We start from the raw sequence: 72089 nt of genomic DNA on the forward strand, positions 1-72089 counted from the left end.
TATTTTTCATGAATTACATAACGGTTCAAAAGCATTTTCGACCAGCTTAGTCTACTTCTTGAACATGCGAAATCGGTTCAGTCTGGTTCCAGTGCATTCTTGGCTTGTTTGTCTCTGTCCAAAGTATTAACATCTAGTTTACTCGAGTTTAGGCCATTTCAAAGCAGTTCAGCCCAACCCAAAATTGGTTCCTTGTCATTTGGGCCCATTCTCAGCAATTTAGTCTATTGCTCTCGGGCCAGACCGACACATTCAACGGGTTTTCCGCCATATCAACCCATTAAATCGGCCCACCAATCTCTTCACGACTCAAGCGCTTTGCCAGGTACAGTTGAATAGGCCAACTGGGTGGATTTCAACTTGGCTTAGCCAAAGAGGCCAATCGGTTGTCAATCCGGTCCAAACTAAATCTCTAAGCTATACAACCATCTTGTATATAGAAAATCCATAAATTAAAAATATAATTAAACCATTGTTACTTCGAAAGGGCTACATCAACACCCTATTACAAATTTAGCCGCTCATGGTGGTGCTAGAATGGTCTCCTGCCATGTTCATCTTCTCTTCAACTCTTCAAGAAGATATTTTTTGTTTAAAACTAAGCACATCCCTCTTCAAGGTTTAGATGCCTATTTATAAGGTGTAAAAAAACCCTAGAAGCCCTAGGAATTGAAGAAAAACCGTAATTCAGTCTCCTAGTCGAATTTGGAGACCTAATCTTTATTAATTTCAGCATCTTTCGGACTTTTCAGCATTAGTGCACTCAAGCTCACTTTCGGTGTGCTCGAGCGCACTTATGCATGTGGGCTGTTTTGTGCTCGATCCCATCAGAAGTGAGATTGATCCCACTAATGCACGTCAGCTGTGTTGTGCTTGATCCCATCAGAAGTGATCTCGAGCCCACTTCTTCAGCATCTCAAAAAAATCAAGAGAAGTGAGATCAATCCCACTTCTTTAGCATCTCAAAAAAATCAAGTTTTAAGCCTGAAATCAATGAAATTTCTTGCATTCTCCCTAAGAACCTGAAAACACGAAGACAACACAAAATAAAAAAAGATAACGATGCTAAGGAATTAACATATGCAAGTTAAGGGGCTTGAATGTGCAACATTTGGCGCTTATTAGAATGTTCGCTCTGGTCCTTTACCGAACATTTGGCCAAAGAGTTAAGGTTGGATTTTTATGGCTAATTTCAAGTGAGGGCTTGGTTAAGGGTTAAGACACTCCCTTGGGGTTTACAAAAGGTTTTCTAGGTGCAAGTATAATGATTGATTTTTGGATAAATAAATATTTGGAAATTTTGGGACATCACATCATTTTTGAGTTAGGTTCGACCCATGAAGTCAATTTGTTTCAGTGGGTTAAACTTGGTTCCCCTGAATTCAGGACAAACAATTGTCAACGACTCAGCCAGCTTGACATTAGACTCGGTCCAATGGGTCCAAGTCACATGGCCCAATTTCCAACACGTTCAACCGACCCCTTTTTGCCAAGGAGTTGTTAGCCTCCTCAAGGCACCATCTTCATGCGTTCCTTTGACAACCTACGTTGGTGTGCTCCTCCGGCCATCAAAGGCTGTCGCCATCGCCACTCCTCAGGCCACAGTCTCTGGCGGTCCTTCGACGTTTTAGGCGTCACTCGAGCAAATCTTCTTGCAGCTTTTCTGTAGCATAAAAAAAATCTATTTCATTTTCTAAAGTCAAACTTACACCTTGCGTTTGAAGGGAGATGTTAAAAATATTTTATATTATTCTCTAAATTTATTTCTTTACTTGTTAGGTTTATTACCTTTTTCATTCTAGCGTTTATTTTCTTTTCTTAGGTTACTAGATTTACTTGTTCATCACTCATAAACTCTCTATAAATAGAAGTCTTTCTAATACTTCAATATAATATAATGCAATATACAAGATGTAGCCCATCACGTTGTCTCCACTTCCTCTCTTTTTTGTCTTTTATTTTTCCCACCATATATTTCTAATAGGTACCAATGGACGTTTAAAGACTCGATGAACATTGTTTTACCAACTAATACATAAAGGACAAAAAGTAAATCTTTGTAGAAGATACATACAATAAAGAGTATCATGTAATGAATATAATTTCACAATTTTCACTAAACATTTGAAATCTTCTACTAAACTTATTCTCCCCCTTTGTCATTGTCACTTGAGCCAAACCCCCCATTGATTCCTTCCTTAAAATATCCTCAGCAAGTTTGCATTGGCATTGGCACTTGACTGAAACTTTGATGGGAATTTTAGGACAAGGATAGTAGTATATTCCTCACCCAAATTCTTAGGAATCTGCGTTTTAGAATGCTTTGTTTCTTTCACTATTCTTTCTGCACGCCTGATCTCAAAACCCCTATAAAATGTCCTTCAACATCACTACAAATTTGGTTGAATCAAGTTCGAAGGAACGTCTGCGATTTTTACTGTTTAAATTTCTGTTTCAATAATTTTTAACAAATAAGTACTATTATAAGTAGAGTAGCCAGTCTTGACTTCCTCTCTAGCCTTGGTACCTTTTTTTTTTTTTTGATAAAAAAAAAAAAAAAGCCTACAAATCTACCTAGCCCTCTACGTTTCTCAAAAGCTCTATAATTTGTTTAATTTTATTTGGATATTGTATACACTTGGCTGAATTCTTGTTTTTACATCAATGATAGGGGCAATCCAGTCATAAAACCACTTCCAACGATTACTTTTCTTCCCTAGACTCACACTCACTAATATAATTTGATTAATTTCCACAATCAACAGGGAGTTGAATGAGTCAGATCTTGGCACGCGTTACTCTACTCACATTCAACTCATGAATGATTCTAAAAAATACCCTCCCGAAACCGCCCTTCACAATCTGCCGAAACTTCCACACGCACAACAGGGCATCACCGGTATTACGCTCCGAGCTCAAGGGCATATCGGTCATTAAGGTACAATAATCAATTTCCAACCTCCATGCGGCATGCCCTTCCAACGGTCCAAGCTTGACTCTGAATTGCTCCTCTGCTTGAAAATTCAACGTGGCCATGGCCTTCCAAAACCCTCAAGACCCTAACCATTCCCTAAAACAAGTCCTAGGGCCATTCAATTTCTGATCGATTTCTTGTGTCCTCTCTTTGACTCTGGGATTTCGTTCGGTTCTCAGGCTCGACATGATCATGATCGAGACGGCGCTGGATATTCTGGTCCCCTCGTGGTGGGAGATCAAGGTTACGGTGGCTGCCTCGCTCTTTGTGATCGTCGCCTACTGGTTCTTCACCTTCCGGAGCGGAGATGTCGACGTTGATCGACAACACCTCGACGGTAATCCGTCGAATCCTGGGGTTACGGTGAGCTTTTTGTTCTTTTGAGAATTTTGGTGTGGGGGTTTTCCCTTGGAAATGAGGATAAGTTCAATTTTTTTAGTTTGTTTTGGACTTTTTTGCAATTTTTGGTGTAAATTTATGTGGGTGTTTGAGAAGTGATGGTTTTGAGGGTGAAAATTTGGTTGGGTCATATGAGTTTAGCAATATTTGGTGTGATTCTCTCATTGGTTACAGCAAATATATGAGTTGTGTTTTATGTAGATGATAAACGGTTTAGTTTTGGACTCTGACCTCTGACCAGCTTTGCTTGGGTGCCTAAAAGGGGTTGGAGATTAGAAAATTGAGTTGAATTCTTTATTATGTAGGAAACGAAACCTCCAATTTTGAGTTAATCAATTACAGATTTTTCCTACGTGTAATTGGCATTTCCAAATGCATTACGGCAGTGCTGATTTTTACTTGAAGCTTGAATACCGTGTGTTGGGTGGCTGCATTGACTTGCTGCATTGTAGTGTTTATCTAAATCTTTATCTCAATAGATGAGCTGAGGCGCATTGGAGAATGAAGGCAACAGTAGGCCTCTACGTTGGATAAAGTGGCGGACCAGAGCCACTCCAGCACACTGGAACTGTTGATCATTCTGGTCCCAGTATTCGGTGACACCGGCCTCAGACTCGAACCTTTGAGTGGGTTCTTGAGCGTTTAAGTTGTCAATGTAGCACTCGGTCTGGAAGTGTTGCTGCTGCTGGCGCTGGCGCTGGCGCTGGGTTTCACATGGAACTTGCTCCATCTGAGCAAAGCAGCCATGGAATAGAGCGAAAAATTTGGGCTTACTAGAGGTTGGGTTCCATGGTTGGCAGCTGCCACCACCCCCTGTGCAGTGTGAAGGGGATGGTCTCCACTGGAGGTGTGTAATGGAGACCAACCTCTAGTGAAGTGCGACTCAACTCTAGTGAAAGGGGGCAAACTTCACTTTTATTTTTTATTTAATTTTTTTTGTAAATAAAAATGTCAGCCTCCACATCTAGAAAAAGTGAGCATGAGTTCTTAAAACAAAAACTTCTTTGAATGTGGGGGAAGTTTTCTAAAAAATGTTTTGTATTTTGTTTTCAGAAAAATATTATGTGTTTTGTTTTGAAAAGAGGATTGGTGGTGGAAGCTACATCTGAAAACTCGTCTAGATAACTATCGTCTGAAAAGTGGTTTTCAGTGTTTAAAAAGCGAAAAGTGTTTGCAAAAGTTTGCCAAACAGTTGTAAGGGTAGAATTTTGATTCAGAATCTGATTGTTGTCTCCTTTTGTGTGTACATTTTCGTTATGTTTCTCTATTATTTTCATCATTGTTGTTGTTGTTATTCTTATAATATATATATATGTTTCTTTTTGGTTTTGTAAAGTCGTGCTAAAGCTGTTTAAAGTTTATGCCATCTCGACATATATTGGAAATGCATTTATCCTGCCCGACACAGTCTGCATGTACCTGCTTCATGGAGTAATTTTTAACTTCTTTGACGTGCAGTCCTGCCCTTATTTTGTAGATGGGCCACTCGAAAGGAGATCCTCAAACAAATTCAGCATACTTAATCAAGGTATATAAGACCTTGAAATCATGTTTGGTTCTGGTGTTTGTTTCCATTATGAATACAGGCATCAAGTGTTTATTTTGTATTTGATATTGGCATGATGTAATGGAATCTTCTCTTGCTTGTTGACAATGAGATGGTGTGTGCTCTATTTTTCAGTTGGAATTGTTGGCGGCTAAGAATCTCATTGGTGCAAACTTAAATGGCACATCAGATCCTTATGCTATAATCACTTGCAATTCAGAAAAGCGGTTCAGGTTACTTTGATCTTTTTCCCCTACTTTGCACTTGTCTGAATGGTTGAGAGTTTAGAAAAAAAATATATAATGACATATATCAAACTTTTCATCTGTGGCTGGATATGAAGTTTGGGACAGATTTTGTTAATAGCAGAACTCTAACATTTATGTTTAACAGCATTATAGCAGTTTTTATTTTTAGTAATTAACAAAATAGAAGATACTCATCTAATTCTGTAGCTTTATGTTAAAGGCACTAATGTACTTATGATTACAATTTAAGTTTAGGAATTTTAGTGTTTTGTAATTTAATATTTAACTGTTAGGACTTGGAAAAAGCCAGTTGCTGGTTGTGAAATATGTGATTTTTTTTTTTTTTTTTTAAAATTTATTTATTTATTTATTTTTATTTTTTATAAGTAATTTCATATCATTAATAAAGTACAGAGGGGCACAACCCTAGTACATAGGGAGTATACAAGAGAACTCCTAATAGGAAGAAAAAGAAATACATAAATTCAGAAAATGTGCACAAGTAAGAACAATCAAGCTATGATGAGCTGCTATATATATATTGTGTTAAGCAGAAGCTTTCGCAATTTGAACATCGAAGTTTTTATGTCTTCAAAGTGCCGAGCATTCATCTCACGCCAAATACACCACATTATACACAACGGAACCATCCTCCATACTTTCTTGGCTGGACCACCTCCACGCACAGACCCCCAGCTAGTCAACAAATCCAGCACCCGTCTCAGCATAACCCAGTCTACCCCAAACAAAGAAAGAACGTAACTCCATAATTCTTGTGCGACTTTGCAATGAAGTAAAAGGTGGTCAATGGATTCCTCATTCCTTTTACACATACAACACCATTCAACCACCACAATATTCCTTTTACGCAGATTATCGTGTGTCAAAATTTTCCCTAAGCCTGCTGTCCACACAAAAAATGCCACCCTCGACGGAGCCTTTACACGCCATATACTCTTCAATGGAAATGAATGTCCAACCTGGCTATTTAACGCTTTATAAAACGACTTTACTTCAAATTGACCTGTGGCGTCCCACATTGCCTGAGTATGAGAAATTGGATGTGCTTATATAGAGCATAGTCTCTTTAAATGGTATGAGGCCTTTCGGTGGTAAACCCAATAATAAAGCCGTGCGGGCTTGGCCTAAAGCGAACAATATCATGCTATTTGGAGTAGGGTATTATATATGGTATAAGAGCTGAAGCCTAGCCTAAGATGGGGGGAACGTGCACAAGCCCATGAGGGTCGCCAGTGAGGACGCTGGGTCATAAGAGGGGGTGATTGTGGCGTTCCACATTGCTTGGGTGTGAGAAAGGGGATATGTTTATATAGAGCAAATGGTATGAAGCCTTTTGGGGGTAAGCCCAATAATAAAACCGTGCGGCTTGGTCCAAAGCGGACAATACCATACCACCATACCACTTGGAACGGGGTGTTACATGTGTCAGTTAGATACATCATATATATTTACCCATAATTAGTCTCTCTTGTTATGGCAGGATTTTGTATTACAGCTATAGATATCTTGTAATTAGTAGGATGATTATAGTTTCCTTATTTAGTCTCTCTTTGATTGATGTAATTGCTGAGATTCAGCCTTGTAATTTCTATATAATACGAGGAACCCTCACAATGAGAGGTGTTCAGTACAATTGACATGGTATCAGAGCCAAAATCATCTAAATTAGGGTTGTTCTAGATTTCAGTTATATGTTGAGGGGCGTAGGAATTGTCGGGTTGTGATTCGAGTTTTCTGAGTTGGGTCGGGACTGGGCTGTTGGTCTCTTTGGCTATCGGTAACTTCAGGGGAAGTTGTCGATAATTCTGGTGGGTTCTAAACTGCTATTCGGCAGTTTTTGTTGAGGGTAGGGAATTCTTTCTTGCCGGAAACTACTCTGTTGTGGAGAATCTGTGGTGGCTGTCGGCAAGGTCTGTGAAGTCTGTGGTGGTTGTCGGCAGGTTCTGTGGCTGCTGTTCCTTGCCAGAGCAATCTGAGTGTTCCCGGCGATTTCTGGAGGATTTGGGGCTGTCGGCTGATTCTGGTTGCTGTCGGCGTGGTTGTTTGGTGCTGTTTGGGTTGCTGACTGGTAACTGTGGGCTTCTTGGGTGCTGTTTGGTGGGCTTGGGCTTGCTGTCCAATAGATAAGGTTGCTGTTTGGTGGCTGTGGGCTTCTTGAGTCCTGTTTGGTGGGCTTGGGCTTGCTGTCCAACAGATCTGGTGGGTTTGGGTCTGTTACTCCTTTATTAGGTTCTGCAATTTCTGATCCTAGTGGTTTCGGGTGTTTATTTTGGTTTCATCATGTCTTCTAGTGAGTCTTTCGGGGTCTGTTTTACTGGAAAAAATTATTCTGCTTGGGAATTCTAGTTTCAATTGTTTGTTACGGGGAAAGAGTTGTGGGGCCATATTGACGGTAGTGATCCAGCCCCTACGGAGCCTAAGGAGTTGGCTAAGTGGAAGGTCAAGGATGCACGTGTGGTGTCCTGGATCTTAGGGTTTGTCAATCCTTTTATTGTGCTCAATCTGAGGCCCTATAAGACTACGAAGACCATGTGGGAGTATTTGCTGAAGGTTTATCACTAGGATACTACCGTATGCCGTTTTCAGTTGGAATATGAGATTGCTAGTTACACTCAAGGCAATCTCTCCATTCAGCAGTATTTTTCTGGTTTTCAGAATTTGTGGGGAGAATTTTCTGAGATGGTTTATTCGAAGGTACCTGCTGCATCTCTCTCTGCTGTTCAGGCTGTTCATGAGTAGAGCAAGAGAGATCAATTCCTGATGAAATTGCGCCCTGAATTTGAGGTTACTCGCTCAAATTTAATGAACCGGGATCCTTCTCCATCCTTGGATGTTTGCTTTGGAGAATTACTTCGCGAGGAGCAACGTCTTCTCACACAAGCTACGTTCCAGCAAGATTCCAACCCGAATCTAGTAACCTATGCTACCTATGGGAAAGGGAAGGGTAAGGATATGCACAAGGTCTAGTGTTTCAGCTGCAAGGAGTATGGTAATATTGCCGCCAACTGTGCTAAGAAATCTTGCAACTACTGTAAGAAATAGGTGGACTGTCATTCTATTCGGGAAGCCTTGGACACTCGTGTTATATTTCTTCCTCATGTTTCTACTGATCTCTAGATAGCTGACGTGTTTATGAAGGCCATGACACGACAGCGCCATCTATTCCTTGTGGGCAAATTGATGCTTCTTGATCGACCAGCATTAATTTGAGGAGGGATGTCAGTCAGATACAACATATATATTTAGCCATAATTAGTCTCTCTAGTTATGGCAGGATTTTGTATTACAGTTGTAGATATCTTGTAATTAGTAGGGAGATTATAGTTTCCTTATTTAGTCTCTCCTTGATTGATATAATTGCTGAGATTCAGCCTTGTAATTTCTATATAATATGAGGAACCCTCACAATGAGAGTATTCAGTACAATTGACAACATGACCCCTCTTGGAAGGACTCCAAATTAGCTTGTCCTCCTTGCCATGTCGAACTTGGAAAGAATACAACCTCTCAAAGAAGGAGAGTATCATCTCCATCTCCCAATCTTGGACTAAACACGTAAAGATGACGTTCCACTGGATAACTCCATCTTGAAGGTGCATTTTATCCACCACCCACGCGTCTTTATGCTGAGCAATACTAAACATAGCTGGATAACATAGCTTCAGCGGGCTATCCCCACACCAAATGTAATGCCAGAAATTTACTTTGGACCCAACCCCCACCTCAAAGCGAACAAAATTGGAAAACTTATCCCACCCCCTTCTAATATGTTTCCGCACGCCCACTCCATAAGTTCCCAATACCCCTTTTGAACTCCAACCACCCCTTGTATGCTCATATTCAGCTGCAATCACCAATTTCCATAAAGCCTTTCTCTCTGTAGCATACCGCCACGACCATTTTTCCAAATGGGCTCGATTAAATTGAATCAAATTTTGAACTCCTAACCCACCTAACTCTATCGGAGTACAAATCCTCTTCCAATTCACTAAATTTAAATTTACCTCATCCCCAATAACCATACCCACTGGAATAGGGAACAATGATAGATATAAGTAGGTAGGTTGGAAAGCGTACTTTTAATCAAAGTCAACTGATCCAGCTAACCGACATTCCATATTCTCAATAACTCCATTCCAAATAGAAGTGGTCTTATATGAAGCACCCAAAGGCAAATTCAAATATTTCATTGGCAATGAACCGACTCGACACCCAAGAAGATGAACCAGATCTTCAACTTCTTTCACCTTGCCAATAGGAACCAGCTCTGATTTTCCTAAATTGATCCTCAACCCTGAAGTTGCCTTGAAGCATAAGAAGATACATCTCAGATTTTGAATTTGTTATGATTGCGCACCACAAAAAGTCAGCATGTCATCAGCAAACAATAAATGATTCACACCAAAGCTTTGTTGTCCCCAGACCCCACTGAGAAACCTGTCAAGAGACCTTGATCCATTGTTGTAGTCAACATCTGGCTCAAAACCTCCATAACCACCATGAACAATAATGGAGAGAGTGGATCCCCCTGCTGCAGCCCAAGAGAGCTAGGAAAAAAACCAGCCGGATTTCCATTCACAAGGATGGAAAATCTCACCCTAGAAATACATAATTCTATCCAAGACTGTCACTTGTCCCCAAAGCCACATCACTTAAGCAAATAGAGCAAGAAATCCCAATTAACATGATTATACGCCTTTTCCAAATCCAATTTGCACAACACCTCAGATTCTCCCGATCTAAGTCTACCATCCAAGCATTCATTGGCAATAAGTACTGAATCTAAAGTTTGTCGACCACAAATGAAGGAATTTTGTGAATTGGAAATAATCTTGCCCAATACTGACTTAAATCTGTTAGCGAGAACCGTGGATATGATTTTATACACCCCACCCACCAAACTAATAGGCCGGAAATCCTTCACATCCATAGCACCTGGCTTCTTTGGAATTAGAGAGTCAAAAGTTGCATTAAAACTCTTCTCACATCTCCTGCTCCTCAAACTCTCTTTCTACCCAATTACTCTTAGCCGCATCAATGGACAAGAATGATAGATCATCCACGCTTGGCTGCCAAGCACACTGTTCGGTATACAGTTTTTTTTTGTAAAAATGTACTACATGCTCCTTTATTTCCATAGGATTATTGGACATAGAATCATTTATACTCAAGGAATCCATGTGATTATACCTTCGATGTGAGTTGGCCACCTTGTGAAAGAATTTTGTGTTTCTATCCCCCCCTCCTTCAACCACAAAGCTCGTGATTTTTGTCTCTAGTTCACTTCCTCTAAAAGACGAGTTTTCTCCAGCTCCTTAGACATATCCAGCTTCCTCAACCCTTTCCTCCTCCACTAAACAACGACCCTCTGCAATAATATCCAGATCTCGAATTCCCTCCAACATTTCCTTCTTTTTCTTCCCTACATCTCCAAATACCTCCTCATTCCATTTCTTCAAATCCGCCTTCAATGCTTTCAACTTACTTGCCAAAACATAAATTGGTAATCCATGAAAACCGTAGGACATCCACCAAGTTTTAACATGATCAACATAACCTTTAGACTTCAACCACATATTTTCAAATTTAAGATACCTGCTCACTCCTCTGGGCGCCCCAGAGTCCAACAACGTAGGAAAGTGGTTTGACAAAAGTCTTGGCAGTCGCCTCTGTGTCACCTTTGGAAAATGTTCTTCCCACTCCAGAGATAATAAGAATCTGTCAATTTTAGACCATGTGAATTATTGTTGAGAGTAATCTTAAATAAACTTTTAGGATTAGAGTTTATTACTTGGGTAGGGTTAGGTTTCTTAAGGTTTGTGGTTATTCTTTTAACGCTGATGAATTTGGATTATTAAGTGTTGCCAATAGTTTCTCATAGTGCACGTATGGAGTTTGTGGTTGGCAAACTTTAAGGACAGTATTTAGGTGGCATCTTGGTGTCACACACTTCATGTCTGGTAGATTTTGCCTATCCTCTTTCTTTTCTTCAATATTATCAGGTATATGTAACCATATGTTGGACTTTGATGTAGAGTTAAGGGGAAGCTGCATATTGAGTACGTATTTAGTCCTGATAAGTAATAATATTAAAGAGATAGAAATACTGTTTGCAGAACTGTATGCAAAATTGAGCTGGCTTATAATATATTTCGTAAAGAACACTATAAAGTTTTGTACTTAAATCTGGCTATCAAGTTGAACAAGTTGTTAGAAGTTTTAAATGGTATGCTCTTTTCATATTCTTTCTTTCATTTCATTAGCAAGATTTATTGCTAGATCTTATGTGGTATCGCCATAGCTTTATCATAACTACTTTTATCTAATATTAAATGCTATTGCTCTTGCAGCTCAATGGTTCCTGGTTCAAGAAATCCCATGTGGGGAGAGGAGTTTAATTTTTCTGTTGATGAGCTTCCTGTTCAGGTTGTTATCATGATTTATCATCCTTATGATTCTTATAGATGTAGATTTAGAAGACTTAGTTGTGGGACAATATTGGGAAAAGAAGAGTCTTGACCTTTTAAATCGACCTTTTTTCTATTCATCATCATCATCTCTTATTCTTTTTGTTTTTTTCATTAACATGCATGTTCATTTCCTTTCAAAGTTGGCATGCTGTGGAATGAAAAACTGACAACACACTTCTCTGTTGTTTTTTTTTTTAATTTTTTTTTATTGAAGGTATTCTTAAGAAATGGTTTCACATTTAAATAGTTATTCTTTCACAAATTATTCATTTTCGTTTTTGCACTAATATGCAAGTCCATTTTCTTTCAAAGTAGGCTGCTGCTGTTGATGAAACACTGACAGCCCACTTGTCCATTGTTTTTTATTGAAGTTATGCATAGCACTAGTTATTCTTATGTAGTAGTATCATAGTGAGATGGTATGGTTTCAAAATACATATTTGTAGGGCTTTTCTGATCCGACGTTTGAGCCAGATACCTTTATTGACATCTTAGTCGCATGCTTTGTACAAGTTAATTAGTTAGTTGTTTCTGTGTACTTGGGTTCTATCCAGGTGCGGAGGGAGGGGTGTTCGAGAGGGGTCAAATGCGCCCCCCCCCCCCACCTCCCAAAAAATTATCCCAACGTTTTTTTTCGTTATTTTTTTCTTCAGTCAGTCTGCTTCTATCTCAGCCTTTCAGGTTAAAGATTAGGTCAAACAAAAGGAAGCAGAATAAAGAGGGAAGAGGACGATTGACTCTTAACTTTTTCGCAAAAAACGCAACGTTTAAATAAAACACGAAACTTGTCGTTTTAGGTCTTGAAACAAGACAAACACTTAAATTGAGGATTGCGGGGCCGTCATAAAACTTGAATTTTATTTTTTTCTTCTTCTTTTGTTAATTAGCACTGATTCAAGCCTGAAACTTTATCTAAGGACTAGCTTTACAAAAAAAAAACAAAAAATACTAAGGGCTAAGTTGTGGCGCCACTTTAAACAAGATTTAGTATTTTACTTTCTTTCTTTTTTTTTTCTTTTTAGAGCACCACTTTAAACTAAACCTGAGAATGGATTTCACCAAAAAAAAAGAAAAAAAAAAAAAGAAAAAAAAAAAAGGCCAAGTGCTAACTGCTATATATATATAATATAACTCTAGTTTGATTTGCCAAACAATAAAATTGAGGTGTGACTTGTCCGAGTGCGATTTGCAATCAATGTATTAATAAGTTTCAAATATCCAATCAAATTTTTACATTGATTAAGCTTTTATATTTATATTATTCTTTTAAATTAATTATTTATGAATATATATTGTTTTGTTGTACATTTTAATAATTGTAGCTACTTGAGATTATGGAGAAAAACAATAATTCTATTTAGCTACAATCAAATTTTAAACAAGCTCGTGTCAAGATAGATTTAGCAAATTTGCTAGTAGATACTTGCTTAAGAAAAAAAATTCGAATTATCATCCTAGTGATAGAGATCAAATCCGAAGAGCATATATACAAAAAGACCTTGTTAACCAGTTAACCATTGAGAAAGATATATTCATGACTATAAAGAATGAAAACATCATGGAGGGATTTCAAAGTATGAGGACCTGTCAAGGGTAATTGAATAAATTAACACACTAGGTGTGACAAAATACATTGTAAGTTACATTTATATGTTTTAAATAATAACTAATTAATAATTAATATTTTAATTAAGTGTGTACTTTAGTTTTTATTTAACTCTAGGGTGTTTTTTTTTTTTTTCATTTATTAAAAAAAAATCTTGACCCCTTTGAACTAAAATCCTAGCTCCGCCCCTGGTTCTATCCCTATGCACTTTCATCAAAATTTTTAGTTGTAAAAAGTATCATTTAATTTTCTTCATTGCCTTTGGAAGCTTTTTTCTCAATAATTGAGTAAGCAGTATCCTTAGACCCTTTTTCTTTCTATCTTTTTTTGGTCAAAAGGCAGGGCTACTCAAATGGGGTCGCCCTCCTTCTATCTATTAACTCCATAATCTGGATGAAGGCAGGGAGTTGATCAGGTCTCTGGTATGAGGCTAAGTTCCTAAGACCTTTTTATTTATTAATTTTTGGATAAGTAATCGAAATTTTATAAAAAGCGAAAGGCACAACCCAAGTACACAAGAAGTACCTAAGGCCTTTCTACCAATACTATTTTCATATTATTGTCCAAGATGCAGATGGAACTTGAGTTTAACGGTTCCATCTCTATGTCTGTACTTTTTGGACTTAGAACTGATCAAAGTTGATATTTCATCCTTCTATGTTGGACATGCACATATAAATATATGATGTGACGAAAGAAAGATAAATGTATATTTGTCTTTTGTTTATTTTAATGCAGATCTCTTTGTTGGCATTACTGGCTTCTTTAAGTTGGTCTGGTGTATGAAACTGATTTTTCCCCTTACTGCATAGCAGATTAACGTGACAATATATGACTGGGATATAATTTGGAAAAGTGCTGTTCTTGGTTCCACGGCTGTTCGAGTTGAAAGTGAAGGTCAAACTGGTGCAGTTTGGTACCCATTGGAGACCACACCAGGGCAGGTATATTCCTTTTTGTTGGTTTTATTTGATGGCTTTTAAATATCATTCATTATTCCTTCTAGAGATCAATACAAATCTGGTATTTCCTTGTCAGGTCTGTCTCCATTTAAAAACAATAAAACTGCCCGTAAATTCTTCCAGGTAGCTTTTTTGTTACATCTTTTTAGTTTTAACTTTTAGCTTTATCCTTTTACTTATCAAAAAAAAAAGCTATATTGGTTAGCCCATCGATCTTTCCCTCACTGTGCATATATCTATCTATATATACAATACCTAAAACACACTCACACACACACACACACACACACATGTTTATCTTATAGTTGCTAATATGAATGGATCTACTGAATAAATATTTACTACTGTATTTGGGAACATGGCTTTATACTTATGCTTAGAATGTCCACTGATTTAAATTCTCTGAATCTACATGAAAGTTTCCTTTTCTGCATTAAAGAAAGCACTCAGATGATGCAATCCTGGTAGACAGTAAGCCACATGAATAAGATTTTGTTTTTGTTTTTTGTGTTATGGGACGTGTAAGCCCTAATACATGAATGAGTTGATCACATGCATGCGTATCTGTATTTGCAGTTATTGCATTTTACTTGACTTTTTACTTACCTTTAGAATTGATTTTGTGTATTTGATCTGAATACTTCTTTCATTATTCTTGGACATAACAAATTTTTGTGCTTCTCATTTCATTTTCTGTCTGCTTGATATGTTTTCATTTCTTGCTGTTGCATCTAATGCGACTAGAGCTGCTTTATGTTAACACTAAATATGCTTGCACTGGTCTAGATTATAGTTCCCTTTTAAATGGGCGTCATGTTGAATTGCTAGGATGGACCCCTACTCCTATATTGTTGGTGTTATTGTTATTATAATCATATTTCTTTTCCTAATAATTATAGTTTGTCACGTATCAATTAATTTTTTTTTTACTTATCAATAATAATGATAGTTTGTCTTTTGTATACTCCCAGTATACTTGGGGGCGCCTTAACGCTTTCAATAAGATTGACTATTACTTATCAAAAAAAAAAACTATTAGGATACCGAATGGCTATCCTGGAGCTAATCCTCGGAGAAGGATTTCTTCAGATAAACCAGGACTGACAGTGGTTCATCAAAAGCCAGGGCCTCTTCAAACAATATTTGATCTCCTTCCAGATGAGGTGAGTTGCATAAACTCTTTTTGTGGTAATGTTTATCTCCTGAACTTTCAAATAGCACATACGTAACTATAACCATGTATGGGTCTTTATACTGTCCTTCCCGGTGATTTTAGTTGCATACCTAACAAACAGAGTATCTATTTCAGGTTGCTGAACATAGTTATTCTTGTGCACTTGAGAGGTCATTCTTATATCATGGTCGTATGTATGTCTCCACATGGCACATTTGCTTTCATTCAAATGTTTTTTCTAAGCAAATGAAGGTGAGCCTGTCATTCTTCTTTCCTAAGGTTGAGTCAATATTATACTAGTTTTATTTTTTTTTATTTTTTTTAATGAAGTAATGCATAAGTCAATATTTTACTAGTAAATTGAGGACATTAGGGAGGTGTCATTGATGCGATTCAGTTTAAGGAGCTCTGATACTAAATTTTCTCATCACTTTGAATATACTCAATCCTTTACATATAAAGCAGCTCGAACAACATCAAATGGCTCATTCCCTGCCATTCTGTAAAACACTCTTACCACAACTATAACATTAATGTATTAGTGCTGAAACCTGAGGAAGTTTGTGCAAAAACTCGAAGAAAACAAATCAAACTTAATTACCAGTGAAGGCTACCTAAACCCCAACCAATAAGCACCCTGGATTGTAGATACCCACAAGAAGCCACGTTCACTCTTCAAGTAGCAACAATGTTCTAACACTGTTGTACTTATCAAAAAAAAAAAAAAAAAGTTCTAACACTGTTGGTATTCTCATTTTAGACAAATACATTATTCATTGTAACAGGTTTTTTATTTTTATTTTTATTTATTATTATTTTTATTTATTTTAATTATTATTATTATTATTATTATTTTTTAATTTTTAAATTTACATTTGACAGGTAGTTATACCATTTGAAGATATAGATGAGGTATGCTCTTTCACTCACTCGCACACTCTCTCTCTCTCTAGTCTTCCCTTGACCACACATTTTGCTGATTCGTCGTGGAATCTTTTTTTTTTTTTTTTTTGTGAAGGTACGAAGAAGTCAACATGCATTCATTAATCCTGCTATTACAATTATTCTTCGCATGGGTGCTGGTGGGCATGGTGTACCTCCTTTGGGAAGTCCTGATGGTTAGTGATTGGTTCTGAAGCCAGAAGAATTTTTTTAATTATTATTTATATTTTCTCAAAGTTAGCTGCTGTTCTTATTTATATATATATGTTTTTTGGTGGTGCAATGGGTTAGGTATTATGTTGGTGGTTTATCAGACTAGAATATGGTGCTGGAGTGGTGCATCCATTGAATATGGCAATACTGGATGTTATTAGTTGACCTGATATTTCAAGTTGAAATAGAGAGTAATCATTGCTATAACTTTTTTTTTGATAACTGGGGTATCTGTTGCAGACTAGATTTTTGGGACATCGTTCAAAGTGCCCCTTCCACATGGGTCGGGGATGGCTTGGGCTTTTTCTTGCGGGCGTAGCCCCAAAGAATTATTTGCACTCAAGGGGGGTCGAATCTTAGACCTATGAAGCATTAGGACCAAGTGACTTACACTCGAGCCAACCCTTTGGGGTTCATTTGTGTGGATAATACCATTAACATGAGCAACCCCAACAAAGCCACCAAAAGCCCTAATTTGAACAAGTTCTAAATATGATCTCCATTCCTGAAGTCTTTGTGAATACTTGTACCTGTGTAATTTTTTTGCGGTCTATGTTTCAGCTGGTTGCAGTCTTCTGCTTGAGCTTAAAACATGTATTTCAATAAGAATTTGCTTGTTGAAATTGGAAAAGGGTAGGAAAAGATTATACATAGAACTTAATTTTTTGTTTCTATGGAGAATTAAACAAGATCTTTTCACAAAAATAGGAAAGGATGTTTTGTGTTTGCTTTTTTGAGAATGGGTATTGACTTCTGGAGGATAGGGTTTGAAGGTGTTGATGAAGTGGTTTTCTTTTGATTCTCTTGAATTGCTTCTCTCTTCTTCATATTGGGTTTCTTAGGGTTATCCTAGTGGGAAGTAAATTAATTAATGAATGTTTCTCAAAATTTCATGTGGATTAATCATGTGATGCCTCTTTCTTCCTGAATTATCAGAAGTTTAATGAAAAATTTATCCTAGAGTAAGAAGATTTATTGCCCCTTTTTTTTTTTTTTTTTTTCCTTTCTTTGTGTTACCTACCATAGAGGTGCTTTTTTCGTTCACAAAGTTTTACCTTTGTCCCTCCCTTGTTACTTCTGTCCTTCCCTTCCTAGTTGTCCACATTGTTAGTTTTGTAAGGGTGCTATTAAGGTTTTGTATATATTACAGAAGAAGATTTTTTGACATTGTTAGAAGTGTTATAAGCCGAGTTAGGGTTTGAGTCATTTGGGTTTTGGGGGGTAGTTTAGTCTTTATGGTATTTCCCTAATCCTATATAATAGGATGCTTGTATTAGGTTAACATAAGTTTAATAAGTTGAATAATACAATAGCCTCCACCTTTTATGTGTAAATCCGTTCATACAAACTATAATATGGTATCAAAGCCTTAGGGTTTGAATCCTTTGTAGTAGTGATTTTTTTTTTTTTTTTTTTTCCGCTCTATTTGTGTTGTTTTGTTGAGGGTTTTTCTGGTGGCAGTACCACTCATGTGGGCATATGGGCAGTACCTTCAAAGAGCTCTCTAGAGCAGTTTTTTTTTTTGTTTCATGGTGATCGGAACACTTTTCCAGTGAGTTATATATATATATATATATCGTTTGTGTTTTGGTGTTCTGTGATGTTGGCCCGCCTGTTTTGTGGTTGCCGGCGTCGTCTGTAGTGGTTGGTGTAAGGTGGCCGGCGTGGTGCTGCAGCCATCGAGAAAAAAAAAACAAAAAAAAACCAGCACTGTAGTTGTTGCTAGGGTGCTAGTTCTTGTTGCTGGGTGTGATAGCCGGCATATTCTCTGGTGGTCGGAAAAGGCGTAGTAGCCATCAAAAAATAAAAGAAAAAAGAAGTTGCCGGCGTGGATGTTTGTGTTGTTGAAATGTTGATCTATGGTCATTGTTTGCTTCTGTAGTTGCTGTTTTTGAGGTGGCTGGAATATTCTGTCTTCTCTATCAAGTTTCGGCATTTTCTGGCAATGCTCCAACGAAGCTCCGGCAACTCTCTTTATTTTTTTTTTTTATTTTTTTAATTCAGTAATTGTTTTCTGGCAAAACTTCTTGGTGATCATTGTATTCGACCGGTCTTGGTGTTTTGCGGCGAGATCTGATCAAATCTTGGTTGTTGGTGATCGATGTATCCGACCGGCCATGGTGTTTTGTGGTGAGACCCGATCACATCTGTTGTTAGTGATCGTTGTATCCGACCGGCCTTGGTGTTTTGTGGCGAGATCCGATCAAATCTTGGTTGTTGCAATTTCCGACAAGTTTTCGACCCGCGTTAAAGTTTTATTAAATTATCTTGTTATTTGTATGAGTTTTTGTATTGTATGCTCCAAGCTATTCCAGCTTGAGGAGGAGTGTTAGAAGAGTTAGGGTTTGAGTCATTAGGGTTTTGGGGGTAGTTTAGTCTTTATGGTATTTTCCTAATCCTATATAATAGGATGCTTGTATAAGGTTAACATAAGTTTAATAAGTTGAATAATACAATAGCCTCCACCTTTTGTGTGTAAACCATTCATACAAACTATAACAGATATGATAGTTGTAACATCCCAATCCTATATTGAGAAGATGAGTAGGTTAAAGACATATCGGTGTTAAGTCCCATATTGCTTACTTCCTAGGTGAAATTGGGCTGTATAAGTAATTTTAGGGAAATTCCAAAATTGACTAGTTATATTGGAGTGATAGTGTAAATGTGGCTAGTGCTTTTCCTTAGGTTGTTACAAATGGTATCAGAGCCGCCTAGTAACGCTATGTGGTATTGGAGCACTACATGACGTAACTTCAAGGGTTTAAGGGGAGGGGGGGGAGGGGGGGGTGGTGAGATTGTAACACCCGGTCTCATATTGGGAAGATGAGATGAGTAACCCATGTAGAGTAGGGGGTTTATAAAAACATTCATAGGTACTAAGTCCCACATTGCTTACTTTCTATGTGACACAGAGTTTTATAAATGACACCCGGTCTCATATTGGGAAGATGAGATGAGTAACCCATGTAGAGTAGGGGGTTTATAAAAACATTCATAGGTACTAAGTCCCATATTGCTTACTTTCTATGTGACACTGAGTTTTATAAGGGATTTTAGGAAAATTGTAAATTAACTAGTCCTTTTAGAGTGATAGCGCAGATGTGGCTAATGCTTTTTTTTGCTTGTTACAGTAGTTGATTTAATATGCAAAAATGTGTTACATGGTAGTTGTGGGCATTGGATTTTAACATGGTTGTGGTTGAATTATGTTTTGTGACGTGTAAGTAAGCTGTTTTTGCTGCTGGCTAAAGTGTGTTTAATTTACTATGATCAGGTTTATTAAAATCAATTATATTTTTTTAGTATGTAATCGAAATATCATTAATAAATAGGGCTGTAAATGTGGAAGCAGATGCTGTTATTGGCAATATACGCATTCACATAATGCGGTTATCACTTTTAGGTATCCGTATATGCATTATGCGATTACAATTCGCATTCGCGTGGTTATTATCCACTACCTGCATGAGGTAATGTACATTTTGGGCATTCTTTAGGTCTCTATTAAGGCCTATTTTAAACGATTTTGAAAATAGTTTGTGTTAGGAAATTTATCCTATTTTCTAAGACTCGTGAGACGCGAAAAATAAGAAGAAAGCAAAAAAGTCAATCACACATGACAATAAGTGTAGATGACTAGTAGAAAATTCACTATCAAAAGATGGAGTATGAGTAGAGAAAAAACACTTAGAACCTAAAGCCTCAATACACCCAAATCTCACCATTACACAATAGAGATTATTCCTTAAAGGAGAATACAAAAGACAAGATTAAAAAAAAAACTTATCTTCTGTTGGAACAGATGACGACTAGTCTCTTTATTTTTCTCTCACTGAAAGTTGCACCTTTTTCTTTTTCTCTCTTGTTTTAGCTCATCCAAAACCAAGAAGAAAACATATTCGATGCTTTTGCTCTGACTGTAACTCTACCCAGCACTCCTTTGCTCAAAAAAGACGTGCAACACTCCACTGATGTCTTCTAATTCACTATGCTCAAGGGAACCACCACATGTCCTTTTATAAAGGACCAAAGTTGGTTGACTCTCCTAATACAAGGAGAACTTGGAGAAATAAAATCCAAAACCCGATAGGTAAAAGAAGGTAGTCGGCTACCACACAACAAAAGCCAACATAATAGAGGTTGTGGGGCCCACAAGTGTTGATGGGTGAAAGTCGCCCATGTCAACAGTTTGAACCTATTTTTAATGTTTTGGGCATGTTTTAATATTTTTTTAAGCCCTAGTGTTTTAGATGAAATCCATATCTATTTCACATGCCAAGTTAAAAATAACGAACAAAATACAAACACCCCATTATGGGTTTATCGAAAAAAAAAAAAAAAGAAAAAGAAAAAATAATATATATAATATATATAAAGGGAACGTGGATGTGGTTATTAACTGCATCCGCATACCTTGAAACCGCTTTTCGCATCTGCATATGTGGATAACGGATAGTTGCAGATAGCAGATAGTGACAGTTAATATCCACTTGCATTTTCAACCCTATTAATAAGTGAAAAGTGCAACTTAAGTACATAAGAAATGGACGAGTATCCGCATACCTTGAAACCGCTTTTCGCATCTGCATATGTGGATAACGGATAGTTGCAGATAGCAGATAGTGACAGTTAATATCCACTTGCATTTACAACCCTATTAATAAGTGAAAAGTGCAACTTAAGTACATAAGAAATGGACAAGAGAAATATCTAGTTAGAAGGAGAAATAGAAGAAGAAAATCATGAGAAACTAAGCAAATTAGGAAAGACAAACGTAGTTGTCCAAAGGTAAGAGTATTGAAGAAAAAAGATTTAAGCTCCGCCACTGTCCTCTCATGGTCATCAAAACTTGTATTATTTCTTTTCCTTCAAAGACATCATAAAAGGCATGAAGGCATCATCTTTCACATAGTCTGAGTGCTACAAAATAACCCCATTCAACAAGCAAATAAGTCTACTACTTGTCTATGCATAACTCAAGACAGACCAACATGATTGAATATAGCATTCCATAAGGCACAAGCAACCTCATAATGGAGAAGAAGATCCACATACTCTCATTTTCTCTTTCACATACAATAGCAATTGACCACAATGACATATCACTTTCTAAGGTTATTCCCCCCTCCTAGGCGCTCTCTGTTTTACACTTCCCGTGTATATGGGTTGCGCCCCTCTGCGCTTTTTTTATCATGATTACTTATCAAAAAAAAAAGGTTATTTATGGTAAGGATCTTCCTTAAGGCGGCCGACCAAGCAAAGAAAGCCGCCCTCAAAGGAACTTTAATTCACTAAATACTCTTCCAAGGGAAGGGAGCGCCATCATTACGAATAAGGACATTGTGGAAGGATCTAACATCGAAAAAAGAAGAAGGATCTAACATCGAGCAACCCTCTTTTGGAGGGGGCCCAACAAAGCTTATCTTCACCTCCTTGTCTTACTCTAAGGGAGTACAGCTAATTGAAAAACGAAGCAAAGACATTGACCTATTAATCATGAGCCGCTCTAATAAAGCTTATGATCCACTGATGGGAGTTACTAGGAAGCTCCAATTGAACTGCTATGGAAGCATCTTTCATGCAAGCATTACTAGATAAATCCAGAAAAGCTTCCTTAATAGCCTTATGCTTACACCATAGGTCATGCCAAAAATCTAGTCTTGGAGCTATTGCTCACCTCAAATTTGGTATGATTAGAAACCATTTCCCAACCCTTATTAATATTCTTCCATAAACCCACGCTATAAGATCCAAGAGGCGCATTAGAACACCATGAACTGTCAAATTAAGAATCCACCACAACTCTCTGCCAAGCTTCTCTTTCATGCATGACATAGCCATTTTTCTAAAAGGGCACAATTGAACATTAACAAGTTCCGAACCCAACCCTCCCTTAGAGATCGGAGAACAAAACTTGGACCAACTTATCAGGTGAAATTTGAACCTTTCACCTAGCTCACCCCATAAGAAATCTCGATGAAGCTTATCTATGTGGTTTGCAACACCAATAGGGAGAGAGAAAAGAGACATGAAATACTTAGGCAAATTGGAAAGGATACCCTTGATAAGGGTAACTCTACTGTCCTTAGACAAGTACATTATTTTCCAACTAGTCAATTGACACACTTTCTTCTTAATAATACCGTCCCAAATAGACTTGGTCTTATAAGAGGTTCCCAATGCAAAACCAAGGTACTCCAAACACCAGAATATGATAGGGCAATGAATTCCATTTGGGTTTGGAAAAGCCAATATATGTGACAGGAAGGTCATTAAGAGAATGTAGGATATGGAGAGTCTAAAGATTTCAGCATTTTTGCCTATCTCTACAGAAATGGAAAGCCCTATGCAGCAGTTTATGATTTTCAACCTAACAGGATAGACAGAGGCATTGAAAGATAAAAAAAGTCTCTTTCCCTATGAGCAGATTCCAAAGAAGAAACCGCGTAGCTCAGAATGCCAGCCAACCCATCCACATTATTGACATTACCCACAAGACCCATTTTTGACTTATTCATATTAATCTTCAAACTGGAAGCAACTTTGAAACATAAAAATAAGGCCCGTAGATAGTGTAGGTGGTCAAAATTGACCCCACAAAAAACCAAAGTATCATCTGCAAACATGTGTGATATGTTAACCACACCAGAGTGCTTAGATTCCACAAAAAAGCCTCAGAGAAAACCTCAATTAACATATGCAGAAAACATTTCACTTAAACCCTCTATAGTGATAATAAAAAGAAAAGGTGACAAAGATCTCCTTTTCTCAATCCATGAGAGCTACTAAAGAAACCAGATGGATTGCCATTCACCAAAATGGAAAAATGCACCAAAGAAATACAATAAGGTATCCAAGAGTGCCATTTATCCCTAAAATTGCACCTCCTCAACAAATAAAGTAAGGATTCCCAATTGACATGATCATATGGCACCTTAATATTTAGTTTGGAAAGCACCCATTGTGGTGTTCCACATCGTCTGGGGATGTAAATGCACTTATATGTATACTTTCATCCTTCTTAATAATAACGCGTTTTAAAGCTGTAATGACTATGTATCAAAACTCCGCAGTTAAGCATGCCAATGCGAGAGTAGTATCATGATGGGTGACCTCCTGGGAAGTCTGGTACGGGGTAGTCAAAAGCGGATAATATTGTGTCATTGGGGTGGGGCGCTACAAATGGTATCAGAGTCGTTGCCCAATCTGAGATGGGGGAAGTTTGCACAAGCCCATAAAAGTCGTCAGCGAGGATGTTGGATCCTAAGAGGGTGTGATTGTGGCGTCCCACATCGTCTGGGGATGAAAATGTGCTTATATGTATACTCGCACCCTTCTTGATAATAACGCATTTTAAAGTCGTGATGGCTATGAACCTATTAGAATTTCCAAGTTAAACATGCTTATGCGAGAGTAATACCAGGATGGGTAACCTCCTACGAAGTTTGGTTCGGGGGAGCCAAAAGCGGACAATATTGTATCATTGGGGTGGGGCGCTACACCTGGCTCACTAGATCTGATCTTACTATCTAGACATTCATTTGCTATGAGCACAGAGTTAAGGATTTGCCTATCTCTAACAAAAGCATTATGGGGCTTCAAATGATCTTCTCCACAACCTTTCTTAGCCTGTTGGCAAGGACTTTGGCAATAATCTTGTAAACTCCACTCACAAGACTAATTGGACAAAAGTCCTTAAGATCAATGGCCCTAGATTTGTTTGGAATGAGAGCAATCAAAGTGGCATTATGACTTTTTTCAAACTTACTACTATCATGAAATAGATATTATGGGTCCTTGAAGTTTTTGTGTGTGTGCGCGTGTGTGTATATATATATATATATATATATATATATTATAAACTTCAAAATTCAATGGTGATTTTCACTGCCACATCAGGTAAGAAGAAGTACATGTAGCATTTCTCTATTATTATTATGAAGAAAACAATTTAACTTATATGTTCTTTTGTTTGGGTTTTTTGTCGGTTGGGGGGGGGGTTGGATTTGGACAGAGTTTTCATTTATAAAATTTACATGTGTCCCTTAGCATGTGAGAAACATATGTTTTTTAAATAGCATGTGAAAAGTTTATGCTTTTATGATAAAATAGCTCCCCACTCTTTTTAATGCTAATAAAAAAGTATGTGTTTCTTACATGCTTAAAGGAGACATGACAATTTAATAGATTGGGTTGGAGGAAAACTCTGTCCCATGGAGAGGTGAGAGATGCTCAATTCAAGACTTGTACTTTCATTCTGCACCTAAATTGATTTTGTTAGGAAACACCCAACGTTGAAGGGTTTCTATTCTTCTTGCGATCAGTTGATTTGTCAAGATGTGTTTATATGGCCTTTATTTGCTTTGCCATTTTCAGGTAGAGTCAGATATAAATTTGCATCGTTTTGGAACAGGAATCACGCATTACGAGCTTTGCAGCGTGCAACAAAGAACTTGCATGCAATGTTGGAAGCTGAGAAAAAGGTTCATCTCTTGTGCTCAACAATTCTTTTTTTTTTAAAAAAAATCTTTTGTTAAAAAAATTTGCATATATAGCTTAGTCATGCTTATCAACTGCAAAATAGATGGAGCCTGATTTGGAACTTTGAAGAAGAGACTGAATATTAATTAGGGTTAATTACCTTTTTAGTACCTAGGTTTTTACGTTTTTATTTTTTTCCACCTAAGTTCCAATTCGTATCATAGATGGTACTTGGCTTATGGTTAAATACCAGTTTAGTATTTTAGTCACCATTTCGTCAGCCAAACTAATAGACTGCAATGGGGGTGGTTTAGGCCACTCCATCCAGTCGGTCTGGGGGTGGTTTGACGACCTCCATGGCCTCTAGGGGTTGGCTCGGCCACCACCCCCAAGGCCTTTGAGGGTAGTTTCAGTCACCTGCTTTTTTGCCATTGGGGGTGGCCGAACCACCCCCAAGGGCCTTAGGAGTGGTTAGGCCACCCCCAGACGGGCCACAGGGGGTGGTTGAAACCACTCTCAGGGCTGTTCGTTAGTTTAGCTGACATAAAGGTGATAGAGGTACTAAATTGGTATTTATTTATAAGTCAGGTACCATTGGTGATACAAATTGAAACCTTGGTGAGAAAAAATAAAAACGTGAAAACCTAGGTACTAAAAAGGTAATTAACCCTATTAATTATTTAGTAATGTTAAGACTAATTATATGTTTTGTTGCATTCGCTACCAATACTGCAGTTCAAATTTATTTATTTTAGGTGAATTTCCTTTGCTTTTATTCTTGATTTTTCTGGGGCTACATTTCTTTTTGTTTATTGACAAAAAATTAATTGATTATTCGGAAAACATATGCTGCTAGTATTACAGTTCTATTTTTTTTTTTTTTTTAATTGCCTATGCTTTTATTTTTTATTTTCCTGGGGCTGGCTTTCGTTTTGTTTGCTCCAAATTTTCCAATCTATGAACTTTCTACTGCTTGAATTTACATGTGATCTGTTGTTACTGGTATTCAGGAGAGGGCAGAGTCAGCTCTGCGTGCTCATAGCAGCTCTGTTAAAGGAAGTAAAACTGAGCCTAAGATTCCTGAAGATAGTGTGCCAAAAACTGGGAAGCTTCCAGCTTTTATCAAGGAAGACGTTCTAGTTGGCATAAACAATGTATGCATTGTTCTTTTCTTTTACATCTTAGATTTAGTTTTTCATCTTCATATTATAAGCATGCTATAATTTATCTTCTGTGCAGGATGTTTTCGCTTGCACTGCTGAGCAGTTCTTTAATATATTGTTGAATGATGGTTCAAATTTCACAAATGAGTATCGATCAGCACGGAAAGATACTAATCTTGTTGTAAGTAATAAGCTAGCTTAAGGTCATCATCCTTTTTCATTTTTCCAGAAGTACATATATTGGCTAATTACATTTGCTATTCACATAACTATGCATTTATGCTTGTAAAAATCTTAAGAATCAATCTGTTGCTTTAGAGGACACTCAGTTCTTATTACATTGCTACCTTTCTGCCATTTAGACAGGTAAGGTGCAGCAATGAAGTTTCCTTTTGTCATCATGTGCTTGAATCTTTAGGAAACACTGAATTAAGTTTGTCAAATATTTATTCATTTAATTTCCCATCCAGAAATATTTCAGAGAAGTTAACTTATCTGAATTATGAGTTTATGTGAGTGCTAAGGCCTGCAATGTGCAACTTTCATCTGCATGATTTACCTGGGCATGATCCCTCGGGGTAATTAAACATGCTTTGTCATGGGGTGTGGCTCAGGGCATTAACAATGATTGAAGAGGTCAACTTGTGTGGCTAGAGTTTTTAGCTTTTACCTGATATACTTGGACATGAACCTCTAGGGAATGAAGTTGGCCTTGCCTTTAGGTAAGAGTCAACACATAAACTGTGCTTTTAGAGGTGAAAGTGTGAGGCAAACCAAATCTATTGTGACAAAAATTTTGATGCTTTATTTTATTTCTTGCTTTTAATATGAAATAAAGAAACAAATGAACTTATTCTATACAGTAAAACAGGATATAAATATCAGTTGTGTGCACCTGTTATCTGTGTAACATACTTGGGCAGAACCTCTTCGGAATTGTATGGAATGTTAAGTCTAAATGGTTTTAGAGTTGATACCTTATTGGCTATTGCAATGTAAATCAGTTGTTCTCTGATTTTTCTTCTACAAATTTTATGATATATATATATACATGTTGTCATTTGTATGAACTGTTTTGACACAAAAAGGTGGAGGCACGTTACTCTCTTCTTGTTTCGAAACTTACCACATATCTTATTATATAAAGTTAGAGAAATATCACAATGACCAAATACCCCCGAACCCTAATGACTCACAAATTCTAATAGCTCTTCTAACACTCCCCCTCAAGCTTGAGTATATATATCATACAAATCTAGCTTGGAAGAAACAAGCAAAAGAAAAACACCTAGAAAAACATATTCTAACACTTCACCTCAAGCTGGAAAGCACACAATACAAAGACTGAATAAAATAACAAGAAAATTCACTAAAAACTTCAATATCAGTCGAAAACTCGCCCGAAACTACAACGAGTGGTTGGATCTCGCTGAAAAACACCAAGGCCTATAGGATCTTGCTGGAAAACAACAAGGCTGGTAGAATTTCACCGGAAAACAACTAACAGGTTGGATATCACCGTAAAACACCAAGGCTGGTTGGATATCACCGCAAAACACCAAGGCCGGTTGGATATCACCGCAAAACACCAAGGCCAGTCGGATCTCGATAACAAACAACGATCACATTTCCCGTGATCAACCAACAACAACGAAAACTTGAACGGGAACTTCTTCCCCTAAGCAACAGACCCGATGGAAGCTTCATGAAGCCCAAACCAACATGAACCAGGCTAACACACCACTAAAGAGGTCATGAAACCCATTGAACCAGTCAAAAACCAACTGAACCAGCTGTAAAAGAGACTGAACCTGTATCCAAACCATCTGAACTGGAAAGAAAACTACTGAACCGGTTCTAAAACAACTTGAACCGGACAGAAAACCAATGAATCCGTCTGAAACCACATTGAACCCGTCTAAAAACACACTAAACGGGTAAGAAAACCAATGAACCAGACCTGGAAGCCACTGAACCCGAATAAAAACACACTGAACCGCTATGAAACAGCAAACCCAGTTATACTTATCCAGGATAGGGAAGATCCAAATACAACTCCAGCTATCCTTATCCAATGATAGGAATAGCAAACACCAGCAGCCAAACGAAGATCGTCTTGACCTCCAACCAACTCGCCGGAAACCTGCCTCGACAACTAGAACTCATCAGAAAATTGCCAGAGACCACCAAAACTTGCCGGAAACACCTCAAAACACCACATAAGTCATTGGATAAATAAAATTAAAAAAAAAAAAAAAAACCATTAAATGCCTCAAATGCGCCGGGAACTTGCCGGAAAACACCACAACAGAGGCCGGGAACCACGAAAACCACCATTAATGGCCAAACATCACCAGCAAGCACCACAGAACCTTCGACTAACACGAGAACTACTTAGAAGAACACCACCCAAGCACCGAAATCATCACAAAACACCAAAAACAAATATCTTCACTTTTTTTTTGGGAGATTTTTTTTTTTTTTTTTTTTTTTTTTTTCTCTCTAGGTCTCCAAGAACAACTCTAAAGCTTAATCAAGGCACTGCTTGTGTGGGCACTATGCCCACATGAGCCTTGCTGCCATCAGAAGGAGACTCACCAACAGCAAGCGTGAGGTAACCAAAAGGAAAAGAGAAGAAAACTATTACAAACAAAGGGACCAAAATCAATCTAAACCCTAAGGCTCTGATACCATGTTGTAGTTTGTATGAACCATTTCGACACAAAAAGGTGGAGGCATGTTACTTTCTTGTTTCGTAGCTACCACACATCTTATTATGTCGAGTTAGAGAAATATCACAATGATCAAAATACCCCCAAACGCTAATGACTCAGAAACCCTAATAGCTCTTTTAACAATACACACGCGCACGCACAATATGCTGCCTTTTTTCCATCTCTACATCTGTTTCCAAATTTTTCCGTGTTAGGTGAGTAAACAAGTACGGATATTTTCTTTTACCTTAGGTGCATGTCTTATGTGAGACACAAAAGCTTTTCTTTATACTATAAAGCGCAATTGATTTTTGGGGGCATGTTGATGCATTCTGTCTAGGTGCGAACAAAGTTATTGTAAGCATAGGACAAGATAATCAACTGAGTTATTTAACAAAGTTATTGCTTTACGTTTCTTTTCGTACATCGCATGGGGTGGGGTTATGGAAACACATTTGTAGGGGTTGGAGGTCGTTTCAGTTCCATTTCAGATTGGATCCTGGCTCGGGGGGGAAAGTCAAATTTTGGGAGGACTTGTGGTGTGGCGAGATGCCTCTCAAGGATGCTTTTCCAGGCTTTTTTAATATTGCTAGCAATAAGGATGCTTCCATTGCGGATATTCGGGAGTGCATAAATGGGATGGTTCACTGGAATGTTACTTTTACTTGCAGAATTCATGATTGGGAGGAGATGGTTTTAGCCTCTTCCTTCTCTTTCTTGTATTCGTTATCGATTCTTGGGGTTGGGGAGGACCGGATGTGGTGGATCCCTTCGAGAAAAGGGAAGTTTGAGGTTCGCTCTTTTTATAGGAAGCTTGCCTCCAAAGAATCCAACCACTTCCCTTGGAAAAGTATTTGGCGCACCAAGGCTCCTTCGAGAGTGGCGTTTTTTGTGTGGTCGGCCGCCCTTGGGAAGTCACTCACCCTAGATAATGTTCGGAAAAGAGGTATTGTAGTGATTAATCGTTGCTATATGTGTGAATCGGATGGGGAGTCTATGGATCATCTCTTTCTTCATTGTGGGGTTGCGCGCAAGTTGTGGGATGTTATTTTCTCCCACTTCAATTTGTGTTGGGTTATGCCTAGAAGTGTTAAGGAGATGTTTGCTAGTTGGCGGTCGGGCGGTAGAACCTGTAGCGCCGTGGTTTGGAAGATGGTTCCCCTGTGTCTTTTATGGTGCCTTTGGAAGGAAATGAATGTGAGATGCTTCGAGGATTTGTCGAGGAACCTTGAGGACCTTGTTCATTTCTTTTTGTACACGCTTTTCACATGGACTGCAGGCTGGCTTGCTCCTTTAGTGATTAATTTTCTTGATTTTCTCTTTATGTTCTCTTCTTCTTTCTCCCTCACTTAGCCGCTCTCTTGTATACTCCCTGTGTACTTAGGCTGCGCCCCTCTGCGCTCTTTAATGCATTATTACTTATCAAAAAAAAGATAATTAACTGAATTTGACAGACTTACTGTTAAACACTTGAGGTTGAGCATGTAAATTCTTTTATGCTATTCGACTCTATGAAAATCCATAATTTTTCCTGACTCTTTGGTAATCATGCAGTTTTCTCATTGCCCACACCGATGTTCTCTTTAGAAGGTCTTCATTTCTTATTTTAGCCTTTCTTATATTGCACTTATCAGTCTTAATTCTCTCTTCTTTTACAGTAATTCAATGAAACTTAATTGCCTAATATTCTTCTCCAAAGGTGTAGGCAGCCATATATTTGTCTTAAAAAGCTGACTTGCTTGGTGACACTATTTTTCATTATTCTGCACCATACTGCTAGAGTTGCTGATGTAGATTTATTTTGCACCATACGCTATTCTTCATGTTGGTTTTGTCACAACTAGAATGCTTTGTGCATCTTAACCTAAAAGACTAAGACTTTAGTCCCTTGAATGGATGCCAGGTGGCCCATTTTCTTTTATAGTTCCATGCAATTGATAATAGTTAATGTTATTGCTTGTTGTAACGACCCAGGGAAACTGCTAGCCACACTTGAGTTATTACCCCCAAAAGACTAGTCAATTTGGAGCTTCCCTAGAATCACTTATAAAGCATAGTTTCAACTAGTAAGCAATGTAGGACTTAGCATCACGAGTGTCTTTCAATAAACTGCCCTCTCTATGTGGGCAACTCTTCTTCCTAATATGGGACCAGGGTGTTACAAACATTCCTCCCTTAAACCCCTGACGTCCTCATTAGGGTCACGTCATGCAATGCTAACAATACCACATGACATGACAACTTGGCTTTGATACTATTTGTAACAAACTAGGAAAACCACTAACCACATCTGCGCTATTACCCCAAATTGGCTAGTCCTTTTGGAGTGATAGTGTAGATGTGGCTAGCACTTTTCCTTGGGCTATTACACTTGTCTCCGATATTCATATATGCATATTAGTGAATGAGGAGAAATTCCATGCTCTCTTTACATCTATGGCCTGGATTGCAAGCTCCGTTGCATTTTTGAGCTGAAGGGTTGACAAGGAGCTTTGGTGGCCAGAGGCATGGAGGCCTCAGGAAACCATGTTGCTCTGACAATATTTCCCCATCCTCTAGGATACTAAAGGTTAAGCTAGTCTAAGTAATTTTTAAGTCTTGATGTGGAATTTTTCGACCCTAGGAGAATTATATCTTCAATTGTTTGTTTGGTGGCTGTATCAACTTGAGATTTCATGCTTCTTCTTATGCCTTCTCCAGATAGGACAGTGGCATGCTGCAAACGAATATGATGGTCAAGTCAGAGAGATAACATTCAGATCCCTTTGTAACAGTCCAATGTGCCCTCCAGACACAGCCATGACAGAGTACCAGCATGCTGTTCTATCGCCAGACAAGAAAATGCTGGTATGAATGCATATATCTTCCTTGTATTGTGGCGTCAATTATGTGTAAGTGTGTGAGCTGTGTTTGCTTATCAAAAAAGGATATGTGACTTCCTCGCTCTTTTATGAAGCACATATCTTTCGTTGCTTGTAAAGGTGCTGGCGTCTTTCTTTTCTTTTTTCACATCTTCTTGGGCTTCTTATTTTTATTTAATAAATCAATATAATGAGTTTTCGATTCTTTTAGGTGTTTGAGACGGTGCAACAGGCACATGATGTTCCATTTGGGTCCTACTTTGAGGTATTCAATATTTTGCATATCTTGTTTTATACTGTAACATTTGCATATGATTGGGTTGTGTGCTGTATGTCTCAATCTGATATATATATATAGGAGGAACAGTTCCCAACTCAACCTGATAAACAATTGATGGAGAACAATATTTTTGAAGCCAAGGCATGCTAAATCTAGAAGCTAGTTGTCAGCATCTGATAAGTAGTTATTTTGATAAACCATTAGATCCTTCCCTGTTCATTACAGTTGCTTTGGATTTGTGGTATTCATGTGCTTAAATACGTTCTTGTTTCCATAGTTGAAAATTACTGCATTTCTACGACAGTCTAATTTTAATCGTTTAGTCAATAATCTTACTAGTTTCTTGTTGGAATCTCCTCATAAGGCATGCTAAAACTAGAAGCTGGTTGTCAGCATCTGATAATTAGTTATTTGATAAACCATTAGATCCTTCCCTGTTCATTATTATTGCTTTGGATTTGTGTTATTGATGTGCTTGAATACGTTCTTTATTGCCATAATTGAAAATTTCTGCATTTCTACGACAGTCTAGTTTTAATCGTTTAGTCAATAACCTTACTAGTTTCTCATTGGAATCTCATGGGAGTGTTGCTGCAGCTTGTGAAGTTTTCTAACTCACAAGATTTATTGGGCTTTTCATGAAGAGTTTATCCATGAAGTCTGTCTGAGCCCATGAGTATTGACCATACTCAAAATTTTCCAGTGGTCGTAGTAGTGCTCAGACTAACTTTTTATCTCCTTTGTTACGTGAATCTTGGTTTTTGAGAATAGTTGTGAATTATTTGTTGTTTGTCTTTGCTACCCCTTACGTCACGCTACATCATTAGGCGTCCATTTTCTGTTAAATTTGATACTCAAATTGGTCTTGGCTGTTCTAACTTCTAACCTTGGCATAACACTCTTGCTACTGTTGAATATATGGAGAGATATGTTCTTTTTTCTTTTGAGGATGAATATTTGTAACTGCAGTTGTAATTTTTTTACCCATTTTCTTCCAATCAACTGGTCTGATTGCCTTGAACTTTAGCGCTTTGCTTCATGCCTCTCCCACTGCCTTATAAGAGTTCAAGTCAAATTCTCTGTACTGTGTGAGAGATCACAATTTTTCTGAGATGTTGTCATTATTCAGTTGTTGATTTTTCTTTTCTTTTCTTTTCTTTTCTTTTTCCTTTCAATTTTTTATATAATTTTTTACCGCCTTGTGCTTTTGAAATAAATGATTTTTTGTTCTTTAGTTGGCTATCCTCTTTTCAGTTTCCACATGCTAATTTGTATTGAATTTGCTGGGTGGCATCTACGCAAATCTTTTTCAGATTATTGTTTCCCCATATTGTCATATCTCGGTATTTGCTGTAAAAGTTTATTGGAATTGCTGACCGGAAGTCATGGCAACTGCAACTGATATCTGTCCTCCCAGTCTGTTGCTCTGCCAGGCTGCTGAGGGAGCTCTTTGATAACGGTCAAATTGACAAATAGTTTGCATTTATTCCATTTTAAATGGTTCATCCGATATCATCTTTAGTTAAAAATTAAGCCAATTTAGGGTATTATCATATAATGGGAAGTAGAGTACTCGAGAATTTTACATTTCATTTGTTTATGTCGACTGCATATTTGAACATGATTTCATTTCTTTATAAAATATACGAGAGGGAATAGTTAATTCTGCAAAATAAGTCTTTTTTTTCCCATGAGGTACTACTATAAATTCATACTTGCACCAAATTCATGCTGATTATTCATTTGCTGCTACTCTGGTTGGTGGCCTAGCATTCTTTGCTTGTGAAATTAGGGTAGAGGGATGGAGAATGGGAATATCGACTATGGAAGGGCATGTTTGAGTGTGCTGTAGCAATGGAAAATATTTGTTTCAACAGCAGGTTCAGTTGTGTAGGTTGAAATTAATATGTCGGCCATTTATAACTTGTTCCTGACAAACTCGAAATTTGACACAGAGCTAGATAGGAGACTTGGTATCCATTGATTGTTTAGATTTGTTCTGTGGTAATTATTCCACAGTAGACGGTATAAGAATTTTTAAGAACAAGTGAATATCATTTATTTGTTTGCTTAATAGAGATATGACTTGCAAAAGAAACAATTGATTGATTTATGTGTTCTATCATGATTTGTCTACTTTATAGGTGACATGAAGTTGTTGATGTTGCATACAGGTCCACTGTAGATGGCGTTTAGAGACAAATGCTGAAAACTCAATTACCATAGACATAAAAGTGGGTAAGTATTGGCTTGTACCCCATTTTGTTCTTTCACTGCCATTTATCTGCATGCACTTCATGCTTGTAATTATATTGCTGCTAAAATTTTGTATCATGGGATCAGTGTTATCATAATTGATTGCTACCCTACTCAACTGCGACCCGGGATCCAAAATCCAGTACCAAAACTTGGTATACTTTCAATTCAGTAATATGGAAAGATAATATTAAAATCTTGCATAGCTTTCAAAATTCTTGGGCTTTACTGGCTCATTTACAAATATTTTAACTGAAGCTACCTTATCACATTCTAATTTCTTATTGGACAATCTTTTATCATATGCAAGCCTGACCTACATAGTTCCCCATTTTGATGTATGTGGACGTGGACTTGCTGATAAAAATAAGAGATGTACCACGCACTCATTCCCATTTCATGTAGCAGACCATGATCTATATTCTGGGTCGCATATTTGTAAGTGCAGATGAAGTGGGAATATTTAGAATTTATCATGGTTCAAAGTAGTTCCACTTCAATTATTGACTAGTGAGAATATCACTTAGCCTCTACTGGGCATGGAGTGCAACTTTATATGTTGTACAATTGTTAGACTGAGGTGGAAATTGCTTGGTCCATGCAAGTAGGACTTCTAGGGACATGAATTTTCTATTCAAGATTTTCACTCCTCTCCTCATTTTTTCTTGGCTTTCTTTTTTGGGGTATGCATAGCATCATTATTTGTTTCGAAATAGAACATCTGGATCCTACATTACCTTGCTGAGCTTGAAATTTAACATGTCAAGGTGAGATCTCCTTGGGAGTCACTGCAGATACCATCTAGGCAACCACTTGGTTGTAAACTTTGCTGCTTTGTTTTTCTTTTGGTTCTCATGTAGTCTCATGTTCTTTTAGCAACCATATATATTTTTTAGGTTATATCGTAATTTATATTGTTTGAGTTGGTTCCATAGGTAATTCTTGCAGTTACTACTCTCGCGGTGCGGGCCTGGTAGTGCTGTTTTTTTTTTTGTTGATAAATTATCTAAATATCATTGGAAGTGTGAGGCGTTTCCACGTACACATGGAGTATACAAGACAAGCCACCTAGGAATTAGTGGCGAAAAGAACAAGAAATTCAAGATAACTAATCACTAAAGGAAAAACATAAGCAGCTGTTTAGAGATACAAAGTGTTGAAGAAAGAAGATTTCAACTCCTCCAACGGCCTCTCGCGGTCCTTAAAATATCTATCATTTCTTTCCTTCTAAAAACACCACAAAAGGCACAAAGGCACTATCTTCCATATAGCAGCACTCTGTGTGTTGCCGATAATCCACCAAGAAGTAAATAAATCGACTACCCATCTAGGCATAACCCAAAACAACCTGAACCTATTAAAGAATTCATTCTAGGTGGCATAAGCAACCTCATAATGAAGAAGAAGGTGGTCCAATGACTTTTCATTCTTTTTGCACATAACACACCAATCAACCACAATGACATGCTGGTTCCGGAGATTGTCTAAGGTAAGGATCTTCCCTAGTGTCACTGACCACACAAAAAAAGCCACCATCAATGGAGCCTTAGTCCTCCAAACACTTTTCCAAGGTAACCATAAATCATCATGACAATCCATGATACTGTAAAAGGTTTTGACATTGAACAACCATTTTTTGGAAGGGATCCACTACAACCTGTCTTACCCTTACCTTCTCAATCTAAGTAAATACAACAACATGTAGAATGAGGCAAAGGCTTCCATCTCCTGAACTGGCATTTACTTGCTCCATAAACCTAATACTCTTCCATAAACCTACTCCATAAGCCCTAACAGGTTCTCTAGAACACCACTCTCCCCATGAACTTTCATATTTAGAGTCCACCATCACTCTCCACCAAGCGTCTCTCTCTAGCCCATACCTCCACAACCATTTACCCAAGAGAGCCTGATTGAACCTCAAAAGGTTCCTAATTCCCAATCCTCCCTTAGAGATCAACATACACACCTTTGACCAACTCCCCAAGTGATATTTGATCTCTTTGCTTCTCCCACCCCATAATATATCATGTTGGAGCTTCTCAATATGAATAGCAATACTCAAAGAGAGAGGAAAGAGGGACATAAAATACATTGGTAAATTGGATAGGGTGCTCTTGATAAGGGTAATCCTCCCACTCTTAGACAAATACAATCATTTCCAACTAGCCAGCCAGCGTTCTATCTTCTTGATAACACTGTCCAAATTTGTTTGGCTTTAAAGGAAAACCGAGATACTTCATCAGCAAGGACGACACCCCACAACCCAAAATCTGAGCCAACCCCACCACATTATCAACATTTTCCATTGGAACCAATTTTGACTAGCTAAGTTTGTCTTCAAGCTCGAAACAACTTCAAATAATAAGAACAAGCTCCATATAATGCAAAGTTGATTTTGATAAGCCCCACAAAATATCAAAGTTTCACCAGCAAACAAAAAATGAGAGATATCAACCCATGTCCCCACAAAGAAACCAGCCAACAAACCTCCACTCACAGCAGCTGAAATCATCCTACCTAACACCTCTATCACTAGGACAAGCAACAAAGAAGACAGAGGATTCCCTTGCCTCAAGCCTCAAGAGCTGTTAAAGAAGCCTGTAGAAGAGCCATTTACCAAAACCGAAAACCGCACTGAGAAAATACGATGAGCTCTCCAAGAGCACTACTTCCTCCCAAACCCACATCTTCTCCCATACATGAAACTCCCAATTAACATGATCATAAGTTGTTTCTAAGTCCATTTTACAAATAACCCGCAGATCACCAAATCTCAATCTACTATCAAGGCATTCATTAGCAATAAGAATAGGATCTAAAATTTGCCTACCTCAGATGAATGCATTTTGTGACTTAGAAATGATCGTTTCCAAGGGCAACTTTAGCAATTTAACACCACACCACACCACCTAAAAAATAATAAAGAGAGAATAAAATCAAAAACTAAATCAATGTTTTGCTTTCAGTGAAACATAGACCAAACAAAGTCAATGCTTTGTTTTGAACGTCTTTTCTATTTTCATATAGCTTTTATTTGAAGTGCTACGTACTTTGTGTTTTGTTTTTATCTTAAAGAAACATTTCCTAAAAAAAATTTAAAAAAAAAAAAAAAGAAAAAAAAAAAGGGAGGGCAGGTGATGTGGTCCCTTGAACTTCTAGGATACCTTTGATACACTGGAATGATTATTACTTGTGAATAAGAATGAGTACACAGAAATGGAATTCCATTCATATTAATTCAATTGGTGACAACATATGAATGGCCAAATTTCCTACTTGGAACTGAATCAAATTTCAACCAAATTTCATAACATACCCTTATAAAAATAACACATGAATAGCATCCTTTTCGGCTTGGTCAAGACCACCCGATTTGGTGTTTCACGGCCATTAAATCAGAGCTCATTGTCGGCACTGCCTGACCTCTCCCACTGTCAGTCACCACCCAACCCAGCTCACCACCGGCTAGCCCCCAGCCCAGCCCACCGCCTGCAACCATATCATGTAGTCCTCTACCGTATCCGGCCTGTGTCCGCTCCAACCCACTGCCCCACCAGCCCACCACCAGGGTGGCAAGCAATGAGCCGGACCAATCGGTGGTTGCTGGTGGTTTGGGCCAAGCGCTGGTCTGCAGTGGGCTAAGGCGGATGGTTGCCCGCGGTGGTGGAGGAAGACGTCATAGGGCCGCTGGGGATTGCGGCAGAAGGTGGCTGAAGACAGTGGAGAACCGCTGGATATGGTTTCCAGCCTACCGCTAGGGCTGACTGTGGCAACCGGTGGGCTGGATCGGTGAGGTCAAGTGGTGGCTGGTTGTGAGCACGATCGCTCCCAGAGTTTCATTTGGGGTGGTCGGCCACCCATAGGGGAGGTCAAAATGAAAATGATGAAATAGTTTTGAAGGATATATATATTTTTTTTGATAAGTAAAAAAGATGTATTAAAAAATAGTTTTGAAGGATATTATTTTTAGAGCTATTTCTCTCCCGGGGGAATACCTATTCCCACATTTTTTAAGAAGAATAGCTATTGCTCATTTTAGAGGAATATCTATTCTTAAGTAATGTGGGCACAACCAAATACCGGTATAGCTATTCCATTCTTAGGTCCATTTTTGCGTACCAAACCTGGCCATAGTGTCTTCTTCTAATTTGTTCTCCCTCAATTTTGACATATGAAGGAAAACATAGCATAAGAATAAATGTAGTTTTACTAATCATTAGTAAAATTAACTTGGTTTAAGATCCAATCTATTATTAGATTTTTTTAAAAAAAGGAAAAACTCAAAGCGTTTTTGTGGGTTGCGCCCCTCTGCGCTTTTTATATCATTATTACTTATAAAAAAAAAAATGCGTTTTTGTGCTTTAGGTGCACTTAATCCAAGAGCTTCACTTTAGGGGTAAGAAGTTCTTTCTTTTCTTTTCTCCTCCCCCCACAACCCAAAAAAAAAGTGCATTCTGCGCCTTTTTCTGTAGGCCTCTTTTTTAATAACACTGAGCCTTAATATGATGTCCTTGGTGATTGGACCTTGTATGCTAAGAGAAAGCAGCTTTAAGCAATATCTCTGTTTAATTTTACTTGATTGTCACTTATGTAGAGAAAATGGTTGTATTTTTTTTTTTTTTTTTTCTAGGCAGACTTCTCTCAACTGGCTTTGCATTGGAGCAATCTGTTTTAATAACACTGGACAAATTGCTAAGTTCTGTATTTGGGAGATTACCTCCTTTTTAGTGTCGGTCTGTATGTCCATTCAAATGTGCCAAAGATCTGTCCTGTATCTCTTGGTTTGCAAGCTAGTTCACTCTCTGTCCTTGATTTTTCTCAAAAGTTGAGCACATATATTTTTATTGATAACTAACACATGCTGCATCATCATCATCAGATTTTTAGGCATCTCTGCTGTTTTTTTTTTTTTTTTTTCCTTCCTTTTGTTTTGTCAACCAGCTCACTCAATGCACAGTCTATTAACCTATCGAATATTTTTCTTCGTAGGTCTTCTTTGTAAGATGTACGTATAGATCAATATATAGTTCCACGTATGGGTTTTACCTGAATTTGTCAATCTATTAGTGCTCTGCAGCAAGATTTCTTCTTTCTAGTCTAATATGGCATAGTTTAACATTAAGTTCTTTCCCCTATCCAGGAAGTTAGTTTTTAACTGACTTGGTGATAACTTTTACAGGTGCACATTTTAAGAAATGGTGTTTGATGCAATCCAAAATTAGGTCAGGGGCTATCGATGAGGTTAGTATATATCTGATTGAAATGTGCCCGCATGATTTGTCCTCATTGTTCATAATTGTGCAATAGCAGCAATACTGTCCTTGAAGAAGTGAATGGATTTTGACTCTAGCTTCACCTGATGACAAGTTAACTTACCTAAACTTTTACATTCACTTAATGTAGTGCAAGAAAGAGGTGGAATTGATGTTGAAGATGGCCCGTTCATATATAAAGTCATATACTTCTTCTGGGGAGACTGACAAGGCCCCTTCCTCTCCCCCTGTAGCTCAAGACAGCAACTAATATTTTCAGCGACCTCCGATTGGGTTTTGCCTATATATTTGTCCAATGTTTTTGTAGGGCTTTCTTGGCTATAAATCTCAATTGTAACTGTGGGGCCACCGAGGTTCCTTGTGATGGCAATAGGTGTTTATCTTCTGTATTTTTAAATTAATCTCACCCTGGCTACGTAAGAGAGAACTGGCAGTGTGTGTATTTGTTTTGTCCTTCTTCGTGTAATGACAGATCTCAGTTTTCTGAAACATAATGGTAAATTTCTGTGTTGGGGCTGTAATTTGTGTTTTAAATAAATCGTTTGGTCTTGAATTTGTTAGTAAATTGCTGAGCAACAATTGCTGAAATAGCCAGGTAGTTTGAGATGAGGACAGAGCCTGACCCATCCGTCGTATCCTGCCTTGGATTAGAATTTGCTAACTGAACTCAATCCATTGAGTTGGTCAAATTGGTTTTACTTATTTTTGTACATAGATATCATTGCCAGTCATTTCTCTTACCTAAAAATCCATTTTTCACTGGTGAAGTTGATGTCTAGTGCTGCTGATGACTTCCTCAACTCAACTCTTCTGCAATTCACAGGGAGCAGACTAAGCAGATTTTTAGCTGGAAAAGGCATTTGTAGTGACGTGCCAAATCAAATGGTTAGTAACTTTTTTCCCATTGGAGTGTCTTCAATTACGAGCTTATATATGAAAATTTGAACAGCCGGGGCCTCAATCCTCCACTGCAAATGCTCATCCCAAACATTTAACATGCGTTTGGGATTTACCTGAATGAAAAAGTTCAAAATCTGTTTGGGATGTATGGATTTTAGAATAGGGAAATCGCATTTATAATTTTATAATAAAATAAAAATACGTGAAAGAAGAGCATAAGCCGGGAGAGAGAATGCTACACAAAGTTTTGTAGGATCCACGAGGACGAAAAGATTGATTTAACCCTTCAAAGCAATTTATGTGAAGGACTGTATTTAGGGTTCGTTTGGCAAACCTTTTTCCCTTAGATACTGTGGCAAATGAAACATGAACATGTGAAAGAAAAAACTAGGGTTTCGAATGGCAATGACAAACTTGAGTTGCATATCAACTCTAACTTAAACTCTCTAATAACAATACAAGTTAAACCCTAGATGAATACTAAAGTCCTATCATAAGTGTTCTTCTCTTTACACTTGACACTAGATTTCTATCATGAGTGTTTTTTTATTGACACTTGATGTTTATCTTCCTTGTCTTCATCTTCAACGATATCTCTACTTGATTTGGTCTAACAACTCATCCTATGCATTTCTTTTTTCCAATTATCATCACCCCAAAGCCATATCCACCACAAACCATGGATTCCTCTTAAATTTGCTTACTAATTTGTCATTTTCATACCATGACAATTATAGAAGTTTTACATTTTGGTGATGATCAAATCAAATGCATGCGTTTTCTATGAATAAGGATCCACGGCAATTAGTTGTCTGAAGTACTAATAATTTGGCTTGATTATGTGAAAGAGTTCATATGGAACACTTGTTCAAATACGTTATCGGACAATCCAACATTTATTTGGACGAATCAATTCCATATAAACTCTCTCACATATAAATATTGTATATGTTTGATTTGTTTTCTATGAATAAAATGACACTTTTGCCCCCTCAAATTTCCACTAACTTGAAATTGAGAGGATCTAGTTCCGTATTTTGATTGTTAAGCACTAAGAAGGCATGCATGGACATGGTTCTTGTATAATTACCTTGACAAGTTTGTTTAGGGGCTCGAAAATCATGCTTACCTTTTCAAATTGACGGTTGTAATTGTTTGACAAGTTCATGTGCCGATGGTGCGTTGATTTATCCAAATGGCATAACTTACAATTCATAATAGCTATACCGAGTGCGGATAGTTGTTTTCGACACATCTTCTTCTCGCACTTTGAGCTGGTAATAACCAGACATAAAAGTCGACTTTGAGAAGTAGATCTTGTAGGAGCAATTTTTTCAAAACCCTTTGAATACTATTTTCCAATATCATGGATTTTTGTAGCAAGTTAACCATGTCAACATCCTCTTTTTGCTGGACATCCCAGAATGTCTTGTGTTCAAGAGACTTGTTTTTTGCAAAGTCATATTTCATTATGATTAACGGATCATAATGGCAAAACAATAATTACCTCTAGATAATGAGGTTCCATTGTAGTTAAACCCTTAAGAACTTCAATCTCTTGCTCCGGCAAAACAGGCTTGTTATATTTTGTCAGCATGTCTACTGATACACCCTAATTAATATAAATATGAGTTAGTATGAAAGGTATAGAAAGACATAATACATTACAATCATAATTTATACAAACTTACATTTTGAGGGCTTGGTGGTGGTACTACCATGCCGTAATATTGTAATCGGTAGGCTAGCGGCTTCAATTCTGATGATAAATAGAAGATTGTCAAACTATGAGTGTTTTGAAAAAAAATAATCTTTATGTTTGGAAATTAGTGAGTGCTATACTCACTCTTCTTCAACATTGTCCTTGTAAGGCCCCACATTCTCCGAAGCATAAACAATAACCGTCAATAACAAACGACCTTATTAAAAACATTTGTGCATTGCTAACGATTGTCTAGTTATACTCAATTAAATTTTACATGTGATTTCTTCTATCATATCTTCTGACTTGCATCTCAATACAAACATCTTGACGCTTCCCTCATATATTTGACAATAATAATAATATAATAATAATTATAAGCATTGTGCTTTGAACTTATTTTACCAATCTCTTTCCCTAAAGGCATGAACTTTAGCTTTTTTTGGTCACTCTTTCTCTATGATTTTTTTTTTTTTTTTTAAAGGTTGCTTTTGCACCTTCTGCCATTCATATCACTTTTTTAAATCAATTTTGGCCCATATTTATGAATTTTGGTAGATATAATTTTTGAGATATACATATCGTGCAAAAAATTACTTAATTTCAATTTTAAATTGTATTTATTATGTTTTTAGAATGACCCCTACAATAACGAATATCTAGCTACGCCAAGGAATATTAATTACTATATAAAAATGTACCACAGTGAAGCTTTTTTAGTATTTCGATCCTTGTTTTAAGTGAATTAAACAAACAAGTTTCCAGCATTTTCCCTTTTATATGATATAGCACGAGCACACACAAGCACAACAAGGGGATAGAAACTGTAATATTAGAAGTGATATGTTAGGATCCGTTTGTTTCAGAGTAAAATGATTTTTAAAAATATTATATATATATATATATATATATATATATATATATATATATTTTGTGTTTAGTATGATGGGAAATAATAGTCAAAATGAAAACATCTTCGTTTTCAAATCGCCAAACCTTCGCCAGTGGTTGCCGGGAGTCACCGGCCATTTTCCACCATTACTCATTTTCGGTATGATACAAACACTGAAAAATATTTTTAAAAAAATAATAATAAATAACTTCAAAACAAATTGAGCTTTACACAGAAAATAATTTTTTTTTTTCAATCATTGCCATTCTAGTGAACAACTGATCATTATCACGTAGGAAAAATCACAAGATTCATTGATAGAAGGAATTTGAGTGCAAATTATCACATCAATTGAAACATGAACATGTGAAAGAAAAAGACTAGAAGGTTTTGAATATCACGGACCTTGATAATTATAGGGAAGAAGTTGGCATTTTTCAGCTTTTTTGGTCTCTGCTTTTCTTTATTTTTGTATCGTAGCTGCCTAACAAGTCAAATTTTGTTTGCATTCTGATTTAGTTTACGTAAGACGGGACGTCATCCTATGCATTTCTTTTTCTTTTTACCAACAATCATCATCAACCCTAAAAGCCATATCTACCAAAAAAGCATGGATTTCCTATTAAATTTGCTTATTAATTTGTCATTTACGTACCATGACAATTATAAAAGTTATACCTTTGGTGATCATCGAATCGAATGCATGTTTTTTTTTTTTTGGTGGGTAAGGATCCACCGTAATTAATTTGTCTGAAATACTAATATTTGAATTAAATTATGTAAAAGAGTTTATATAAAACCTTTTTTTTTTTTGAGTAGGTGGTCGGAACTCTGAGAAATTAATTGTAAAAATAATGAAAGTTCATAAACGTTAAGTGAAGTTTCCCATGATATTTAATTATAGTTGTTTGAGATTTTCACTTGTGTTGTACTGTTATGAACGTGAGAAACTAAAAGTATATAAATCTACTTATATATATATATATATATATATATATATAGATAAATCTATTCACACACTTGTGATTTTTCTCAAACATTCATGATGGTTTTGCTCAAAAATTATCATTTGACCCTCCATTGTAAGCTATCATTGCTCACCCATCTAATTATCACTGAACAGGACGAGTGACAAGATTAAAAAGGCAGAGTCGAACAACAATTAATTAAAAATATTAAAAAAAAAAAAAAACAAACGAAATAAATAAGAAATTCAATAAAATTTAATTATCATTTAAAACATATAAATGTAACTTATAATTTATTTTTTTATAATAATCAGACAAACACTACAAAAATAAAAAAAAAAAAGGATTTTTTATTGACATAGATTTTCTGACGTGTCAGGTGGTCTGACACGTCAGTAAATCCTCTTGACGGGGCAATTTTGACGTATTTCAGGCGTGAAGATTGTGGTAATAATCAATTCTTGATAATGGATACTCGTTCTTGATCATTACACTCGATCCAAATTTCGTGTCGAGAAATGATAAACACTTAATCCAAATCACTGTTAATAATCCAAAGTTGTGGTTATTTTCTAACAATGACCTCTTTGAATTAATCTCGTACTACATCACCTTTTGTCATATATCCTAATCACCAAACTAAAAAAGAAATTGACCCCAATGACTTTATATGAATTTCACTTATTTTTTTAGGACAATTACATAATCTCTTGTGTAAGTTGTAACTTGCATGGAGTAATTTGTATAATCGATCCTGAAAGAGATCGAAACCTACACCTCATTGAAGGTAGCTAGCTAGGGATGACAATTATCCTCACATTGCTTAGTACTCACTGATAGAATTGAGATTTTTCCGTTATTTCTCCTTCATTTCAATCAAAATAGTCTATGAAAAATTTATCTTTTTTTTTTAAATTTTTTTTTTATTGGCTTAAACTTTTGTAATAACGGGTGATTTAAGTCGAGGGGTCATGGCCCTTATATATAGGTGGGTCGGTTCCTGTGCTTTTAATGACAGTTTTTTAATAATGAAAGAAAAGAAAAAGAAAACCAAGGCATTTCAGTTATTAGGGTAATGTTGAGTTAAAAATTGAAAAGGCCTTTAAGATTCATGTGTCTTAGAACCATACACTTAATTGTTCATGACACATGATATTAATATTGAAAATAGAGGATGTATGGATGACAATGAGAGACTTTTAAAGAAATTGGAAGGGCAATATCAAATTAACCCCCTATTGCTTCTCAAGCACTGAAAGATCAGGAGGATTACCAATTAACCCGAAAGGCCAAAAGTGAAATTGTGGGTGAGATTGACAGCAATGCTTTTGTCTTGTTACTCTTGCAATATTTATATGAAGATTCCTGTTTGATATTTTTGTGTATAATGCATATGAAGCTGATGATGAAGAGTATGCCCACTTGGGAAAATGATATGAATGAATACAAAGCTCAATTGATGGACCAAATGGTACGACACAAGTGATAAGACACCACCATATCACAGGCCAAGGGTGCCAATGTTTGGGTCCCACGCACCACTCTTCTAATTTTTTTGTCCAAAATCCTGATCCACAATTATATATGTAGTCCTCTTGGAACTTCCCTTTGGCTGTAAATTAGAGGAACCAACCACAAATGGAGTTGGAGAGAGCAAACAACAACAACATGGCTAAAGATGAGAAGCAGGAGAATATGGAGGATTTTCAAAGGAAGAAGAAGAAGCTTGGAGGGTTCAGAACAATGCCATTCATCCTTGGTATATATATATATATATATATATATATATATATGTGTGTGTGTGTGTGTTTGCTTTTCAATTTTTTTTTCACTTTTGGAGTTGAATAAATCTCAACACCTTTGTGCTTAAGAAAAGAACAAAAAAAAAACAAAAAACATGCAGTCATGGAGTTGCCCAATAATAATTAGTCTTTTGTTTGACAGGAAATGAAATATGCGACAGATTTGCGACAACTGGGTTCCATGCAAACATGATAACGTACCTGACACAAGAGCTTAACATGCCGCTGGTGGCGGCCTCCAACACCCTCACCAACTTCAGTGGGACTGCCAGTTTCACGCCATTGATTGGTGCTTTGATTGCTGACTCCTTTGCAGGCCGCTTTTGGACCATCATGGCTGGTTCTATTATCTATGAACTGGTATATATATGTCACAAAAATTCACTTATTTTTATGTTTCGATACTTTTGCAATTATTTTTTTAAGGTTTAAAAAATACTTAATGTCAGATTTTCATGTTTAAAAATTTTATAATATCAACCTTCCGTTAGGATTTTTTATTAAATTTTAATAAAGGAGGCCAAAATACCCTTATTTAAAAAATTTATTAATTATTTAATTAAGAGATATTTTACAAGAGTGTAAGAGATATTTCACCCATTTACCATTTGATTTAACTATAAATCATATATGGGAATTCGACATTATAACTTCTTAAACTTAAAGGGTATGATTGCAAAAGTGTCGAAACGGAACAAGATAAGTGAAAAGAATCTAACATTATTTATATAACCAATAAGAGAATTTTATCTTCTTCTTGCAGGGATTGGTTTGCATCACCATATCAGCAGTATTGCCAAAGCTTCACCCTCCACCATGTGCAACTCAAGAGAACTGCAAGGAAGCTTCAGCAATGCAGCTTTGGGTCCTCTACATCTCTCTCCTCCTTACATCTATTGGCTCAGGTGGCATCAAGCCTTGTGTAGTTACCTTTGCTGCAGACCAATTTGACATGACCAAATCAAGTGTAGCTGGCCGAAGCTGGAATTTGTTTAATTGGTATTACTTTAGCATGGGAATGGCAACATTAACTGCCCTAACTGTAGTGGTTTACATCCAAGATAATGTGGGTTGGGGCTGGGGTCTTGGAGTCCCAACCATAGCCATGTCCTTGTCAATCTTAGCCTTTTTGTTTGGTTTCCCTCTTTACAATAGATTAAAACCAGGGGGTAGCCCCTTGGTTAGATTGACTCAGGTGGTTGTTGCAGCCCTGAAAAAGAAGAAACAAGTTGTACCAGAAGATGCAGGGCTCTTGTATGAAAATAGAGAACTCGATGCTGATATTTCTGTGCATGGAAGGCTTCTACACTCCAATCAATTCAAGTAAGCAATTTTAACAATGCCTTGGAAAAACTTCACTTTAAATTCTTGAATTACTGCGCGTTTTGAAAAAACTTTTCAAAATTCAAAAATTCTCAATTTACACCCATAAACTTTCAATTTCAATCAATTTACCCCCTTCGTTAGTTTTATCCGTTAACTTCTAACGAAAATGCCTAAAACGACCAAATTATCCTTCAATTTTTTATTTTTTTTTAAATTTAAAATTATGGGTAAATTTAAAATTTTATAAAAACGTTCATGGGTATAAATGTCATTTTCTCATTTTTAACGTTTAAAATCTGACGGAAGAGGTCAATTGAATCAAATTAAAAGTTTAGAGAGTTAAATTAAGAGTTTTTTTAATTTAGGGGGACATTCTCAAAACGCGCAATAGTTCAAGGGTCTATTGCCACGACCCAAACCCAACACGCAAACATCGACAAATTACCACCCCTAGTAGTATCATATAAATTGAATGGTTAAACTGCTTTCACTTAACTGCCTGCAGGTGGTTAGATAAAGCTGCAATAGTAACAGAAGGCGACACAACAGATTCAAAGACACCAAATCTATGGAGGCTTGCCACTGTCCATCGCGTGGAGGAGTTAAAATCCATTATCCGAATGCTTCCCATATGGGCTGCCGGAATTTTACTTGTTGCCTCATCTTCTCACCAGCATAGCTTCACCATCCAACAAGCTCGTAGCATGGATCGCCACTTGTCCAAATCCTTCCAAATCCCTCCGGCCACTTTATCCATCTTTGGCGTCCTAACCATGCTCAGTGGCCTTGTTCTATACGAACGTCTTTTCGTACCCTTTGCTCGCCGGTTCACTGGAAATCCGTCCGGCATCACATGCCTGCAAAGAATGGGTGTAGGCTTTGTGGTAAACATCGTTGCCACAATTGTTGCATCATTTGTTGAGATCAAGAGAAAAGCAGTTGCCGGCAATCACAACTTGTTGGATGATCCAAAAGCAATTATCCCAATAAGTGTTTTCTGGTTGGTGCCTCAGTTTTGCCTCCATGGGGTAGCCGAAGTTTTCATGTCTGTTGGGCACATGGAGTTTCTCTACGATCAATCACCTGAAAGCATGAGAAGCACGGCCGTGGCACTTTACTGGATAGCAATATCAATGGGGAATTATGCAGGCACGCTGATGGTGTCCCTTGTTCATAAGTATTCTGGCATGAAAAGCAACTGGCTGCCTGATAGGAATCTAAACAGGGGTAGGTTGGAGTACTATTATTTGCTTGTTAGTGGAGTCCAAGTCATTAATCTCTTCTATTATGTGGTGTGTGCTTGGTTTTACACATATAAGCCATTGGAAGAGGAAAGCCAGATATGCAACAATGATAAAATCCCATCTGTGATTGTGGATAAGAAAAGGGGTGAAGAGGCAAATTAAGACTGCTAAAAATGAGACAAGTTAGGATTGTTGATCAAATATTATTACTATATAAAAATGTCTCATTGTTATTTGTGTATTCTGATAGAGCAGAAAAAATCAGGAATAAATGAACCCACACGCCATTTATCTTCAAAAATGATTCCTAGTCATTAATCACTCGATCTTGTAATTCATCACCAACGGTAATCAACCAACTAAATTTTCCAAACTAATAAAGAATTATTTCTTTTTAAGTAAAAAAATATTTACAGAGCTGTGCTCAAACAGTGGCTACCCAAAATAGGAAAATTTTTACTAAAGTTTGAGGAACTCACTAACTAGAAGTGCTCTTAACAAGGGTTTTTTTTTTTTTTTTTCTATGCGTTACTGCGTATTAGTAAAATGACTTATGAATAAAAATGGCTAATTAAGAGACAAACACTTCTCTTTCACACTCCACAAGTTTTATTGAAAAAAAAAAAAAAAAATCAATTTCCAAGAAAACCAACAAAGCGGATACAAAACAACGAAAGAATGGTGTGCCTCTTGCGCCGACGAACAATGAACACATTTTTAGCCCATTGACTCACTCAGGCATTAGAGCATTCCCAATGGAAGAGCCAAATGTTACTTTTATCTAGAATAGCTCTTCAAATGTTCAAAAAACCTCCCACATTGGATGAGCCAAAAATATATGTAAAATAGATATTTGATTAGAAGAGCTAAAAAAAAAGTTAAATGTAGCAGCACTTTTTAAGGGAGCCATTTTATTTTTTAGTGTTTCTCTCTCCTACTTTATCTTTTTCCCAAATCTTTTCCCACCTTTTTTTTAGAAATATAGCTAATCGAATGTGGAGACACTTAAAAATGACTTAGTTAAACTAGATAAAAGTGAATTTTGAAGAGCCATTTTACATAAAAATATGGCTCTTCCATTGGGAATGCTCTTAGTCGATCGATCACTGTGAGTTCTTTTATCATTTGTTACTTTATATGAATCAAGCCTCTTTTTTCTTGTGTTACTCTGTATGAAAGAAGTTTCTCTAAGGGGTGGACCTAGCTAGTATAAGGGCTTGAGTCTCCAAAAATTTAAAACTTTCATCAAAAAATATATTTTTTATGACCTTCAAAAATTAATTTTCTCTACCTCAAGTTTTTTATTTTTTATTTTATTTTTCTCATCCCCCTCACTCAAAATTCTGATTCCGCCCTTGATTTTATATGATACATCACGAGCACACACAAGTACAACAAGAGGATAGAAATTGCATTAGAAGTGATATGTTGGTACTCAATTGGTGCTAAACCGCCCGCTAACCGCTAATTGCTATAACTGCTTAACCGCTTAACCGCTTAACCATATTAATCGCTAACTGTCTAACCGCTATAACCGCCTAGCGGTTAGCATTAGAGGTTATTGGGTTTACTAACTGTAACCGTTAACCACATTTTTATATAATATATTTTTATAATTATAATTATAATAATATTTATACATATAACATGATAATTAAATCACAATTTGAGTATTAATATATTATCACTATAATTTATATGATTATATCACATGATCAATTAAATCATTTGATTATATAATAACAAATTATACATATATAATATGACATAATTCATAAGTATACCAATTCATACTAATACAACAATTAAGTATCTAGAAACTTAGTTTCAATGTATGTTATAAATTTATAAGTCTATATATGTTATAAATTATAATTATACATATATGCATATGAATAATATAAATGTATAAGATCAATACTTAATCATATGATTCAATGACAATTCAAATACTTTATTCAAGTTAATCATATTATTAATGTACAATGATAATGTGATTCGTATAATATCAAATTAAGCAATTGACATTAGATTCAATAATGTGTTACTTATAACCACAATTGAAGTATTAATGTATTATCATTCTAATTTATATGATTATATAATAACAAATTATAAATATATAATATGATATAAATCATTAGTATACCAATTCATACTAATACAATAAGTAAGTACCTAGAGACTTAGTTCCAATGTATGTTATAAACTTATAAGTCTATATATGTTATAAATTATAATTATACATATATGCATATGAATAATATAAATGTATAATATCAATACTTAATCATATGATTCAATAACAATTCAAATATTTTATTCAAATGAATCATATTATTAATATACAATGATAATGTGATTCGTATAATATCAAATTAAGTAATTAACAATGGATTAAACAATGTGTTACTTATAAACACAATTGAAGTATTAATGTTTTATCATTCTAATTTTAGTAATATTATCATTATAATTGATATGATTATATCACATGATGAATTGATCATTAAATCATATGATTATATAATAACAAATAATACATATAATCATATATAATATGACATATAATCATATATATCACATGTTTTATTTGAACTTCTTTTATAACTTGTGTTGAACTTTTTTTATATGTAGTGTTGAATTTTTTTTTATTATTATTTTTTAAAGTTAACCGGTTATGATTTAATATTTAAGAGTTTTTTTTTAAAAGTACAAGTAAATGTAAATTTGGGGTCAAATATTTTTGATTTTTCTATATGGGCTCTTTTTATAGCAATTGGGCCTAAGAAGACACTAAAAATACAAAAAACAAATTAGGGTAAAAAATGCTACAGTAATAAAAAAAGGCAAAAAAACTAAAAGCAAAAAAAAAAAGCGTAATTTTGAAAAAGTGGTTAACGGGCGGTTACATATTTTACTAACCGCTAACCGGCGGTTAGTAGCTAACCGCTGTGGTTGCGGTTAGTGAAATCTACTAACCGTAATAACCGTAACCGTATTGACACCCCTAGTGCTCAAAACCAACAGTGACCTTGGTTGACTTTCAGGAAGGACCTCAAACTACAAAACAATACGTTAAGAAAGATAATATGTTTTAAAATTTTACAATATCACCCATTCACCGTTAGGAGTTTTTGTTAAATTCTAACGCGGCCAAAATACCAAAAATACCCATATTTTAAAATATTAAAAATTTTCCTTGGATGACACATAACCAAGCTAGCTGTGGGTCGTGCTATTATTTTAATTTTTAATTATTTAATTAAGATAATTTTGTAACAGTATAAATTTTATAGGAATATAAGAGACATTTCACATATTCACTGATTGATTTAATCTTATATCTTAATGGTATAATTGCACACCTTTAAAATATGAAGACATGATATTAAAACTTTTTAAAATTTTTAAAAACGATTGCAAAAATAATAAAACATCATAGCAAATATAAATGAAGCTATCTACGGCATAGCAAATTGCTGCCAATTAATGAAATCAAAGACAAAGAGTCACCTAATCCAATCAAGTAATTACAGCCGTATACCGTGGGCCACGGTAGCCACGTCATTAAAAAACAGCGTACACCGTATCACACTCAACGACACCGCACGTGAATCATAAAACGCAGGCTCGTTTCGCAGGTTCTCCGCTTCGGAAACGGCACCGTCGTTGACTCTTTCAGCGATTAATAGGTTCTCGGCCGCTGGATACTTGGTACTGGAAGAGAAGACTGAAAAAGAGAGTTTGAGAGAGAGAGAGAGAGAGATGGGCTTGTTGATCTATATTTGTTCTGTAGCTCTCCTATTGGCTGCAGTACCTTTGGGAACCGCAAAAGAGCAATTGAGCTCGAGGGAGTGCGAGGATCTGGGTTTTACGGGCCTTGCTCTTTGCTCTGATTGCAACACCTTCGCTGAGTATGTCAAGGACCCAGGTATTTATTGTATATAAATCCTTTGGGTAACGCACAATTCAATAAAAAAAATTGAATTTTGTTCCCAGATTTTTGGTGGGTCTTGAATTCTCTGGTGTTTTAAGTGTTTTGTCTGATCTTTAGAATTAAAATTTTCAGTTACAAATTATTTCATTTGATTGATGGATTTATGTATTAGGTGTTTGTGTCATTCGTTTTCCAGGCATTACGGTGTGAGTGTTGGCTAATAATCATCACCTGTGTGTTGGGTTTGTTGGATTTAAGTTGAAGATGTGGAAGGATTTCATAGTAAGAAATGCGTATGGAGTCATATAGATATAATACAAAGATCTCAAGGCTCTGTTTCTTTGAACGGGTAATTCTTTCTCTTGGGGAGATTGGCTCCCTTGAGGGGAGTTTTTCAGCGAAACACCCAAAAGCTTAAGCTAATGGGTTTAAGTCAAATGGTTATATTAACCACCATCACTTATGACATGTTTGCAATTGTTGTTCACCACGTGTATGCTCAACAATAAGATATATATTTCAAGTGAAAATTTTGAATTTGATCAAAGTCTAGAGACATGTACTGAAAGCATTGTAATAAAATTTATTACAATTAGAACTAGCAATTCTACTGTCTATGCGCAGGGTGGTTGGAATTGAACATATAAGTTGACTGGATAAATGATGATGGGATGTGAATGCCTTGCATTAGGGACTACTGACTTTTATTGATATATCGATTAGCTCGTTCCTCAGCATTTTGACTTCTATTTGGTCTCAAGTTTGCTCCTGGAATTCTGCATGCATAAGATTTTTATGTGTTACTTTCAGCATTGTTATAGATAGGCTAAAGTCCATGTTTTGTTTGTAGATTTGGTATCAGATTGTTTGAAATGTTGCTCCGAGGATTCGGATGATTCGACGAGCAAGGTATGGATAATATTTTTACATATATTAAATTTCTAGAAGCTAAAAGCTTTGTTTTGAATCTAATGTTTCTTTAGATTCACGTTTTATAATTTTTGCTAATTTTAATTTTAACTCCCTTTGTGCTTAACTTTCATGTTTTTTTTTGTTCTCTTTTCTTCTCTTTCTTAAGTGCTTCTTTTGTATAATTCTTGTGTGCTCGAGTTGCGCCTTACGGTTTTTAATGATATTTCTATTACTTATCGAAAAAAATAAAAAAATGAACCATGTTGGGTAATTCAAAGAATATGGATGAGGATAATTCATAGGTTAATGTGTCAGGTAGGGGGGTAACACTCACTACTGCTTAATTTCTTTGCTTGTTCACTCCATATATTTTTTCTAATTTTTTTAATGAGTAACAAACCTTTAAATCTTCCATTCCAATTTGTAAGTAAAAAGGATCTTTAACATAAAAACTTTAAATTGAAGAGCAAGATGCAGAAAGGGGGGAAAAAAAAGGGGGGGGCCTGTAAATGGCTGTCCTCATCAAAAGGTGGATTTTCCTTTTATAATATCCTTAGGCTTGGCACAAACTTATTTACTTGAATGGACCCTTACTGAACCTTTTTATACATCCTGATAAGCCCTTTGCCAGACTTAAATTTTCACAAGCATGTTCATCTTTACACCAATAGCTTCCAAATGTCCCATGGACTCAATTGTTCCTGTAAATGGCTGTCCTCATCAAAAGGTGGATTTTCTTTTTATAATATCCTTAGGATTGGCACAAACTTATTTACTTGAATGGACCCTTACTGAACCTTTTTATACATCCTGATAAACCCTTTGCCAGACTTAAATTTTCACAAGCATGTTCATCTTTACACCAATAGCTTCCAAATGTCCCATGGACTCAATTGTTCCTGTAAATTGCTGTCCTCATCAAAAGGTGGATTTTCTTTTTATAATATCCTTAGGCTTGGCTCAAACTTATTTACTTGAATGAACCCTTACTGAACCTTTTTATACATCCTGATAAGCCCTTTGCCAGACTTAAATTTTCACAAGCATGTTCATCTTTACACCAATAGCTTCCAAATGTCCCATGGTCTCAATTATTCCTGTAAATGGCTGTCCTCATCAAAAGGTGGATTTTCTTTTACGTATTTTAGAAAAGGGAAGGGAGCTTATCACCGAAGGAGGCAGTAGGGATGAAGGAGGCAGGCTATAATATCCTTAGGCTTGGCACAAACTTATTTACTTGAATGGACCCTTACTGAACCTTTTTATACATCCTGAAAAGCCCTTTGCCAGACTTAAATTTTCACAAGCATGTTCATCTTTACACCAATAGCTTCCAAATGTCCCATGGACTCAATTGTTCTTTTTCTTTTCTACAACTGGCAATTCAAATGTCGGGCCCTTTAAATTTCTTCATAGACAAAAGAGAAGTTGACTTTATGCTGGTATCAACGTGACTGTCTTGGCTAGGATGAAGCTTTGCCTTATAGACCTCTCATTACTGCAGTCCAAGAGTCAAAACTCCCATGGTACTGCTTTCTCATTACACGCAGATGACAGGACTATTATTCCCCATGTATGTAGGTAGTTATAGCTGGTTTCCATCTCTCTTGGCTTCAAAAGAATTGCCTAGTCCATTGCCGTACTCAACTTACATAAGAGAAAAATAAACTATTTTTTTAGATAATTTTCTACAAGCCAGAGAAACTTTGATTGAGAAGAAGTTCGGTCAAATATAAGGGCATTTAGGCTATTCTAGGAATGGGCATCATGGCCGAATATAGTTGGTTTAAGATGGTATGAAATGGCCCCATGAGGTCATTGTGGTTAGTGAGTGGTGCTCTTGGGCTGTATTTTTCATTAGATTGACCAACTCGCTGCAAGTCTATGACACAGAGGTGGAACAAAAAACAACACCAAGATGTGAACATGGGAAATCCTAAAAGAGCTGAACATAGACCCAAGAGGCACATGGCAATACTGTTGACAGACGTACACAACATATTTAATGCTGCTTTTAGTTCAAGTCCAAATATGTTTGAAATTTAAGTCATATATGTTCAATTACCATATACATGGTTTCTTAATAACTTATCGAGATATAATTCAGATAGGGCCAAATATGGCATTTTTAAGATTTAAGAATGGGGAAACAAGAAAATAAAAAGTAGAACACATGCATTCATAAATTATTAAAAGTTATATGTTATGACATTGATATTAACTATGCCCATGTCTCGCTGACCCACTCAGATATCTCTCAGCCTCTTGTTACATAATTAATCCATGTTGGCTAAGTGTTCTGCATTTTAATTAGTTAAAAACCGCGGAGGACACGTATTGGGTGTATTGGACCCAAAAATGAGGGAGTGTATTAAAAATGTCTATGTCCAACTTGGACATGGCTCTTTGGTAGAAGTGTCCATGCCAGTTATCCAACTCACATCCTCCCTGTAATCTTCTTGACTTTACATGCATCATGTTCCAATTCACAATGTCTTTTCATGCACCATGTTCCATTTCATAATGTCTTTACATGCGTCATGTTCCAGCTGAGCTGGAGCCTTAAATCTTCTTGACTTTATATTTCCACCCATTTACTCCAAAGGGAAGGAAAAAGATGTTGTTTTGACTATGTGGAGCTGCAGATTACCTATTCCGGTGCTGTACTGGAGGTCTGCATGAGGAAACTGGTTTTCTATCCTGAAATTGTGGGCTTCATTGAAGAAGAGAAGGATCAATTCCCTTCAGTTAAAGTTCAATATGTCTTCAATTCTCCACCAAAGCTGATGATGCTTGATGATGCTGGCCAACACAAAGAAACAATAAGGTTAGCTTCTTTTTGTCACTAACTGTTAAGCCCCAGTATCTATACTGGATGAATAGAAATTTGGGTTGAGAGATTTGCTTGACCTTATTGATGATAATGGAATGATGATACTGAAAATTCTTAAACTGGTAGATGTACAACATCTTCCTAGTTGGTCAGACCCCATCCCCTTTCATTTTTCCCCCATTCGTCATAATTTCTGTTTGGCTTGTGTCCAAGTGTTAGTGAAACATTTGTTGTTTGAAATATTTACACCATTTCGGAGTTCCTAGTGAACTGTTTGCGTACCCGTGTCATGTCGTGTCATGTCAATACGAGCAGGTATGATAGGGTAAAATTAGGCATAGCTTAGGTCTTGCCTTGATCCAACAGCGGTAGCTATCTGGACCTTGATCTTGCCTTGATCCAAGATTGTTGATATCTGAACCTCATACCATAGAAGTTAGATAGCTGCCATTTGGTGGCATTTTAGGTTGGCAGTTGTGTAATATAATTTTGACCATGGAAATACAGGGGTATGGTTTTAGGTTTTCCGAGGGAGCAATGGCTATGATGTTAGGTTTAATTATATCTTTGATCTTTCATTTCCATCATTCAAGGGAAGAAAATAAGTTCTACAAACTGGTCTTATTGAAAATGTTTTTCCCTTGTGACAGGATCGACAACTGGAAACGCGAACACGTACTACAATTCCTTAGAGAGAAGGTTAAGCCCACTTCAGCAAATTAAGTGGTTTATCGTTGTTCTCTTTTTGTACTCCAATTTGTATCTTAATTATTACAAATGTGTGGGCTTCTTTCACAAAATTTAATGAAAAAGTATACCATGAGAAAGCTAACACTTATTATCATGTTCCTGTTTTTGTATACAACGTATGTGAGTTCCATGAATCAATTTGTAGCTTCAACAAAGTCATTGTTCAATGTAGTTTCTGGACACAGAATTAGCCTTCCAATTAGAATGTATAATCTCTGCATTTTCTTCTACTATTTACTATGAGCAGGATGAATTTATGTGGGATGCATTTGTTAGAATCTGTTTTCCTTTCCCCACCAGTTGTTAACAACAGCACCCACTCTCTTACAGCTTCTTACTCCTTTTCTCTCTTTTCTTTCTTTTATCCCTTTCTCCTTTATTCACGCTTTTCCTGCGGTGGTTCCTCTCAACAGTTGGGAGTCCTATGGATTTCAATGCTGCCTTTCCTGCCGAGGCTTTCAAAGCTTTCTTGCTTGCTTTAGTAGATCTCCCAAGGATTTCATCCTTTTAACCTTTTGAGTTAAATTGCTATTCATGGTGACTTTTTTCATACACTGTTTCAACGAAAAATGTTGGCAAAAATATTTTTCAACTAAATCATGCTTCAGAAAAATGATTTTCTTTCTTAAAATATTTTTTCGCGTTTGGTTCGAAAAATTAGCTACAACAATAAATGATCGACAACCTCCAACAAAGGTCCGGCAACTTCTCATAGTGGTTTGGCAAACTCCAAAAACCGTCTAACAGCTTCCGACAATAATCTAATAATCTAACAAACTCGGATAAATTGAGAAGGGAAAACTTAAACTCAAAAAATAATTTACAATTAAAAAAAAAAAAAAAAACATTTTACAAAAATTACACTTTAGACCTTGAATTATAGCACATTTTGAAGATTTATCCAAAATTTAAAACTCTCAATTTACACTCTTGAACTTTCAATATCAATCAATTTATCGTTGATTTTAAACATTAAAAGGATAAACGACATTTATTTTCCGACTTTTTATAAAATTTCAAATTTATCCTTAATTTAAAATTAAAAAAATTAAATAATAATAATAAAGTTATTATTGACCCAATAATGACCGTGGTCACCTTGGACCCTTTTTTTTCCTCCTTTTTTTTTTTTTTTTTTTTTTCTTTTTATTATTATTATTTTTTTAAATTAAGGGTAATTTGATCTTTTTAGGCATTTCCGTTAGAACTTAACGGCTAAAACTAACATATGGGTAAATTGATTGAAATTGAAAGTTCAAGAGTATAAATTGAGAGTTTTTGAATTTTATAGGGTCTTCTCAAAATGCACTGTGGTTCAGAGGTCTAAATTGAAATTTCTCCTAAATAATATTTTCTTAATCAACCAAAAATATATTCTGCTTGATACATGACTTTTGATCATATCAAACACCTAAAAATAAGAAACCCGTTTTTCAACAAAAGAAAAAATATTGCTCTATAATTAGCATTTAAAATAAAAAAATATTTTCTCTCTATGGTTTTGCTGTGAAACCTAGAGGAAAAGCACATTTTTCCATGTCTTTCCTAGACTATGGAGAGTTTGTTGTTTTCATTCTATTTTCTTGAAAGGAGCTCGACGAGTGGGGAGTAATGGAGGAGGATCTGACACGGATGTGGGGGAAATTCACGTTGATAGAGGAGGAGAGTATAGGCTTTGAGGCGCTAGAGGATATCTTAGAGGAGGTATCGAAGCAGGGACAATCTTGTCTAGTGGGGAAGTTGCTGATCGAGAGGGTTGTAGGGAAGGAGTCAATCCGCGGCACGATTATCAAAGGATGGAAACCTACGGATCATATATCCTTCAAAGTGCTGGGGAGAACCTTTTTTGAGCATCAATGGGACAAGATAAGGGTACTGGAAGGAAGACCATGGATTTTTGAAGGCAACCTATTCTCGGTGGCGGAATTTGATGGGCTCTAGCCCCCAAACCAAATAACTTTCGATTCGGAGTCGTTTTGGATCTGGATGCAAAATTTGCCTTTGGCTTGCATGGGCAGAGAAATGGGTTACAAGCTGGGGTCCACGGTAGGAGTTGTGGAGGAGGTCAACACGAACGAGAAGGGTATAGGATGGGGAGAATTTCTGCGGTTTAGAATTTGTAGTGACCCAAATAATTAACTAAGCATAGGTAGCTTAGTCAAAGGGTGAAAATGGACTTTGGGTCATTAGGAACAGTTACAAGGGCATTTTGGGAATTTCAGAATTTCAGAACGGACGTACGTACGCTAGGGTTGCCGGACGTACGCTCTTATCTGTAGTAGAAGACGTACACTAGGGTTGCCGAACCTACGCTCTTGTTTTTAGTGCGAACGTACGCGGGGTACCACCAGATGTATGCTGACAATAGTACATTGTACTCTACAAATAGTACATGGACGTACGCCTTAATAGTACGAAATGTACACTACTTTTGGAATACCCCTTGGATAATACCTGGATCGTACGTTACAGCCTTTGGACCACTGTGTAAATAGTAGATGGACGTACGCCCCAATAATACCGAACGTCCGCTACTTTTCAGAGAAGTTGGTAGCGCCCTCTGCTATAAATACACCCCCTTCCCCCTTCAATTTTACACGCCCTGTTCACTGCCGAACTCACCCCCAGGCTTTGCGAAAATCCCTCCTTGTGAGTGTGTTTTGTGTGAAGTTTGTGAGTTCGGTGCTATCGGAAAGGAGGTTCTCGAAGTTTTACTTCAAGGAGGTAATACTCTTAAGCCTAGCTCATTTTTACGTAGTTATGCTGCTTAAATATTGTCTTAAGTTGCTAGTTTTAGTTCTAGCTGGGTTGCGTCTTAAATCTTAATAATGGTAGCATTTGACTTGCTTTAACATGACTTCGTATGCATGGACATTTTATTTTGAGTTAGGAGACCCTAGATAGCCTTTTGGTAACCTTAGAAATTAGTTTGGGAGGATAGGAGGACTGTTGAACCAAATGAGGTTCCACCTGAAACTCTCTGAGCGGACGTATAGTTTCGAGCCTGGACGTATGGTCCGAAGTAATTCAGCAGATGTACGGTCAGAAGCGTTCTAGGGAAACACCACTTTGGCCAGTCATTCAACAGTTCCTATTTTCATGTTCTAGGTTCATTTGATTTGGATTTAGAACAAATGATAGGTCTTTTCTCAGTATTCGAGGTTATAGAGCCTCAAAGGAATTTTATGAAGGATCCTTACGACCCGAGTGAGTGTAAACTCACATGAATACTTGTTGTTACTTTTCCCGCATTGCACGTCTATTTTATATATATCAAACATGCATATTTTGCAACTTTCATGAAATACATTTTGGAACTACTATGAACTCTTTTTTTTTAAAACATGTGTTGATTAATAAGATAATGATGAGCCTTGTAAAATTATGCATGAAAAAGACCGATAAGATTAATTGCATCGCATGACATGGTACACCGGTAGATGCTGGATAACGACCATGGGCTTACTATACAGGTTAACTTTATGGTCAAATGTGTGTGTGTGTGTGGGCTTTGGATCCAATGATTTTGTGACCAAGATGCAGCCATTTCCAATGGGTAGCCACTATAGGACGAACATCATTAGCGGTGTGGGCCACCCGAGGTTGAACTCGGTCGTGCCGCTAGTGATATGTACGGTAGCCGTACAATGTTCAAGGCACCGGTGTTGTACTACAAGTTCCTAGGGATAGTGTCAACCTTGCTGAGAATGGGTAATATCTCGGGTAGACCATACAGTTGAACTATTACTGTTACTCATGATTATATATATATATCACATCCATGATAAACTGTCATAATGTTGCATGTGCTTTATAAATAACTGAATCCACTAACTAATGACGGGTACATCATGTGCATTTGTACTCACTAAGTCGTCGGACTTACCCTTGTATTATTTCCCTTTTTTCTCCATATGTACAATTATGCTGTTATACATAACTTAGCAGAAGATGGATATCGCGAAGCATTCGATTATCTTGGAGGCTTCGATCCGGGAGATGCCTGAGGACTTATTGCAAGCTTAGGCGAGCGCTCATGATAACTAGTACTTTGATTTATGTTGTAGACTTAGAGCTTTTATGCATGCTTGCTTATTTAGGTATAGCATGAATCCCTTGTAACAATGATGTGTATAGTATGATTTCCGCTACCTGATGGTCTTTGGTACATGCTTTGGTTGTAATGATTTATGTTTATAGAATTTTTAATACTTTCTGCTGCGTAGTATCCTCTCTTAAGGAGGAGTAGAGGTCCCTGAGTCTTGTTCGGAGTGGAATAAGGCTGGGAGACGAACCGTAGAGTTAATTACCAGTTAACTAATTTTCAGGGTGTTACAATTGGTATCAGAGCAGTTGCTCTTTGGACCACAGGAATTGATCTGTTAGGTATGAGGTCATGATTTATCAAAGCTTTTCGCTCGGCGGACTGTAGGAAGTGATCTTCAAGAGCATAGGATTGATTTAACAAGGGATACTGAGTTTTGAATCTTGATGATCTTGAGGATCTTAGGAATTTGATATGGTATTGAAGTCAAGATTAGGACTGCTTTGATGATGCAACTTTGGAGATTAGGTTTGATATGCGCTAAGATAATTATATGCAGTCTTAAGCTTAGATCTACCGTAGGTCTTTGGTTAAGGTGGTAGTAGTTTAAGCCCTTAGTAAGGATAGGCTTGCGACTAGGCTTGACGTTTTGAGCGAGACGCGACGTAGTGCTTTGAAGTAGGGGTTGACGATCGTTGTGACTGCAGAGATGTCGCTGCACGATGGCATTGGGAGCAACGATGGTAGGGGACTATCCCAGCCTGATGAAAAGACGAGGAATGTTTTGGACGCCACTCAAGCATTGGAAACTGTGGCAAGTCTTCTAGTGGAGGCTTTGGTCAACGTGCGAGGAGAAGGGACTCTAAGCGGAAGCAAAGGTTGTTCTTTTAAGGAGTTTTATGAGCATCATTTCCTTGCGTTTAAGGGGAATCTAAACTCCGGAGAAGCAAGGGATTGGCTTACGAACTTGGAAGAGCTGCTTGGAGTTATGGACTACACTGAGCAGCAAAGAGTCAAGTACTCGACCTACAAGTTCTCTGGAGAAGCAAGGCGATGGTGGTACACTAAAAGGAACTCGCTAGTGATGGAATTAGGAAGCAAGGAGTCTATTACGTGGACCCGGTTCAAGGAAGAGTTGTTTAGGAGTACTCATGGATCTTAAGGAGAAGGACACCCCAAGAGTTGTGGCCCAACAAGAAACAGAGTCATTGGTGCCATAGGTGTGGCAGGCTGCACTTTGGGAAATGTGGATCGAGGAAGAATTTCTGCTACGAATGTGGCAAGGTGGGACACTTCGTTCGAAACTACAACTAGGCCAAAAGGAATGGTACTGGTTTGCCAGGAAGGAAATGATGGCAGGACATGAGATAAGCGTAACCACTAGGATTGTTTAAGGCATGCAATTCGCTTTGTTTTGAAGTTAAAGGCTGAGTTACTAGTTGTATACTTAAACATCAACCAGTTGTATTTTGTTTTGTATTTGCACTTGATTTGGGGTTTTGGACCTAAAAGTGTAACATTAACTAAGAGTTTTGTTAATGCATGATGTTTGTTACACTATGTTGATGTGTGATGATAAGATTCAGGATTTTCTTAGTTGCCCATTAGAAGGATGTTAAGGCTTGATATTTTTGAACTTGGATTCTAGTATGTTGGTAAAGGGCAATTAGTAAATCTGGTACCTTTGAATCTTGTATGCATGGATTATATGATTTTGGGTCATATATGAGTTAAGAGATTCTATAGGATCCTTCTGTACCTAAATGGACTAATGAGTTCTCAGGTACAGTTATTTGTGAGGACAAAGGAGGTGGATAGAGCTAATCAAAGGATTATGATCACAAGATCATCCTGCCAAGGCTAAAGTAATAGTTGGCGCTTTAAGTAGGAAGTAAACTGTAGAGCTTGCCGCTCTCGGAATTTCCCAATCTTAGTTGGTTACGGAGTTCGCTATGATGGGAGTAGAAGTGGTAGATGAGGGTGTGCCTGCACGCTTATCTAATGTGGTGGTTGAATCAAAATCACTTACTAGGATTAAGGTTGCTTAGTTGAAGAACCCTAAGTGTATGAAGATCAAGTAAATGCTAAGGCACAAGGGTTTTTGCCTTAAGGATGATGGGTTGATCACTCATTTCAAACAAGTGTGTGTGCCAGAGGACGGATGGTCAGTCGGAGCGGACTGATCAAATCATGGAGGACATGTTACGGGATTGTGTATTGGACTTCAAAGGTAGATGGATTTAGTACATACCTTTGATCGAGCTCACCTACAGTATTAGCTACATGCGACTATTGGGATGCCGCCTTACGAAGCACTTTGTGGACGTAAGTGTCAGTCGCCCTTATACTAGGACAACGTCGGAGAGAGGCAAACGTTGGGGCCGGGAATGACTCAAGCTACTTGTTTCAAAGTGCTTACCATCAGACAAAGGATGAATGCATCCTAGAGAGCTACGATGATAATAGGAGACGACCATTGGAATTCGAAGTAGGAGATTATGTGTTCCTTAAGATGTCATCGAAGAGGGGAGTGATACGGTTTGGGATGGAAGGGTAGATTGGCATACAGGGTTGCCTTACCCCTAGACTTGGTTAGAACACATGATGTTTTTCCTGTCCCGATATTAAGGAAGTACATCGCTAATCTAGATTTAGTGGTGGAGTACAAACCTTTGAAGATACTGGAAGGATTGATTTACAGCGTGAAGCCGGTGAAGATCATGGATCAGAAGGAACAAGTACTACTACCAAGACGATTCCCATCGTCAAGGTATTGTGGCATAATCATGAAGAGAAGTGAAGTAGGACATGTGGAACCGTTATCCGCTTTTGTTCAAGACTTGATTGGGTATGACTCTTTTTCTCAAGATTATACTTGGAAAGTATATCTATTTCTGTTTTGGTTAAAGGGATAGTCGAGTAGGGAAGAGTTTATTTTCCTCTATAAGGTTATGGCATAGACACCTACCAATCCAGACTGCATGTGGAATTACTCATTCTGTGAGTTGATCGACTTGGGTGTCGAGATTGACGAGGACTGGTACAGTCTAGGAAACACTAAGTACAATGTCTTTCATGTCTTTATATTGAGGTTTAAGGATTCTATTCGTATGGTTAATTTCTTTTGGACTGTATGCATATCTATTACGGATATGAGTAACCGTTACAATTGGATTATCAAAGAGTAGTCGATTAAGATAAGTTTGGTTCCGGCTAGGAAGTATGGCATCATTTCAAAGATACCCATGGGATTGACTCCATGTGGAACTACTTGTTTTGGTGAATTTAGGGGTCGTTAAGTTTGACGATGGTCGATATAGTGTGGGTAACATCGACTACGACACCCTTGGTGACTTACAAGTGGATTTGTTACAACTTTGGAGGATGCCGACGTCACTTTATATTCGACGAAGGAGCTCATTGCCAGAATAATGGATGGGATAAGATTTTCTCAAAATGGGCTGAGCACGAACCTTATAAGACTAAGGACGTTAAGGTGTTGTTGCCTTTTCTTCTTGTGTTTTAGGGCTACGAAATTTCGAGGACAAAATTTTTATGAGGGGAGAATGTAGTGACCCAAATAATTAATTAAGCTTAGGTAGCTTAGTTAGAGGGTTAAGATGGACTTCGGGTCACTAGGAATAGTTAGAAGGGCATTTTAGAAATTTCAGACTTTCGAAACAAACGTACGCTAGGGTTGCCAGACGTACGCTGTTGTGAAAATTTATTTAACTCGCAAGTGCACAAATCGATTGTAGTTTAATGGATTGCAAGTGTGAGGTCGATCCCACAGAGAATTGTATTATTGAAAGAGCAATTTAAATCTAAACTAATTAAATTCAAACCTAGTTCCAAAAAGGTTTTACATTTTGATTTTTTGAAATTAAAAGACAAACATAAACTAATTAAAATAAACTAAGAGATAAAAGACTAAGATTTAGGAATTCACACTGATCGAATCATAACAACATACTTCCATGTTTATCAATATTAATTTGAAGTTCTCATAACTAAAATCTTAGATATGTTTTACTATGTTTCAACAGTTAATCAAAATCATTCATGTATCCATTCATTGCATAAATCACCAAAGGAATCCAATATCAATTAAATCATCATATGTATCCATAAATCACAAAAGATATCAAATCTTAATTGAAACACTAAATGTATCCGTATAACAAATCACAAGGGATATCCAATTATTTAGGCAAATAAAATCAAGCAATCAATTATGTAAAATTATCTTAAATCACCAAGTGTATCCTTGAATCACAACAAGATATCCAAGAATCATGCCACATATTGAAAAGAAGTAAAACAATTGAAATATTAAATCCAATAAAATCAGATAAATAAAGACTTACATGAAAGTATTGATGTTCTTTATCGGTGACTCTTCATCCCCAACCTTAGTTGGGAATTTAGCTCCACATAAAAATAAAACCTAAATCTAAAGAAAACCTAAAATAAAAAGAGAAAAACTGTAGAATTTTGCTCTCTGGAATTCTTTTCTTTTTCTTGAATGCAAAGAGGTCTATTTATAGGCTTAGGGAAGTCCTAGAAGCCCTATTAAACTTAGATAATTCGGAGGTCTGTCTCCCAGTCAAAATAGAAGTCTAAAATCAGAATATATAAGATTCGTCTAGATTTGTGTCCTTTTATTGTGAGGCGATTTTGGCATAGTAACCATCTGAATTAGGAAAATCCTATTTCATAACGAACTCTAGTATTTTGATTTAGTTTTCCAATGCCTTTATAATCACTTCAATTCGATATTTGAGCAGAAAGTGTTGGTCAAAATACTGAAACATGTGCAGAATCTGGATTTGAATCCAATCCGAAATTTTATCAAATCTGAACTTTAATCCAATCGGACCTTTAATCCGATTTAACTTTTTCTTGGATTTGGTTAGACTTAACCACATCATTTAGGTCTTCTCAAAGTATGCTTTCTTCTAAACTTTGCATTTTTCCCTTTAAAGTTATAGTTTTTCTTTAATGACCTACGAAACATTAAAAACACAAAACTAACATAAAATATTAAATAATGACACAGTTAAAAGATTAACTAATGTAAATAAAGGGGTCCAAGTATCCAATATTTGGCACTTATCATACGCTCTTATCTGTAGTATAGGACATACGTTAGGGTTGTAGGAAGTAAGCTTCTGTTTTTAATGCGGACGTAGGCAGGGGGACCACCAAACGTATGCTAACAATAGTACGGCATACTCTACAAATAGTACATGAACGTACACCCCAATAGTACGGGACGTATGCTACTTTTGGAATACCCCTTGGATAATACCTGGATCGTACGCTATAGCCTTTGAACCACTGTGTAAATAGTACACGGACGTATGCCCCAATAGTACCGGACACCCGCTACTTTTCAGAGAAGTTGGTAGCGTCCTCTGCTATAAATACCCCTACCCCCTTCAGTTTTACATGCCCTGTTCACTACCTAACTCACCCTCAGGCTCTACAAAAATTCCTCCTTGTGAGTGTGTTTTGTGTGATGTTTGTGAGTTCGGTACTATCGGAGAGGAGGTTCTCGAAGTTTCGCTTCAAGGAGGTAATACCCTTAAGCCTAGCTCCTTTTTACGTCGTTATGCTACTTAAATGTTGTCTTAAGTTGCTAGTTTTAGTTCTAGCTAGGTTGCATCTTAAATCTTGATAATGTTAGCATTTGACTTGCTTTAACATGATTTCGTATGCATGGAGGTTTCATTTTGAGTTATGAGACCCTAAATAGCATTTTGGTAAGTTCGTTTGGTTTGGATTTAGAAGGACAGTTGAACCAAATAAGGTTCTACCTGAAACTCTCTCAACGAACGTACGGCCACGAGCCTAAACGTACGGTCAAAAGCGTTCAAGGGAAACGCTACTTTGGCCTGTTGTTCCATAGTTCCTGTTTTCATGTTCTAAGTTCGTTTGGTTTGGATTTAGAACTAATGATAGGTTTTTTCTCAGTATTCGATGTTATTAAGCCTTAAGGAAATTTTACGGAGGAGCCTTACGACTCGGGTGAGTGTAAACTCACATGGATGCTCGTTGTTACTTTTTCCGCATTGCACATCTATTTTATATATATCAAACATGCATATTTTGCAACTCTCATGAAATACATTTTGGAACTACTATGAACTCTCTTTTCCGAAAATGTGTGTTGATTAATAAGATAATGATGAGCATTATAAAATTATGCATGTAAAAGACCGATAAGATTAATTGCATCGTATGACATGGTACACCGGTACGTGCGGGATAGCGGCCATGGGCTTACTACACAGGTTAACTTTATGGTCAAATGTGTGTGTGTGTGTGTGGGTTTTGGATCCAACGGTTTCGTGACCAAGATGTAGCCATTCCCAATGGATGGTCACTATAAGACGGACATCATTAGCGGTGTAGGCCACTCGAGGTCGGACTCGATCCTGCCACAAGTGTTATGTACGGTAGTCGTGCAATATCCGGGGCATCGGTGTTGTACTACAGGTCCCTCGGGACAGCATCTACCCTGCTGAGAATGAGTAATATCTCAGGTAGACCATACTGTTGAACTATTACTATTACTCATGATTATATATATATATACTGACAGGTACATTATGTGCATTTGTATTCACTAAGTCGTCAGACTTATCCTTGTATTATTTTCCTTTTTCCTCCATATGTACAATTATGCTGTTATAGATAACTTAGCAGAAGATGGATATTGGGAAGCATCCGGTTATCTTCGAGGATTCAATCCGAGAGATACTTGAGGACTTATTGGAAGCTTAGGCGAGCGCTCATGGTAACTAGTAGTTTGAGTTGTGTTGTAGACTTAGAGCTTTTATGCATGCTTGCATATTTAAGTATAACATAAATCCCTTGTAATGATGATATGTATAGTATGATTTCCGCTACTTGATGGTCTTTGGTAGATGCTCTGGTTGTAATGATTTATGTTTATAGAATTTTTAATACTTTACACTGCTTAGTATCCTCTCTTAAGGAGGAGTAGAGGTCCTTGAGTCTTGTTCGGAATTGAATAATGCTGGGAGACGAACCGTGGAGTTAATTACCAGTTAACTAATTTCCGAGGCATTATAGAATTAAACCGGGCGTATTGGATCGATTTTCAATATGAGAAAATTCCAAAATTCTGCTACCACTGTCGGATCATTTGGCACGGAGCGGGAGTTTGCAAGAGAAAGGAAAAGGGACGTAAGGACAATGATGATGCAGAGTATAGGCCTTAGTTGTGAGTGTCCTATCCCAAAAAGGGGCCGGACAAACAAAGAGGCCCATGGGGAGGGGCTCATTGATATTGGGATGAAGGGGATTGGACAAATCCGATGAGATTCCTATCACCGGAACACCAACATAAGAGCAGTTATGGGCGTCCATACTAGGAGAAGACAAGCAGTGTCAAAATAGGGGATTCCATCCATGTTTTGGCGCAAAAAAGGTAACAGCAGATCCAGTTCCCATGGAGGGAAAAACGGTTACGAGAGAAGATGTGGGAATTATTGGGTGGACTCTTAAAGGAGGAGGTCAGAGATTTGAGGAAAACAATAAGAACTATGGAAAGCAGCAGGCCAACAATGACAGTCATACGTATATGGAAAGTCTTGATATGGAAAGGTTGGAGGAGTGCATGGAGGGGTTACGCTCCACGAAGTTGGGCATTAATTGTGATAAGTTTTCAAAAGATTACAACGAGGGGATGAATGAGAGTGGTGCCACGTGTAATGATAATGAGCAAGGCACTAGAATGCATGGGGTGGGCTACCGAAAACCGATGGTTCAAGTGGGAAGTGGTTTGTTGGGTCCTGCCCTCTTGCAACTGGGTGGCAATTTACGTAAGTGGAAGAAGCAAGCTAGGGGAGTGATTATGGAAAGCCAGACCCAACGTTTTATGCCCGAGAAGAGAGGTGTGGCCAGACAGGAAGGAGGTGGGGAGGAAATACAAGTTTCGAAGAAAGGAAGAGGAGATGCAAGAGGTAAGGGATCAGGAGGAACATCTAAGGCGGCGGCTGCGGTGCAACCCCACCAGCAACCATGAGCATCCTAAGCTAGAACTGCCGAGGGCTTGAGAACCCTTGGATAGTTCGGGACCTTTGCCGGATGGTGAAGAAAACGATACCCAACTTAGTCTTTTTAATGGAGACCAAGTTATGAGCCCCACAGATAGAGATTATCAAAGCGAAATTAGGCTATGGGAGTATCTTCACTGTAGATTGTGTAAGGCGGTGCGGTGGTTTGGCATTAATATGGAAGGACGATGTCGTGGTAAGTGTCAAGAATTATAGTAGAAGACACATAAATTCGGAGATTTGTAGTAGGGGGAGTTATCAAGCATGGAAATTTACTGGGTTTTATGGGCATCTAAAAGTGGCGAAACACAAGGAAGCTTGGAGTCTTTTACGACTTCTTAGATTTTTTCAACCTCCAGCATGGGTATGTATTGGTGACTTTAATGAGATCATTTAGGATGCAGAAAAATTTGGGGTCATTAAAAAACCTCGCTGGCAAATGAAAGACTTTCAAGATGCAATTGAGACTTGTCAACTTTTCGATCATGGTTATTCGGGACCTAAATTCACTTAGAGCAATAAGAAGGAAGATCATTATTTCACGCAGGAACGATTGGACCGGGCTTTGGCAAATTCGGCCTCGCTTGATGAATTTCCATAAAGGAGCGTGGAGATTATGGCAGCTTGCAATTCGGATCATCTACCTTTGTTGTTGACCCTATTGAACAAACAACATTGCAAACCGGTTAGGAAAAAAAAATTTCAGTATGAAGCAGGGTAGGGGAAACAAACGAAGAATAAAGAGGTAATCAAGAAGATTTGGTGGGTCAAGGACACCAATCCAACAACTAGACCAGGGTGCTATATAAATTGGACAATAGCAAAAAAACCATTATCCAATGAAAAAAAAAAAAAAAAAAAGCGAAAGAAGGGGACCGTGGCATTACCAAGAAATCATCCAAGCTCAGGATTCTCCAAGAAGAGGAGGGCACGGCAAAACTAGGAGAAATAATCCAGTTACAAGAGGAGATTAACGAGCTCATGGAGGAAGAGAATCTGAAATGGAAACAATTGGCCAAGAAACATTGGCTGAAAAATGGAGACAAAAATACTATGTATTTTCATGCGTGTGTAAAGCAAAGAAGAAGATCCAATTAGATTATGTATGTCCTGGATGACAGGGGGGTTTTATGTTCCACATGAGGGGATGTGGAAAGGGCTTTTCATAGATATTTTCATAAACTTTTCACGACATCTACTCCTATTGGTATTGATCGGTGTTTGGAGGGGATGTCTCCTAAGGTTTCCTAGGACATAAATGACCAGCTTCTAAGGTCGTGTACGTTGGAGGAGGTTAGTGAGGCTATTTCGCAGATGGCAAGCCTCAAGGTCCCGAGACCCGATGGTCTACCGGCTGCATTTTTCACGACCATTGGAGCGTGGTTGGATAGGAGATATGCACCATTATTTAAAATTTTTTCCTTACGGGAAGATTTGAGGAGGATGTGAATTTCACCCATTGTTTTAATTCCCAAAATTGCTAGTCCTTTGAAGGCTTCAGATTTTTGTCCAATTTCTCTCTGTAATGTTTTGGGGAAAAATCCACTTTACCCTCCTCAAGTTTTAGAGGTTTTTCAATTTGAACCCCAAAGTTTAAAAATTAGCAATGTACCCCTCTAATGTTTCAAAAATTTTCAATTTAAATCTTCCGTTACTAATTTCCGTTAAATTGGAAGGAAAATTAAAAAAAAAAATTTAAAAAAAAAAAAAAAAAAACTTGAGGGTAATTATGAAATTTCATAGATTTCCGTCCAATTTTATGGAAATTAGTAACATAAGGTTTAAATTGAAAATTTTTTAAACATTACGGGGATACATTGCCAATTTTTAAATTTTGAGGTTCAAATTTTAAAACCTCTGAAACTTCAGGGGAGCAAAGTGAATTTTTTCCTAAAATTAATTATTTTTATGTTTACTAGCTTAGGAGTGTCATTAATGTCACTTTCCATTTTTCTCTTCTTACTTTTTTTTCCTATAAAATTTCAATTTATTATTTTTATCATAATTGAGGCCATAATAAAAGAGCATTGACTAACTTCCTTGCCATAATTAGAGTCTTAATATTATTTGTTTTATAAAAGGAAACTTAATTATTTGGAGGGGCTTGGAGCCTTATGTTATTGGGGACTGCAGCACTAAGAACTAGTACTACTGTGGTGCTTCTCTGCTTATAAATAGTGCAAATTTAATAACAGAATTCAATTTCCCATCTGAATAACATGGATTTGAGAACCATAGCTTCAATGTTTCTTTTCTTTTTCCTCAGGTTTAATGGGGTTGAAGGAGGAGCTCTCCAGTACAACTTTTATGAGAATTCTTGCCCAATACTTGAAGACATTGTCAGCACTGGCCTTCATCCCATCTTCCTCACTGATCCCACCTCAGCTCCTGCTTTGTTGAGGCTCTTTTTCCATGACTGCCAAGTTCAGGTCTCTCTCTCTCACGCATGCTGCACGTGCACAGACATATCTGGTTTTTTTAACTTTTTGATTTACTTTCATTTTCAAGGGCTGCGATGCTTCCATTCTGGTTGATACGGTTAAGGCAAACAGGCTATCAGAGATGACTTCAGCGAAGAATTTTGGAATCCGGAAGAGGGATTTAATCGGCAATCTGAAAACATATTGGTTGAAGATGAATGCCCCGGACAAGTTTCATGTGCCGACATCCTCGTACTGGCCGCTCGTGAGGCGGTTGCTTTGTCCGGGGGCCCACTGATAAAGGTTCCCTTGGGACAGCGGGATTCCTCCGCTGCTCCAAGTTATCTGTTGTAATTGTATGTTACAAACACTTGTTTTCAACTCTTTAATTTTTCAGCCATTGGTTATTAATAGTTTTATTACTATTACTTGAAATTATTTTACCATTTGACTATATAATTAAATTATCCATGAGTCTTTATTCCGTTTTACAGTTTTGAACGTTGGAATTAATTGTCAAGTTTTTATGACAATTGATCATTTGATCATTAACAAATATTTTCCATTTTTTATGTTATGACATTTGGTCATTAACCCATTGATTTTGGTTTTCAGTTTGTATCCGTTGGCCATTAATTATCTTTTTTTTTTTTTTTTTTTTTGACCAAATGATTTTCTC

The 72089-nt window shown here is 37.0% G+C and overlaps 3 protein-coding genes and 1 pseudogene across 4 annotated transcripts; all 4 read left to right on the forward strand.

Moving 5' to 3' along the window:
• Window positions 1-2777: 2777 nt before the first annotated feature.
• Window positions 2778-40110, forward strand: LOC132178146 (BAG-associated GRAM protein 1). 2 transcript variants are annotated; one of them, XM_059590603.1, is made up of 19 exons: window positions 2778-2938; window positions 3154-3337; window positions 4851-4901; window positions 5055-5152; window positions 11539-11614; window positions 14080-14208; window positions 14303-14349; window positions 15266-15389; window positions 15536-15652; window positions 16283-16312; window positions 16419-16518; window positions 24935-25041; window positions 26050-26193; window positions 26279-26383; window positions 31617-31763; window positions 31989-32042; window positions 34232-34295; window positions 39496-39557; window positions 39720-40110. In XM_059590603.1, the coding sequence occupies exons 2-19, from the start codon at window positions 3161-3163 to the stop codon at window positions 39837-39839; spliced, it is 1752 nt and encodes a 583-aa protein (XP_059446586.1). In that variant the 5' UTR covers window positions 2778-2938; window positions 3154-3160; the 3' UTR covers window positions 39840-40110. The 2 variants fall into 2 exon arrangements, with proteins under 2 accessions (XP_059446586.1, XP_059446592.1); XM_059590609.1 differs by lacking the exon at window positions 2778-2938 and having other exon boundaries at window positions 3248-3337; window positions 4832-4901.
• Window positions 40111-45648: 5538 nt separating this feature from the next.
• Window positions 45649-48664, forward strand: LOC132182805 (protein NRT1/ PTR FAMILY 3.1-like). The gene is made up of 4 exons (XM_059596155.1): window positions 45649-45810; window positions 45996-46213; window positions 46617-47176; window positions 47685-48664. Exons 1-4 carry the CDS (start codon window positions 45690-45692, stop codon window positions 48583-48585), a joined length of 1800 nt encoding a protein of 599 aa, XP_059452138.1. The 5' UTR covers window positions 45649-45689; the 3' UTR covers window positions 48586-48664.
• Window positions 48665-52125: 3461 nt separating this feature from the next.
• LOC132168161 (uncharacterized) lies at window positions 52126-57088 on the forward strand. Its single transcript, XM_059579259.1, has 4 exons — window positions 52126-52357; window positions 53214-53272; window positions 55921-56102; window positions 56759-57088. The coding sequence occupies exons 1-4, from the start codon at window positions 52192-52194 to the stop codon at window positions 56829-56831; spliced, it is 480 nt and encodes a 159-aa protein (XP_059435242.1). The 5' UTR covers window positions 52126-52191; the 3' UTR covers window positions 56832-57088.
• Window positions 57089-71208: 14120 nt separating this feature from the next.
• Window positions 71209-72089, forward strand: part of LOC132192256 (peroxidase 29-like) — a 2671-nt pseudogene continuing 1790 nt past the window's right edge.

This window comes from Corylus avellana, chromosome ca1 (assembly GCF_901000735.1).
Source record: "Corylus avellana chromosome ca1, CavTom2PMs-1.0".
NCBI classification, from domain to species: domain Eukaryota; kingdom Viridiplantae; phylum Streptophyta; class Magnoliopsida; order Fagales; family Betulaceae; genus Corylus; species Corylus avellana.

Coding starts and splice junctions, on each gene's coding strand:
- LOC132178146 (XM_059590603.1), top strand. CDS start 3,161: ATGATCATGATCGAGACGGCGCTGGATATTCTGGTCCCCTCGTGGTGG. Junction 5,153..11,538: donor AATTCAGAAAAGCGGTTCAG/GTTACTTTGATC, acceptor TTGCTCTTGCAG/CTCAATGGTTCCTGGTTCAA. Junction 14,350..15,265: donor CTGCCCGTAAATTCTTCCAG/GTAGCTTTTTTG, acceptor AAAAACTATTAG/GATACCGAATGGCTATCCTG.
- LOC132182805 (XM_059596155.1), top strand. CDS start 45,690: ATGGAGTTGGAGAGAGCAAACAACAACAACATGGCTAAAGATGAGAAG. Junction 45,811..45,995: donor AACAATGCCATTCATCCTTG/GTATATATATAT, acceptor TTTGTTTGACAG/GAAATGAAATATGCGACAGA. Junction 47,177..47,684: donor CTACACTCCAATCAATTCAA/GTAAGCAATTTT, acceptor AACTGCCTGCAG/GTGGTTAGATAAAGCTGCAA.
- LOC132168161 (XM_059579259.1), top strand. CDS start 52,192: ATGGGCTTGTTGATCTATATTTGTTCTGTAGCTCTCCTATTGGCTGCA. Junction 52,358..53,213: donor TGAGTATGTCAAGGACCCAG/GTATTTATTGTA, acceptor TTTTGTTTGTAG/ATTTGGTATCAGATTGTTTG. Junction 53,273..55,920: donor CGGATGATTCGACGAGCAAG/GTATGGATAATA, acceptor GTGGAGCTGCAG/ATTACCTATTCCGGTGCTGT.